The sequence below is a fragment of the Sparus aurata genome, chromosome 16 (genome assembly GCF_900880675.1).
Source record: "Sparus aurata chromosome 16, fSpaAur1.1, whole genome shotgun sequence".
NCBI classification, from domain to species: domain Eukaryota; kingdom Metazoa; phylum Chordata; class Actinopteri; order Spariformes; family Sparidae; genus Sparus; species Sparus aurata.
Window position 1 is genome coordinate 11,709,481 of NC_044202.1, and position 72,089 is coordinate 11,781,569.

Consider the following 72,089-nt stretch of genomic DNA (forward strand, 5'->3'; position numbering starts at 1 on the left):
TCCCGACTTGTTTGTACGGTTCAAATTTGTCCCACAGGTATTGTCCACACAGCTGCAGGCCAGATGTTGATGTGTATCCTTGTCAGTGTCCGTGAGCACATCAATCACATATTTGTCAGTCTGTCATTGACACAGTATCCAGAGACAACGCTTGAATTTTTAACAGGAATTCCCCACAAACTGATTCTATGGCTAAACCTGACCTTTTTTTTTTCTTTTTATAAAAGTGTACAGTTATTCTCATGTTAAACAAAGGCGAGAGCTTTACTCAAACCTAATTATGGAATTGTGACCCATCTTCTAATTTTGCTTCAGTGTAAGGTTAAGGCCTAGAGGTCAGGCATGCTCCACTCAGGGCATCTGAGTTGAGTGTCAGGTTCCGCAGCTAGAGTTTAATATAGAGCTCCCAACTGCTTGAAGTCTCATGAGAGATGGAAATGGTGTCTAACACCCGCCCCCCACACATCATTCCTCGAGGCCTCACCAGCCTGATCATTTTGGTGCAGCTGCTTCACACTCAAACGTAAACATGTTTTTGTAGATGGGTCTTTCCTCCCCTTTACTGCGAGTTAACATTTTGGTTCAGCAGTGGCATGAGTGTCTGTTTAGTGACGGCAAATGGGCGAAGTTAGAAAGGGTGACATGAGTGTGTCCCCAATCAACAGGTGTTACAACTGCAGTCATCGATCTTCATCCAACTGTGACACTCACACGTACTGTACACACAACATACAAGATGGAACAGGATGAATGAAGTCTTGTTTTCAACCTGCACAGCACAGAATACCTCTGTGAGAGTTTGTGTGAGCTACAGAGGCAGTCAAAGTGGGGTGCGCAAGTGTGAATTAGATGCAAGTGTGTGTGGGTGTGTGTGGGTGGGTGTGTGTGTGTGTGTGAGAGGGAGAGAGGTCCATTAGTTTTATCTGACAGAAGGATCAGATCTGAAGGCATGTACCTGAGCCTGAGCGATTCTCCGCGTCTCATCTCCCCACCTGCCCAGCTGCTCACACAGGCTACTCTATTAGACAACAGCCACAGGGGAGTACCAGGCAGAAAGGAAAGATGGTGGCCTTAACCCCTAAATAATTCAGCGCTTAACTTTTGTCTCTGGCATATAAGATAACTTGCACAGAAAAATACCTTCACTGTTGTTAGTCAGAGCAGCTGAAAAATTGCTGGTTCCTTAAGGTATAAAGAAGCACTCGTGCTTGGCTGTCATACATTTCCACACTCACAGGCGATGATGATTTTTTCTGTACTCCCGGAAAACAAACGTACACAGTTGTTTGTCTGTAAATGACAAACATACTAACGGCAATTGACAGATTCTGTTGTTTTTCTTTTTTTTTTTTTCCCCCAACAAAGATTTATATGCTACATTAGGCCTTTGCCCTGAAGTCAAATCAATATGACAGTGATGTATCAAATACAAAGGAAAATAAATGTTTGTTTGTGCCTTGCTTACCACAGTGTACACGTTTGTGTGTTTCAGAGATCAACAGAGTACGTAAAGACATGTACAGTGACACAGTGAATGGCCTTTGGACAGACACCCTCTGAGCTGCCGGAGCCTATGGGACCCATTGTCCACCTGCAAGAAAAACTGTTTGTGCCTGTCAAAGAGTACCCTGATGTAAGTAGCTGCTTTACACATTTCTCATGGCAGTAGCTGTATCACAGTGCTAATATTATTGGTGTGTTTTGTCTTTATGTTTTAAGACTAATATTTACCCAGGAACCAGTAGACAAATGGTTGTTTGAACCAAATACAAAAAAAAGGAAATTTATGGAATAGTATGTCTTTTGGAATATGTTGTTTGCTTATTCTCCAGAACAACTCCTATCAGCAACTATAATAGATTAAAACATTCTGTGTCTGCTGACATGCTCTTGCCGGAGGCCATGCGTCTTTGCGGTGTGTCATCACTGGAATGTCAGCTGCCAATAGTTCAGTGGTCTGTTTTTGTCGCACACTTTGCTCACTCCTTTAGTGCATTTCTTTTTGTGCTTTCCTCTTCTTTTTGCTCCTTGGTTCTTATCTATTTATGTCAAAAAAGAGCCAAGACTGTCTGGCTAATTGTTGTTAAGCGATAGTTGCCTGTACTCAGAAGATGTACCATACTGTTAATGGACTACTGTTATAGCTACATCAGGTGGCTGTCTAAAATTGGACCCAGTCTCATGAAAACATGGCATGCTGTGGTGTTTATGGGCCAGCTCAGCAGTAGATTAGTTCTGAGAGGGAGAGAAGGAAGGGATTGAGAGGAGGAGTGTCATGGAAAGCAAACTGCAATTCCATAAATATTCAGTTGAAGGAGATGGAAATCTTTTGGACTTATCACTTCTCATTGGTTAGAGTGGTGGTAGAGACTGCTTTCTCAAATGGAAAGACGCACACACACACACACACACACACGCACGCACACGGGGATGAAAGTTAAATGATGGCGCTATCATGCTGGTTGTAGAGATGAGGCTGTGTCTGAATAATGACAGGTGTGTGTGTGTGTATGTATGTGTATGTTCGTGACCACAGTCAGTCAGCCACCTTCCTGTCCTCATAGTAATCTCAGGCACACACATGAATGGTCATGTCACGTCTTGTGGAGCAGCATTTCTCGAGGTAATCCCAGTAGCTTGCAGTGAGGAAATGAATGGAGGGAGGTGACGAAGGATAAGACACACTGTAGAGCAGGGCAAGGCCCTAGCCAGGCGTGGATTGTATTTTCCCCCTGACAGAATTGATAAAGGGCACCAGGGACTGGCTGGGATCAGCTCAGCTGCAGCTGACCCAAAGACCAGACTCATCCTCTGGGTTATGGGTGGTTTATTTAGCTTGAGCCCAGCCTTTCTGCCTTCATCTCAAGCAACAGGACATCAGGTCCTTGGATTGTCCTCTAATTAGCAGTGATAATCAATTATTTGCACCAGTTTTTTTGCTCTTATTTAAAAAATGCTGCCATCGCTCTGATGTAGGATCACCGGTCTGTGGTCATATACATTTGCTCTTACATATCAGTCAGCTGTCTCCTTAACAAATAATAATTAGTATCAGCCCTGGAAAAACCCTATTGGTCAATCGCCTGCAGCTGTTTATTTTAATTTGAAGGGCATGTCTGGTATATTCAGAAATGAACATGCTATTTAAAGATATAAGGCCAAAACCATTTCCTTTTTTGCTGTGATATCCCCTGTAGTTATGCTCTTCAAAAAAAATGTAATCACTGTATAGTTTCTCTGTGTGTGTGCATATGTGTGTCCATTTTCGTGAGTAGGTTCTGTGTTAACCCTGTGAGGACATGTTTTATGGAAGAGTGAGGGAGGTCTGTGAAAATGTGTGGAACTGCGGTTGCCACCTATGGCTGTAAAGACTCTCACACAAACACACAGGCACACACACAAACTATTAAGAGTGTGGCATCCTCAGATGACCCCTGCCTTTCCTTTTGCTCGATTTGCCATGCTGCTCTGTGCAGGGCAGGGCTATAACTCAGTATTGTGTTTACGAGCTGCCGTGAAAGCTACAAAATTAATTAGGCTTCCCCCTGGTGGCCGAGATGACTCACTGATGACCTTAAGCAGACACAATTTATACACACACTAATATGCACATGTGCAAGCAGAGACAAATACACTTTCATCATGATGCATTAAAGGCCAATATTTCCCTTGGACAATTTTTCACTCTACTTTTGTTCACACAACCCGACACCAAATGTGGTCATTAAGTCTGCAGACAAACAGGAATATGCCAGATAGCTTTGTTTTATTTATATATGAGGATCAGGGGAAATTGGCAGCAGTTTAAAACTGTATTATTTTCTCTATTCCTACCTGTGCTATTCTCAGAAAATATCCAGGTTTATGTGAAAAAACTGTTAGACCAAATTTGATGTATGGCTAGTTTAACTAATGACCCCCCCCCCCGATACTGGCCTTAAAAAAACTGGGTACATTTTAAAAGATTTAAAAGTATTTAAATGTTACCAGTGTGACTTGACTTGTTTTCATTGCTGTTCTTACTTCCCTTTGCAATTTCAGGCTTTTGGGGTGGAGAGAGAGGGAACTAAATCTAGGATTTCATTATTGGAATTGCAGAATACAACAGATGAAGTGCTACTGTGTGTTCATCTGACTTCCACGTAGAACTGAGCTTCTCATGGGACTCTGTAGTTTCTGAATTGTTGTCCAAACACAGTGTGCTACAGTATCTCTATATCAAGGTAGTGTTTTCAGCGAGGATATAAAAGTCGAATAATTTAGTCGTGGGGTAAGAGCTTGGATGATGAAGGATCATTTTGAAAAGGAAGAGAGGAAAGAAACGACGAAGGAAAGGATGAAAATGTCACTTCCTATCCCCATCTGCCCACTGCTAAAGGAAAGGAAACTGTAATGATGATTATTAGACTGGGGATTTTCCTCCCTCTCACATTTCCGTCTGATTTCCCAGATTCCCGCCATCGAAAAGGCATGCGTGTGTGTGTGCTTCTGTGTGTACGCGTGTCTCGCTGATGCAATTCTACATTCTCCCAAGAAAGCAGGCAATGGTGTTCTTGGCATCAGCTCACCTGCTATGGAAGATTTGTCATCGTTCATGATATTTCCCCATCTTTCCCTCTTTCCACTCTTTCTCTTGTCATTTTGGGACACTTGCTTTCCATTTGGTTTCCACTTTGATTTAAAAACATAATTCCTTTTTACCTTTACCCACCATATCCTCATGTCAAGGCCACGCTGGCTCGGTGGGGCTTTTTCTGTCTCACCTACGTGTCCCCTGCTCTCGTTTCACCGGTAGATAATTAGATTGTCCTGGTGCCTGGATGCAGTGCAGCATGTCAATTCTACCAAAATAACTTGCCTTGCCAGCATGCTCCTACTCTAATTCCCTTAAGTGTGTCCCTCTCCTGGCCTGTGTGTGAGTGCTTGCCTGCCACATCTGTCTGTAAACCTGTGTGTGTATGTGTGCGTGCGCTAGGCCTGCATCTCTATCATTTTGCCTGCCTGTGTGTGTCTGTCTAGCCACTCCCTCACCGTTCTTCAAAGTCAGCCATTTCCCGATGTCGTCAGTGGTGCAGAGCGCTGTGAAGCGTCACCGTGGTGACTGCATCTTGACTGACAGCTGAGTCGCAGGCTATCTGATAACTTCAACCTTCAATTAAATGCTATCTGTGGCTCTGCTTTTCTCCCGAGCACACGCTCACACACACATTGATAGGCAGCTGACTGACAGCTCAGCATGTCATTTCCGTTGACCTTCAGGCATCTGATAGGATGTGTGACATGTCTTTTAAGTTTGTCTCTGTCTCCACTTTATTCCGTGTGTTTGTATTTGCCAACTGTTCGATGGGTTGTGGGCAGGTCACTGGATACTAAGAAATGCTCAGGAGTGAAAACACAGACATGCACCCACAGACACCACCTTTACTGTGCTGACGCCATGAAATGGGACCCTCTTGTTAGACATACACTGTTGAGCAAGTGCAAAACAGGACTGTCTGAACCCCTGAATGCCTGCTAGAACAGCTCTGAAAGAACAGAGTTATATACATACTGTAGGTCTATAAAAACAGCTGTGAGTTACGGCTCTGCTGTTGGTGTTTCTAGTGTTTGTTTGATGTTTAGGAGGTTGTTATGGTACTTAAGTTTGTTTATCTCAGTAATGGAATCCTTTTAACCCCCCCACCTTCAATTTCCCCTCTTCTACCCCACCTGTCGTCTCCAAAATAAAGACGCTCAGTCGAACAGATGTTTCATCTTGAAAGTCAAAATTGTTTTGGTTCTTATTCCTGTGTTTTGAAGGCAAATGGAAGTAATTGAACACTACAAATGACTTCTGGATAGGTACTATGTGCTTGCTTGTGAGAGGCAGAAAGGTTTTTTGGTTGTCATTCATTAGTGTATTAAAACTAAAGAAAAGGTTTTCATCAACTCTATGCTTTTTCACACATTTGAAGCTTTAAATGGTGCATGTCTTGAGACAAAATTAAATGCAGAACAGGTAATTAAAACAGACAAATAATTGAAGGGCGAATATTTAGGATAAAAATATGAGTAGGTTGACTATGAATATTATGAATTGATATTAAATATTCAAGCACTATAAGCTTCCAACACTTAACACTGTAACAACAACATTATGTTTTTGTACTGAACATGCATATGTCTTAAAAGTCTTACCCCTTGTCAGCCGTTTTGGCAATGCCCCCAGGCAGTTGTTGTTGGCTAAAAAGACCAGGTCCCTAACTAAATAATTGGGGAGAGCGCCATAAATTAGCTTTCAGTGGTCACTTGGACTTAAAAGCATATATAGAGTCAGAAGTTAAATCTGAAAAAACAAAATGCTCAAAAAGTTCATTTTGCTTTGCCTAAAAATAAAGTTCAACATACTTTCCCCCCCCAAGTTATACTCCTACACCGTTTCACGACACTAACTTCTTCTACGGCTCAATCCACAGCGCTGTGATGCTGTAAGCTCATCCCATCAGAGCGCTTGAACAAATGCGAGCTTAATGTCTTGTTTGACCTGTTTAATTTTTACCTCACCTTTCTTGATAATCCTGTGCATTAGCCTGATATCCTCCTCTTACATGCCTACTAAAAGTCCATCTGCAGCTGCACCAAATCAGTTGAAACTGTCGTGAAGCTTGTCTGCTCCAATTTGAGATGCATAAAGAAAAAGAGGCTCTGATGATTTGAGCAGACAGGATATCCTGGACCTTTCTGTTTCACTGCAGTAAAATCGCCCGGCCCAAACCAGCCAGTTCCCTGCGCAGGGAAAGTCATTAAGCTTGTTCCCATGAGGGTGTCATCACTTATCATGCCAGCTCCTGATATCCTTCTGACCCCCTTAAGTCATTACCAGTCCTGGAAATGTACCGCCCCACACCTCAGCTCACCTCACTGATAGAGCAGTCGAGTGGAGGATTTTGATATCTCTAGCTAGCCAGCCATGCATGATGATGATAATTTGATGAACGGATGGTTTTCTAGTTAGCTATTTGATGAGGAGGGTAATTACAATGATAATTTGAACAGAGGACTCTATTTGTTGTAGTCAGTTAACATGACGAAGGGCAACAGTGTAAGCGGTTAGATGTGTATTTATAACTACGCTAATGCCACTGATTGCTTTCATATTACCAACTTATGCCTGTACTGTAAGTGGACGGTGTTTAGTGCTTCATTGGCCTGTTGGTCTCTGCAGTCATTAAGCTGAGAGGCAGAGAGGTGAAAGCATAGAATGAAGGACAAATGAAGCAGGTTGACCACACAGGCGAGGGTGGTGTCACCGTATAAATTGTCTATGGGCAGAGACAAGATTCTACTGATACAGGATTTTGGAAACCAATGTTTTTGGTTTTAAAATGGTTGCATGAGCAAATAAATTCCAATATTCATTATTTAAACATATTCGGCAGTGATTTTTAACATCAGTCCCATTATGTGTGAGGTTAGTTCCCATCTGCAGTGGAAGGAGGTTGTACGGCACAGGTGCACATTCTTTAAATATATTTTATGATCTACATGTATAGTTTGTGATTTTGTCTTTCTATTCTGTACATGGCAACATGTATGATATGCCTTTTTGTCCTGGGAGAGGGACCCGTCTTATGTGGCTTTCTTCCATTTTATTCTTCGCTAAAATCAAGGTTTAAAGTAGAGGCTTCTGTCCCCTGAGGCAATATGAGCTATTTAAATACAATTGACTGCACTTGACAGGGTTATTAAGGAGCTGTGACAAAGGCATGTGCAGAAGTAGAATATTTTACGGTTGATGATGATGCCACAGATCTAATGCACTGTACTGGAATCACTACCTCAACAAATTGACCATTTATTGTAAATAGTTCAGCACCATGGACTTAGCTGGCAGAACTAATCCACCATCATAAACACTTCACTCTGCTTTACACAATTCGGAGGTAGTTGTAAACATGCATAAACATTGGATGTTCGTGTAGACGGCAACACTAAAATGATGATGAAGCGTGAAGAAATGTGCTGACCGGCTGATCAGCCAGTGCTAGTGCAACTTTAGTGCTTTCCCTAAACTGACAAAGTTCTCTGTTTAGAGGATTTTGATATTGGCCAGAAGTGACCATTCTTAAGTAGATGTCGTTTCCCTTCTTCGGCTGGATGGGAGGTTTGCAGATAAGATAGCACTGCCTGGCTAGCATTGGTTCACAGCTTTCTCAGTACTCTTCAGTTTACTTGTTGTGCTCAACTAACACGCAGATGAACACTGAGAGGGAGATGGAATTTTACTTGGGATCTTCCTTATTTTTCACTCTCTCTGCTAGTTGTTTATCTAAAGTGCACAAACTTTGCTCTCTGCTTCCTTCGCTCACGTCTCCTAATACTTCCAGCTGACATCAATCTTTACGCTTCCATCTTTCTGTCTTCCCCCCCTCTGTATTTCCAGCCTGCCTGCAACCCCAAATAAACCCAAACAGAATTATCAAAGGAGCCATGGATTAGGCTGCTAAATGCTGGATGTGCTGAATAGAGAGCTTTGAAGTCTATAGGGCTTGAGGCGCAAATGTCACCACTGGAATCTAGGTGCAATTTTCAGTCTTCGTTGCCCCAGCATCACCTCTGCTGTCCGCCTTGTAGATCAACCATTTAACCTGCTGTAGTTTAAGCACCTGCATGTTCCCCATGTCTATTCTTGCTGTTTACTGTGTGGAAAAGCTAAGCAGAGCTGCAGCGTGCTCGTATGTGTGGCGATCAGACCACAAAGCAAAGGCCAAAATGGATTAATTAAATGATGGAACATTTCTGCACAAAGATCAGTGAGTGATGAAAGGCGGCGGGCTGGTTGTTAGTAAGGTTGTGTATAGTCGGAGAGAAACATTGATTTGTGCTATGAGAGACCTCTGCACCACAGGAGGATGACAGATATGCAGAACAGGAAAGAAAAGATCCTGTGTACTAAGACAAAGAGGAAAAGGAAGCCTGCTCAGTTTCCAGAAAATGAAAAAAGGAAGTCTGGAAGCAGAAGGGAGGTGTTAAAGCAACCAGTGCTCAGCTATGCACCCTTCAAATACCATAACTTGAAGTGAAATGAGACGGAAGATATCTTGGGTATGAGGACAAGGAGTTTTCTCAGATAAAAAAGGAGGGTTATAATCAACTGACTGAGCGTAGAAGATAGAGAGCAGGGGAGAGATGACAGTGCCTGGTGTAACCACCACAGATTCCACCTTGCTTTGATACATTGCACTGAATGAACTGTTCCTCATTTCCATAAACCCAGCGAGGCCGGCTAATAAGTGATTGGTATTCTCCTCTCGGCCTGGCCCTGCTCTCCGATAAGCTCTTCGCGCACACAGCCAGAGCCCTCAGCATGATCTCATTTCCTGTCTCCCCACCACCACAAACAAACACCGTCAAAGGCGCAATTGTTCTGCTTCTCTGAGCATTGTTGGTGGAACTGCTGTTGTTTCTCAGTTGTTCACACAAAAAAAAAACCAAACCAAAAGGCATGTGCACACAAACCCAAGTGACAGTCAGCTCAGGGTGCGGAGGGTGTCTGCAAGAGTTCACTCTATACATTGTGGTTTCACACACAGCGGCGTAGACGTAGATATGCTCACAACATAACCCGCCTGTGGAGTAGCGATAACTGGGGCTAAACAAAGGCCCTTTAATGTCAGTGTAAGCCCTTGTCCTGAAGGGGGCTTTGTGTGTGTGTGAGTGTGTGTGCACGTCTGTCTGTTTTTCCGTGTTACACACAAGCTGTTTGTATATGCTGTATGTGCTTCTCTATGTATTTGTGTGCTTGTTTGAAAAACTTGGCGAAACGGAGGTAAAATTAGACTGAAATTAGAGGAGAAAAAGGGATTGTCCACCGAAAGGTCCCAGTGTCTCTAATCTTCTAATGCTGTAAATGAGCAGAGTGCAGCAAAGAGGAAAAGAGACTGTTGAGAGTTTACAAGTCAGCAAAATAGAGTGATATGCATGTGTTCTGTCCACCAGACGGGTTTCTGACAGTAGGGCTTAATTGAATGGAGCTAGTAGATACCCATACTTTTTTTTGTAATTGTTTTGTTCTACCCGGAAAATTGGCTCATGACTCTTCACTGTTATTCATGGGAAGACACTTTTTGTATTTGTATTAATTATTATCTATTGGCAGAAGCCTGTTAAATTTCCCTGTCACTAGTGATTGTTTCAAGGTCTTGTGGAGGGTACGGAGATTTGTAAGCAAGCCATGGTGTTCCCAAGACATGATTTTTTTTAAAAGACCTCAGTCTGATATTACAGAAGATGAAAACTAGCAAATTTTTTGTAGTTTGCGTAGGAGGCTTGATAGTTTAGCATGAGGACGTTGAAGAGCAGATAGTGTGGTTGGTAGTGAGGGGCACTGTATCCATCCTACTCCTCTGGCTGTACTGAGTGAAGTTCCTGGCATGCTCAGTGGCCCTGCAACCTTCTGATAACTCGTCTGCTCGGCTTTTTATTGTCTCTACATTCCTGTGGCTTAAAATGGAGATCGCCTTTTTTGAACAGCATATCAACATCCACAAGAAGAATGTCAAACCCTCATTGCAGAGTGGGAAGCCAGGGAGCAGAGAGAGCAATCCACTACAGTTAACATCACTGAGAGGCGTTTGGCATCATTTTTATTTACAGAGTCTCACTTCTAATTGTGAGATTTTATTAATATGAGGCTGTATCATTCCCTGCTAAATTGCCAGATTGTGGTGAGATGTTTGAAGCACAGTCATTTAATGTGTGTTTGCATTTACAATGTACCTTGAGTGATGTGTGAGTGTGGTAACTGCTTAGCCAGACCTGACGCCTACGCTGCTGCGTGCCCCCCACCCATATGTTGTTGCGACTTTCTGCACATGCCTCTGTCATCATTAAAAGACATCTGACACTGAAACTCCAGCCTTCACCCACCAGCCTTTGCTCCGGGGAAGGGGGTTGCCATAAAATCTAAGCCACATGCATGTAATGGCCTGCCCCAACCCTTTATCCCTGAGCGCCCTATCAGATAGAGTTCACATCTAGAGTGAAAATGTGGTGGCGTGTTGGCTCTTCTTGCACACTGGCGCCATGACTTTTCCCTTTTGCCCTTGTGTCATCATCTCTCTAACCTTTTCTCTCTTTATTTCTCCCAGCTTTCCTCCGTCAGGCCATGGTCTCTGTCAAGTCTAATTATCATCAACATATTTATGTCCACAGAGAAGTAACTTCCACTGTCACAAAGTGAGAGAAGGGCAGATAATAAAATATTAAATGCTTTCTGTTTGAACTAGGATCATAGTTTTAATCATGTATACCTTTTCCCCCTTCTCATGTCTATTTCACATCTGGATCATTCTTTTAATTCAATGCCTTTATGTATTTAAAATATTTATAGTGTGTAAATCAAATGGGATATGGACTGATGGAAGATGTTGTAGTCTGTGAGGCTGGTGGGAACTGCCACATGCTTGCATTGACATATAGATAGACACCTTTTAATCCTTGGAGGCATACATTTTGTGTCGGAGCCAGATGACTGCTGGAGGTTTTCAGATTTGGTGCTGCAGTTGCTATCAGGGTAGGCTGTATAACAACACCCGGGACAGTGTCACTGTAGCTTCTGTGTAATGGGTAAGAGGCCACGTTTGTTTGTGTGTTGTGTAGCACAGCACCACCGCCATGTCCAGAGCTTGGGGTTCACCCTTGTCTGCAGCCAGTACTGTGATGCAGACAGACAGCTCTCTCCTGTGCTCCTTGAGGCTGTGTGTGTGTGTGTGTTCTTCTATGTGTGTTTATGTACCAGTCTGAGGCGGGCCACTGCATGGTTGGTGGCTGACCTCCGAGGACAGGTGCCTCTGCATTCTTCAGTAGGCGCGCACACTCTCACAAACAGCCCTCCACCAGTTTTCTTGATTTGAGCAAACCGAACAGACAGTTGCCTTGCAACATGGAAACATAAAGCCTCTGTAGCTGCATGCTAGGATCATCCGCAGGGACTTTAGCATCTCAGGGTGTGTCTTTCCTGACAAAGACGCGCAGACATGCGACGGTTGCACGCAAGCCCAGCAACGGGGACACAGACAACAACATCTTGGAGGTTTTCACTGTCCTCACCAGTGTTTGTTTACGTAGTTCAGGGGAAATACACCAGCATCGCGTTAAATTTATAATCCCTCTGTAATTAAATGTGACTTCTCTGATGGTCTTTTGGATTTTGCTATGGCATTGGTGCGTTGGAGTGCATAAGCAGATGTGACTGCATTTAAGAATTTAATGCGGGCAGTGTCACGGCTCATTGCACAGCTCAAGAGACGAACAGTTGCGCTTCTCATTGTCAAGGAACACTACTCATTGTGCCAGTGAGCGTTTGAATATTTCAGGTTTGGACATTTTTATCCCATTTTAATAGTGCCAGAGATCTTACCCATCATGCACTCCACCAGCCGCTGTGCACACTGTTTAAAAATGGGTGGTTTGTTTACCTCTCTATGCGTCACTGTGCTCCCCACTCTACCCCATCTCTCCTCCTTTCCTTCTGTTTTTATTTTGGCTGAAAATTGCACTGGATTATTTCAACACATTTTCCCGTTATCCCGTTGGAAGCCAGTTTCAAGTGGAGGGGATTACGTTGTTAAATATGTTTCCTTTTGGTACAAAGCTCCAAAGCCACACAAAAGTGGAAAGAGGGTCCTTGATAAGAAAATTGTGTCAGGTACTCTACATCACCTCGCAACTCACCTTCCCTTCAGCATCCTCAAACTCCATTTCCCCTTTGTCTACTAACCACCAATTCTAAAATTCCGTGTAGTTAATTTCTACTTTTCTATTCGGCACCATTTTGACATCTAGCGGGGGTGTTGAATGTCGGGGCAAGTCTACCCCGCTGCGGTCTGTGGTTGGAAATCCAGCCAAATAGTAAAACATTCAACTGCAAAATTAACTTAATTATTCTTAAAGGAACCCTTAGTACCCTTTTTAATGCTAATCCTCCTCGGTATTATTGGTAAAGACCCATTTCTGGTAGTGTTGCAACCATAGTAAGGAGAGAACCTTGCCATGTCTGCTTTAGCAATGTTGCAAGAGAGACAACATAGGCAGAAAGTAGTTGATTTGGTGTGGTGGGTGAAGGCATGGCAGCAGAGGCGTAATTTCCTATCTAGACGGAAAGTGACATCTGTATTCCTGTTTGTTCTGTGTGATGTAATCCTGTTGCATATTTAAGGAGAACTTGACCGTTTGCATTCAACCGTTGTTATTGGTAGATTTTAATTGCCAGTTAAATCTGTAAGGAAATGCAATATCCGTAATATCCGTATCCTCTCCCACTCTATACTCACCTGTATATTTCTCTCTCTGTTTCTGCAGTATAACTTTGTGGGACGAATCCTTGGCCCACGAGGACTCACAGCCAAACAGTTGGAAGCAGAGACGGGATGCAAAATCATGGTGCGAGGCAAGAGCTCCATGAGAGACAAGAAGAAGGTAAATTCATGTTTTTTTCTCTTGATAATAGTGTTTGTCATTAGATAAGATTCTACTCATACAAGTAAAAAGACACACTAAAAGTCACCCCTTTTTCACAACAAAGATTCCTCATCTCTCTTGAGATATTACACAATAATGTGAAACTATCCAGGACCCCTGTCACACAAAAACATCCCACTATCCCTGTAGAAACACGAGGCAGACATGAGCTCAGTGGATGCCCGGTGGCTGCATTCTGACATCCGATAGGGCTGTTTGCAAAACGCTGTGCAGTGGAAAGTACAGGCTGCAGTAGTAAAGCACACGACTAAGGCCAGGGGCTACCTCTATTTCTGGACCTACTGAACTGAGGTTGAAGACATAAAAGGCTAATGTTTCCTGTCTATATATCCTGAGAGCCAGGGTATGAATTTGGTAAAAACACTTTTGTGTTAATTTACCTTCAAATTGGGTGTTGGCACAGAAATTTGCACACTGTTTTGTCTTTAAACAGCAACATCAAAGCATTTGGTAGTCCGACTGATTGTTGCAAAGCAGTGTTGTTGTTTGGTTGTCCTCTACTGCACTGACCGGGTTGACCTTGCAGTAGTATGTCGTTTTAAGCCCACAAAGTTGACTCATGCCGTATTATAGCTGCCTACATATCAAATTTTGATACACCATACCCTTCAGCCAAAGCAGACGATTAAACAATGAAAATCTAAACTTTGAATGCTACAGCAACTTGGATTCATCCCTGAGGGCTCCCAAAGTGTGTCAGATCAGATTTGCTGATTTACTTTGAAGTTCCTGTGAGGACAAATTGACAGTTTTGAAAACTGTGGTATTTCAAGCATCTGTGCATGTTTTACCCATGGGTCTTAGCTGTGCTATAATGGCTGCTTTTGGCTGTTTTTCTGTTCCTGTTTTTCTTCACTGAGTGACACCTTTTGCACTTGCACCCTTTTTTTTAAGTCTCCCTCTTCCCCCTTTTTGTCTGCGGCTCCTAGTTGCTGTGATTTTCCAGGCAGTGGTGCTATATTACAATGCATTTACATAAATCAGTAATAAGTTTATTTCATCCCTCTTCATATGGGAATCTCCTTCACAGACCACGATGCATCGTATTAGAAATGGGGTTTATACACGCAGATGCACGCAGATTTTCAGCTGAGTCATAATCTTAGAAGCTCCAGTTTGCTGCAGGGCCAACATTTTCTTCCCTCCTTTTTTTTTTTTTTTAATGACTCCTCCATTCGTATTTTAATTTCTATCTCTTCTCATTTCCCTTGGAGTGTGTTCATTATTACAGAACAAGATGAAGACACTCTGCCATGGTTCTTTCTTTGGAATTAGATCCTGAAGTAGTTAAATGAGCGCGAACACACTCGGGCATGCACATACTCATGCACACGCGTTTGTCTTGGCTCATTACATAAATATATGATGGCCTTCATAATCTCGCACCATTTTAAAGCTTAATGTGTGCCACTTTGTTTGGAGGCACCTGTCAAAGATCCTGTATTAATCTAACAAAAGCCCAGAACAGTTAAATATTTATGCCATTATACAGACGAGCTGGATAATGTCTTTACTCAGTGTTTTGATTTGTGATGGGCTTGGAGCATAACTTAATATTTAAAATGTTTCAGAAATAGTTCTTGTTGTTACTCCTGCTAAATTATTGTGTCAAATCTCTGTGTAAGCCTTTATTTTCTAAATTGCTCTAATTAAAATGACACTTCCCTTTCTCACCACCTTTTTCTGTCTAATCTTAGATATTGATAGTTAGGTTGGAGAAAAGATTATCAAAAAATATCGAATTTCCGTCCAATTTTAATTTCCTTGCTGCATCTACTGTCAAATCACAAGAATCACCAACAGATTATCCCCCTGTTCACTAAAATCCTTTGGATGGCCCTAGCGTGTCATAACTGTGTCTCAGGCCCAAACAAAGCCTCAGCCCGTAGCCTCCAGTCACTGCGTCCTCAACCTCAGTATTTTCAGCGTGATGCCCTGTGGCAGCAGAGGAAGCCGCGGGAGCAGCTTAGCCAGTGTGTTTATTCAGGATCCATTAGCGGCAGCGTTTTTATGCTCTCAATAATTCAGCTGGTTGCTCCCTCCTGGGCCGCACTGCCTGGCGGGGAGTCGGCTCACTGGAGCTATGCAGTGGGAGAGAGTCGGGTAGACACTGAGGGGAGAGGGAGAGAGAGAGTGAGTGATGCAAGGTGAAATGAAGAACAATGGTGAGAGAAGAAAAGCAGATAAATTAGAAAATATGGAGGAAAGAGGCAGGTGAGGAGGAAAATGTGGAAAAGCACACTCTTATCAAATAACACCAAATATAATGTTCATAATTAGGTATGTCATGATCAATATTTGTTGCTATTTATACGTCTTGCATTGCGCACTTACCCTTCACTTACCCAGCATTACACATTTCCCTAGATTGTTTCCTGTAATATTTTGTGTGCAAATTATTGGCTGCTCACATCCAATTCTGCCCATAAGTACCGCCTGCTGTGACTGCATACTAATATCACCCATCCTTTTAAGCTAGCTGTTGATTCTTAAGCCACAGCCACACATTGTTTCTCTTTTTAATTTTAGATAAACTGTTTATATTTCAAGATAAATGAGCATCTACTTGTGCTCGTAAAATATGAGCATGTTGTCATTTTAACCAAGACAAACAACTGTAATTATGTTACCATTTTCATAACAAGTCTTAGCCACTGTAGCGCTATCAAAAGAACTGTTGTTACATGCCAACAAACTAATGTGTTTAGCTTAATTCATAATAAAACAAGCTTTCTTAGTAGTGAATACCTTTTTAAACTCAGAATGTGTAGAGAGAACCCTTCAGAAATATATTTACGAAGTATTTAAGTCATAATTATAGTATGAAAATGGTGAAATCATTAAACCCACTTGTGAATGTCTGTGAACAAGAGACTAACGCAGGATAATTGTCTGTCCCATGACTGAGCTTCACGCTCTGATCAAACAAGACCAAATGTAAGGTGTCTGTGACAGCAACATTTATTCTTTACTCTTTAGTTACTGCCTACGGAGATGAAACTTGTATATATGATGTCCTTTCTGATGATTATTGTCTAAATGTCTGGAAAGAAAAAGAAGAAGTTGTATTCCAATCAAACTTTCATCAAATGTGGCAGCTCGAGTCCCTCTGGTTTTCACTCTTGCAGTCTGCTTAATGCAAGAAGCAGCAGGTATATAAGGAATTAAATTACAGGTACTTTATATCGACCATTGCTGAAATAGGGATTTTCCTCCATTTTAGAAAAATGACTCCCTAATTCTATTTTGGCAACCACACAATGTTAGATTACAGTTAGCACTATAGACAGCTATGTAGTTTGAGTCACAGACTTATTTTGTGTCAAATGCATTTATTTTTTGATGAGTTTTCTTGCTGACGGACACACAATAGCTTAATTGTTGTAGCTACATGGTCAATGGCAGAGCAGAATAGGCCTCAAGCTTGGACCTTCAACTTCTGCCAGCCAGTAGACAGCGCCACAGCAAAGCTCCCAAACTTTATTGCTTGAGAGCGAATGTGTGACATTGGCAATCGATACGTTAAAGTTGATTGGCCTGTTGGCGCAGCAGCAAGCACACTTGTTTTGTTTAAAGTTTAGCTGACTTGTTTCTTTTTCTCATCTCCTGATTTCTAAATACTTGGCCCAATGCAACTGAAAGCTTGTTTCTGTTTTATTAAGAGTTTACAGGGTGCTATTGTGTTGATGAGAAAAGGCAGAGCAATGTTCAGATGTTACTTTTGGTGCACTGGGTATTATTGACTGAGAATTGCATTGAGAGGAGACGATGGCAAATAGCACCAGGTGTAGCAGCGCCTGCAACATGGTTTGCTTGAGCTATTTTTGCTATTTTTTTCAGTTTAAGTGTGCTGTAGTATGGTTACTTGAGCTGTTGATGTTGACATTTTGGTGACCTCTTCAGGAAGGCATTCTGTTGTGCTCAAACTGACCTGTTAAATAAATAAATAAATAAATAAATAAATAAATGAATGAATAAATAAATATATATATAAATATATACATATATACATATACATACACCAAAATCATCAAGCATTAATAAGCAGTACCATATTGCCATTCTCAATCCATTCTTAAGCCAGTCTTTTTTGGTAGTTGACAGCAGTCTATCACCTTAACAGCCCTGCCTGCCCTCACTTGTCCCTCCTGCAGCTCCCTACTGCACCTGTTTGACCTGTTGGCATTTAGCCTGAGCTGCATTGACCCCTGCTGGGAATGTCTTTTAGGATCAAGGGGAAGGGACTATTCCAAGTGGAAGAGATGAAACGGTGCAAATACTTTAATTTGCACATGTTAAAGTACAACGCTGCCAGGACAAAATGACTGCACCCCATTGCCTAAAATCCTTTGGAAGCAGCACTGTGGTGTATAAGAAGGACTGACCTTCAACAACAAACCCAAGGACTGAAGGCTTCATGTGTGCAAATGTGTAACCTGTTACGCATCCTTGAGCGATTCAATAAATCGCTTCCAGCCTCAGAGGTGTACCGGACCCAGCACTGTAGCTCACCTGTGGAAGTGGGGCAGGTGAAACGATGGCACGAAAAAGATCAATTGACAAAGTGACATGTGAGCAACGAGATTGCACTGCCACTCTTGTTGTTTTAAGTGCAACCTAAAAAAAAATGAATGGCAGCATCTGAAGAAAAAGACTTCTATTTCTGTAAGCATGTGGTGTCATCCATGTTGAGAATTGAGGCCTTAAAGTTTAATTGGCTCAAGCTGAGGGGTGTGAAACCCAGCAGGCAAACAGGTGCTGTACAGACGATGCAAGTCAGGCAGTAAAACTGACGCACAGTCTCTCCCTCTGATCCTATTCTTAGATGTTGCTTCTAGATGCAGTGTCCGTGCTATTTATTCATGCCACATGTTTTGCCATAACCGATTACCCTCTGGTACGTGGTTATTGCCATGGCATTTGATGTCGGCCAGTGCAGACTATTCTAATCAAAGGTCTTCCCAGTATTCACTTTTGCGTTCACCTCACCCTCCCCCTTTTCTCACTCTGTCTCCCCCTCCACCCCCACTATTCCTCGTGTTTGTCATGCTGTCACTTTCTCTCAGAGGGCACACAGTGACCTTGTTCACAGGCAGTCATGCTGGTGTGAGGTGTGTGTGCTTGCATTGATGTGTGTGTGTGTGTGTGTGTGTGTGCGCGCGCCCTTAATTCTTTTTGCGCAGCCACATACACATGCAGACATGTGTTCGACTTGCTTTGTTGGGTCCAACTTAAGCAACAATCCGTCAATAAATGTGCATTTATGTATCTGCCATGTGCTTTCATACAGTGCCCTGCATAAAGAGGCAGCCTTCATGGCCTGTCTGTCTGTCTTTGTCCCCTCTAGAAAATGCTGAGTCACCTTCTAGTCCCCATGTCCCCTAATAGGCCATAAGCAAACAGCCATGGTGAAATAATGGCCTGACTGCTGAAACTAGGCCCTCCCCCCTGTGTGGAAAAGGGGAAAACGAGAGTGGAATATTGAACTTTCTTGTGTGTGTGCGCGTGTGTGTGTGTGTGTTGCAAAGAGCAGTGCCATGGCAACAGGTCTCTGTGGAGTAGAAAGCAGGTGGGTGGCACTCAGCGGAAGCTTCAAGCACCCTGTATTTGTGTGTGTGTGTGCAACATTCACTTTGTGGTGCTCGTTGAGTGTGTAGAAATCATGTCAGGGGGGACCCCTGCAGAGCACCGCAATGCATTGTTTATAATCAGACACAGTCACAGTGGCTCACTACTCACAAATGAGCTGTGACGTGAAGTTGCGGTGGTTTGTATTTGCGAGGGTTAAACAGCAGTGTTCATCAACAGTCTGTACAAACCTGAACCCACAGCAGGCGGAGGAAAAGCTTGGATGCGTCCGACTACTTGAGACTCTGACCTTCTTCAAGAAAGAAATTCCGATTTAGAGCTGTTTTTGAGTTGCATTCCTTTTGACATTTCCCTTTTTGTTTTCACGAAATCAAATAATACCGTTGTGACATTACAATCCGCGTTTTGATGTTTTAATGTGGTGTCACACATCAAAGAATCTGAGGTTGCATCTTTTTTCCGACAACCCTAGACCTCAACTCCTCACCTCAAGGGGAAGTAGTCAGCTTTCAAACCGCTGACTTTCATGGTTGTACAGTGACATCGATACAACCTCAAAAGCTTTTTAGAGGGCTCTCCGTGTCTGCTCGCTGCACTTACTGTCAGTGGGGCAACCAGAAGAGGGAGGAAAGTAGCTACACTGAATGGAGAAGGGTGGTTCTTCTACAAATGTGTGGCTACACCATAGTTGTCTCTACATATCCCATTTTACCTTTTCAAAAAGAGTCAGGCATGACTGGGCTTTTCATAGAGGCACCTGAAAAACGTAAAACGTCATGCACGATTTCCCAACCCAAGCCGCCCCAATTTAAATCTTGAAACGGCTTCCTATTTAACAGTTTTGAAAGGCTATCGAGCTGTGGTGTTGGTTTTGAATACAGCCCATTCTGCCTTTCAGGTACTGCTAGTGCTACAATTTGGCGCCCTCTGAGTGCTTTGGCACTGCCTTTTCAGGAGGGAAAATGACTCCCTCAGAGAGCTATTGTTACCTGGACAACATTGTCCATGCAAACACATGTCTGAGACAGAGGCACACACGTCCTCCTTTACACACAATCCTGCGGCAGTTTGAACTATACCCTATGTATCACAACTGCATTCCTACTAGTTAGGTTGGTGTGGCTTAAAAAACTCTCTCTGATCCATCCACCCTTCAATCTTTTACTGATATTAATTGCTGCAGGGCTAGCTGTCGTCTTTGTCTCTCTGAAGCGAGGGATCTATTAAAGAAGAGTGTCCTCTCAAAGTTAAAGCTAAATAGCTGACTAAAGGGCCGGTCCTGTCATCCTGCTTCTCTTCACAGGACTCTGTCGTCCTCTGTGTATGCCTGCCTCTCGCCTCCGCTTCCTCTGATATGCCGTGTTACTGCACTGGTGCTCCAGCACACCCACACTGTCACATTTGCTCACTGTCTTTCTCTCACTTTCCCTCTATCTCTGTCCAGGAGGAGCAGAACAGAGGGAAGCCAAACTGGGAACACCTAAACGAAGACCTTCATGTCCTGATCACAGTTGAAGATTCCCAGGCCAGAGCTGAGATCAAGATGAGGAGAGCAGTGGAGGAGGTCAAGAAGCTCCTCGTACCTGCCGTGAGTACATACCACACACAAGCTTATACACACGGTAGCTGCCTATGGCCTCATAGGCTGTTTAAAGCTCTCCACAAGTTTTGTGAGTTTCCAGGGAAGTTACTTAAGACACGGTTTAGCTCTTGTTTAGGAGTGCTGAAAAGCGCCTTTCCTTACGATCTCAGTCCAAACAACAGGATAGTAAGGCTACATATGGCATATCACCTCTACCCCACTGTTTGCATCCTGTTTACTTCCATATATAGACCAGGGGAACAGGTTGGCTGTACCCTGAGTGGAATGGAAAAACATAGCTAGCTGCACACACCTCCTGTCACTGTCACATTTCATCTCCGCTTCCCCTCTGCCCCAACTTCCTCGTACGCTGTGGCACTGGTGACGGCTGCTGGTAGTTTTTTGGCATCCGCTGTTTATTTTCCTTGTTAACTGTGGTGACCAGGTGGACGAGGCAGCTGAAGGCCCAGGTTTTCCATCAGGTGGCGATGCACAGGGCTTGGTGGTCTGAGGAAATGGGGCCAGCCAATTCCAGGCTAAACAAGAGATGCACTCGGGTTTTAATGTTGTTAAGCTGCTTTCCCTTCCCACACTTTATCCTGTAAATGCAGAATTATGTTCACACGTGTGCTTCATTTATATTCTTTTAGTTTGGGAGAAACAGATGCAACAAGGACAATGTTTGCCCTAGATATAACTGCATTACGAAGTATCAGCTTTTTGCTGTAGGCAAATTATGATGCTTTCTGGAACCAGTACACAAGGGACACCCCAAGGAAGAAGATGACGTTATGATTATTTTGACAGATATTATGAATGCAGTCATACAGTAGATATGATTCAAGATTAGAGGGAGTGATTTTTGCATCACATCTTTCATTTTCATCGAGAAAGTTATTAAAATCATCCCGATGTGACATTTGTTGGGGTCTGCACCAAGTTAGAGCCTCTCGGTAGCCCTACAGTGTTTCATTACAATGCTGTCTTGTCACACATTTTACGATAATGTTTAAATTAATTATGCATCGCTAATTATATACAGAGGGCAAGGGGAATAAGGGCAAAATAACCAGCCATGTGGAATTATAGCACTTCTACAGGGCATGCATCAGAAGAGTTTAATCTGAAAACTGTATCTGATCACATGAAAATGCAGGCTTTTTTTATATCTAACACCATGCACTAACTTTTTGTTCAGCACCTGTTAAAGATGTAATGGAGGTGCCAGTATGCCGGTGTCCCCTGTCTAGTATGATGGTTTCCTCCCCATCTGTCTCAGTTGGTCCTCAGCCCAACCTGACAACGTGGAAAGCACATCAATTCATGTCTTCTTGTATGAGGATTTGCTTGTCTCTATTCAGCCTGACTGTCACTTCTTTAGGCACTTGTTTTGTTTCTGAGTGCAGACGTGTTTCAGATCTCCACCGCCTGTATGAACACACGAGCATGTTGACACACTTCTTCATGCACATACAAACCTGAAAATGAAGTAATCTATAGAAGCGGCGAAGTGTGATTCAGAATGAGTCACTGTTAACACATGTGTAGACACACGCACAACGAAAACCCCTTTTGGCGTCCTTTTAAGTCACTGACAGCTCTCGGCAGCTAACACTCATCTGAATGGAGTGCCACAAAAATAGATTCCTCGCTCTTCTTGAAATCTCTTTGCATTTCACAGACTGACAAGTGCATTAAAGATGGTCTGCTAATTCAGTACCTGAACCATTTATCAGGTTAAGGAGAAGCTCTCTTCTTTTCTTTCTTAAACACAAAAAAAGCAGCTTGGAGCTCTTTTGAGACACTAATGAAATCTGGCTCATAAAATTTTTCACTCTATCCTTAATTCAAATAACAGTTTAACAGAGCTAATTAATGACCGTTTGCAGTCAACCGGAGGCCATTTTTCCTTCAAGCAAGGCATCTTTGTTCATTTAGATGTAATGAAAAGATCCTTCCATCAGATAGACATGGTATGTTTTGTGTTTATCTTGGGCTATCAAACTTGAGACATAAAATGTTCCTGCCTTGTTTCATAATATAAGTATACGCATGGCACTTTTTCATGGATGTATTCCAAATAGTAAAGCGTTGGACTCCAAAGTGTATTTTCAGTTAATGCTTGCTTTCACACATATTATGAACATAACACAGATTAATACTTATTGGGCCTCATTCACCAATATCTTCTTAAGAATCTTCTTAGATTCTTAAGTTGTTCTTAAGAGGTTCCTTAAGATCCTGGATCCTGGATAAGAAAAAATTCATGAATGCCACAATCTTCGTAAAATCTTCGTAAGTGGGAACAAAACGGTTCATGAATGAGGCCCATTGATCAGAGAAAGAAACCAAGCTTATGTTTCTGTTGTAGATCTGATCTTTTGTGCTGCTTACATCAAGGGCCAGACTTGATGCACTTACCTCAGTGGTCTGACACTAGCCTTGGGTATGACAAATTTAAATGTCAATAGATGTGATGTAGTTTGAGCATGGTAGAATAAACCTCCAGTACTCCTGACCCTGAATGTTGGGTTGGTGCATTATCTACCCATGAACCCCTTGGGGTGCTATATTCTCTTTATGTCGCTGTCTGCAAATGCATGCACACATCATGAGTGGGTGGGCAGTTGCGCTGTCTGGCAGTAATGCCCTTTATCATGCTAAACTAGATTGGATTAAAGTATGGACACGCAGGGTTCGCATTGTTCTAATGAAGGGCATCTTTTCCACATTTGGCAGCGTAAAATCGCCTTTATTAAATCGCACAGGAAACAGAATGAGGTCATGGTTTTTTATTTCCTTTCAAGGAACAGGCTCAACTTGTCATTGGAGAGGAACCAGCTGCAGGAGGTGCAAAAAGAGGGATAACACACAGATAACCACAAGGTGCTTTTGTCTGCGAACCTGATAGGAAAGGCTTTTATTTATTTATTTATTTATTTATTTATAAATAAATAAATAATCTCAAATTATGAGATTATTTAAAAGCGCATATATATATATGTATGTGTGTGTGTATATATGTATATGTGTATATATATATATATATATATATATATATATATATATATATATATATATATATATATATATATATATATATATATATATATATATATATATATATATATATATATATATATATATATATATATATATATATATATATATATATATATATATATATATATATATATATCTATCTCTATACTTCTATATCTATATATATATATATATATATATATATATATATATATATATATATATATCGGCTGTGCTGTACTCTGCAGGTCAAACAACGCTTGTATGGCAAAAGCAGAATTTCTACTGTTGTGTCACAGGACTTGGCCTGATAACTGTGTGCACACAGGGAGCCACATAACTTTAACACTGTATAAATAAGGCCTTGTCTAATCCTCATTAAAAGGCCAAACATGTAACATGGCAAACATGTGTAATTGGGTAGATCAGCACAGACTTGGGATGGACAAGAACATCCCCCGCTGTGCTCCTCTATATCAGCTATAACCTTTAAGAATGCTGTGTCTTTGTGCAGCATGCAACAGCACTTGTCTCCGAGCAATGTCTTGTAGATTTACTCTCTAATCAACAGTTAGCCGAGAGATGCATTAAGATATTAAGTCACATTTAATGCACAGAATGCTATACAAAGTAGGAACAGGGAGGAGAAAAGAATATGTGAACATGGACAACCTGAGCATATTTAACATCTTTGCAGACTTTTAGGTTTTGCATTTGTTGAAAAACTGATGGATTGATTAGCTGTGAAAATAAATGGCAGATTAATCGGTAATATAGATAATCATTGCTCATGGCCCTACTGTGCTTGTGTTTGCGTCTGCACACGTATCTAGCTCTGTTTGCAGTTTTTATGTGTTGATTTGTGTGCTTCACACATGCTCATATGTGTGATTGACAGGTGTGTGTGTGTGTGCACCGTACATTTTTATGGGCACCATAAATTCTCATTGGTCACCTCAGGTCACAGCACTGTTTGAAGGGCCTATGGGAAAATGACAGCCAGGCAGACGATTGGACAAGGCCATCTGAGAGCAGACAAAGGCCATGTCCTTGGGTAACCCTGAGTGCTTTTGCCTAAAGACACTGCTAGACATGTCTTTGTTTATATTTTGCTTTTTGGCACTGATGGTGAATATCACCCAAGCTGGATACGGTTTTACTTTTTGGAGTAAATAAAGGAGTACTTAGGTTTTTATCATACTGAGATTTGCACAAACTACACAGACTGGATTACAACACATCTAAATGCTTCATATGCAAATCTTTCACACTTATAACAGCACTGTGATAGACTTGTCAGGTTGCAATGGCTTTGACCTTGGCATTGTTTTTTAGTTATAATGCTGTTGATCTAAAGTCGAAGCATATGCTGTACTTAATTTCACATTCAACTGTAAGATGCGCTGTAGAAATTCTTGTCCTGAAAGGTCCTGAAATGTAAATATAAACACTTCACCCTGGAAACAACCCCGAGTAGAGCACCTCATACTTTCTGAGAGATCAAATTGTGATGCTGTGAAGTGATAAGTCAGACTTTTTACTCTGGTGGTGAAGTCTGTGGATTCAGTTATTTTGCGAATATTAGTATTTGATCTGCAGGGACTGATCTGGTTGGATTTCATAAGAATCCTTTTAGAGGAAGTTCAAGTGGGGACAATTCTCCACATGTGACAGCAAGAGCTGATGTAACACCATGCCATTTAAGTTGTGTGAGAATGCCTAATAAAGCAAGCTCCAGACAATGCTACCCACACTGCTCTACATTTGATTCACTGCAGTGATGGCAAGCACTTGCCGCAAGCTACCTATAGCACATTAAGAGGGGTAGCAGGCTTGCCTTGAATCTCCTCACACACACACACACCCACACACACACGCACCCACCCACACACACGCACCCACACACACACGCACCCACACACACGCACCCACACACACGCACCCACACACACGCACCCACACACACGCACACACACACGCACCACACACACGCACACACACACACACACACACACACACACACTCACATGCCGATAGAGCACCCGAGAAGCAGGAGGGGTAAGGTCTGAAAGGGGAACAGCACACAGAGAAAGAAAGAGCTTGTTGGCACAGAGGCACTCTGGCCCTGGAGAGCCAAGTGCACGTCTCCCTGAATGAAACTGTCATTGCAGAGAACAAAGTGAGCAGCAGCCTGAGAAGACCAGCGGCCTCCAGCGCTACTCTCTGTTTGAAACACGGTGGGAACCCAGTCCTGCTCTTGTGCTCCAACTCTCCATTTTCCCCTCCATCCTTCTGTTGCCCCCCCTTTTTAAGTTCTATTTTTGGTATTTTATCACTTGTGTAGCTCTAGTCCACATCATGGAAATTAGGAGACGGTTTCATTGCTCTTCTTTTCTTTTTTAAAAATGCCTTGGAAGTGGATGGCAAACTGAGAGCTCTCCGTCAGTTGCCATATTTGGCTCACCAGGCACATTGTAGCCCTTCTAGGCCAAGACTAAGTTTCACTTTTCCTCAGAACCCATACTCCTGTTCCTTTGTTCTTATTCCTGTCCTCTGTTCCCCTGAGCCTTCTGTCGCTCCTAATCTCTGTCTCTTCTGTTTTCTCACTCATCTTTCTATCTCGACTGTTGAGCACCTTTTGAGGAAGAACATACAGTAGATGGTGTTTTTATAAAAGCCAGACAGATGGACCTTAATGGACGCCAAGTTTGGCGATCTGCGGGGTGTTGTGTCTGTACTCACCAGTATGCATCCGTCTTGGCAGAGCACTATAGTGGCAGCACCATCAGAACCACTCAGACAGGAAAGGCACAGGCACAGAGAGAAAGATGATGCAGAACAGGCAGAGCTAGATTTAAACAGCGCAAGTCTGTTCCAGGCAGCAGTGTACGGACTTTGCAATCAATAAACACCTCTTTTTGTTTTTCTTTCTCCCTTTCTTGCTCTCCATCTCTCCTCCTCTCTTTCCTCCCCTCTCTCTCTCTCCCTCTCTCTCTGTCAGCAGTGTCTGACAAATGAGTACAAAACACCATCTGGCTGCATCCATCCATGTGTGCCTCTCCAATTAATGATGTTTATTCTCTGTTAGGCCTACCTATCACTACCATTCTCCTCTTATTTACTCTTAATCTACCCTTCCACACACACACACACACAGTCTCACACACACCTGCCATCATGCATGATATCCAGCCATATCCATAACAAATATTTTTAATTTCCCATTGAGCCTGACAGATTGTCTTGGGATTTGCATGCCTTCGACTGTGCTTGATGCACATTACATGAATGCATCTTAAGGCAGGACCCTGCAACCGGTGCTTTGCCTACCATAGTGTAAATACTTTGAAACTGCAACTTAGAAGGGAACCTTGCCAATTTCCAACCAGATTTGTATCAACAACAACAAATGAAGAGTTGTAAACTCCCTTCCGTGTTGCCTGCCCCCATAGCTCGCTGCTCAAGCTGACTTTCACTGGCTGATATAACTTCTAAATTTTTGTATGCGTCCATGGTGCTGATCAGATCTGTCAAAATAATTTAAGCCCGTTTTTATTTTGATTTTTTTACCATATCTTGCAGCTGTAGTCCAGTGCAGAGCTCGGATTGTTGTTGTTGTTGGTTTTCTACCTTAGAGAAAAAGGAAATACCACAGCTCGTTTTCTCAGGTCATGTAGAGATGTAGCACCAATTTAATGCCCCTCTCTACGGTGTAAACGGCACATTTTATGAAAAGGCCATCTTTCCAGTGGCGAGATGCTTCTTTGATGGTCACAGAATGTGTGAGATTGTGTCTTTGGCTCCTCAAAGAAAAAACACTTGAGGTGTGATGAAATGATCTTGTTTGTTTCTACCATCTCATCGCTAGTACAGCTGTAGTGTCGAGGCCATCACACACCATACAATGTGATAAAGGCTTTAATATTACCGCTTGGTCTGCTTCCTCTAAGTTTGTGCACATGTAAATGCAATTCTTGTCACAAGTAGCTACTCTCTCTCTCCGCTATTCAGCTCAAGTAGGCTTAGGGGCATTGCAGGCCTGTAGTAGGTGGTTAGTTTTAGCCAACCTGGCAGCCTCGCTATCCCAGTAGGCTGTTATTACCTTCATCAGGCTAATGAAGGAGCTGGATTGGATCATATTAACCTCTTGATCTCCACCTCCCAGGACACCACAGTTACAACAGGCTGGACCACACTGTTCGCCGCTCTCATTGTATATGTGTGTGTGAGAGAGAGAGAATGGTGAGCCCATCCCACATGCACGTTGAGGCTGCATCTCCCACATGAATGTTAATCATCTTTTTAATTGGCTTCCTTGACCTGGTGACCTCTGCTTGAGACGGCAGGACGGCAGGACTTCTCCTCCTTCGGTGCTGTTTTCTGACTGTGTCTGTGTGTCGTCATTTTAGCTTCCATTCACTCTCAAACAGTAGAGACTGGAGCCAACCTGGAGGCAGCGTGACCTTTGACTCCCAGCCATCCTCCACTTTCATCATTATCCATCTTCACATCCTCACCCTCTTTGTACTCATTCATCCAGCCTTTTGGTCATCATATGCCCTGCTAATACGTTTGAGACGGGTACTTCACAGACACCAATTGAAACTCTGTAACCAGGGGAGCAGAGGAGGGCAAACACTAAAACCGTGTGCAGTATAAATCACCTCTGATTAATGATCTAGAGGTGATAAGTGGGTAATTGGAATTGACCACTTAAACTGTTTAACCAAAGGAAACAGATGTGGCTCTTCCGACACTTATGCCAATAACGATTACTACTGCGTGTCATGTGATGGTTTGTGTGTGAGAAGTGACTGTGATCAGCCATGTCAGGTGAAAGCTTATCTACTCAAGCATGCACGCATAACTTCTTGGTTACACATATAACCAACAAGTGGAGGTCAAGCTTCCACTCTTCAACTGCACCCCAGGCACCAAAATAAAATGCGTCAATCCTCTCGCCCGAGTGTTGACATTGGAGTTCAAACATCTGAAAACAGGCTCAGGAAGACTGGGTTGAAAATAAAATCGCACGCACGTAGGGCTTAATTGCACAAAAGACCCACAAACAAAAATACAAATTTATTGCCTTCGCATCCTTGAGATATTTTTACCTGGGCCATACCTCTGTGGCTCTGAGGGGACAAAAGAAAATAATTTTAGATTTAACTGCTTGTGCAAGAAGGCACACCAACATCATTCATATTCTTAGCCTCTAAGTCATGTTAGAAGACCATTGGCATATATTTTTTTATTTCTCAATTTTATTTTTATTTTGTTTGCATACTTCCCTCTTTTCGGAGTACACAAAAGACATCTTTGTTATATACCTTTGCCTCATTGTAATGTCACCTCCAGCATCTAGCCAAGTAAAGGTCCACACTTGTACTACTTTCTCTCTTCTATTTTACTTCCGTCCACCCATCCCCCGTTTCCCTCTGTGTTTGTGTCTGTCGTCCTGATTCTTATTCGTCGTGTATTTGCCCTCTCTCTAGCTGTCCACTGCTCCCTTTCTCTCTCTGGGTGATTGAGGGGACAAGCCATTCACCACTCTCTCTTCCATTATCCTATCTGCAGTGGCCTGAAGGCCCCCCACATCCTGTTAACAACACGCAGGTTACAAAGCACAGAACAGGCTGAAGCTGTCCGTCTCAACTGCGTTCGTCACAAAGAAATAGCATGACAGATTCACTGAAGCATTATAAACTATATAAAGATGTTTTTTCCAATATATTGCATGGCAAGGATATGCCACAAAAACCCTCTGTTACTTGTTTGGACCTAATTTTAATGATTCCCAAGCTGCACACATTCTTCCAGTCTAAGCTTTTTATTGCTGTACTACATACGGTAACCACTGAGTGTCTTTCCATGTGTGCCAGGTCCCTCCTGTCAGCTCAAACCCGACAGGAGGGACTTGGTCTGGTCTTGGTCCAAAGGTTCCTCCCCTGCCGTCCCTCCCCATCTCATCTCCATCTGCCCATCCCTCCTCATCTCCTGCTCTATGGCTCTCCTGAGGGGTGGACAGGTGGTTCAAACCCTAAAGAAACTGTACTCCTGCAGGGAACAACCTGCCCAAGCCTGGCCACCTTCCCTAGTCTTGTCCTCATCCTCTTTAATTTCCTGGCCCCGCTGAAAGGCAGGCACACTCCTTCAGCCAGTCTAAGTCTGGAGAGCAGAAAGATGCCAATTATCACAAAAATTCCAGCAATTTGAAGCATTCCAACAATGAAACAGTTGATTGCAGTGGCTTTGTGATCGTGAGAGTTATTGTGTTTAATTGAGAAAAGCAGATTTTCTTGTGTATGTACATCACCCAGAGGCAGACCTATAACATGCTCATTAGCTGTTGTCAGGGGTTGTGTTCCAGAAACCTGTGCACGCCTGCACATGGTGACATAAGAACAAGGAAAGAGGCAGTGTGACTTTGAATTCCACTCTGCCTGCTGTTTCCTCCATCATCAGGAGTCTGCTCACGGAGCCAGCCACAGGAAATGGTGAAAACTCTAAAGCGGAGGAAAGATTCAGATTCCAATAACATTTGTGCTGAATGGCATCTTTCATCCTCCTTCCTCACCTCTCTTCACTTGTTTTAGCAATCTGCCGTTCACCAACTCACTGGGGTGGACAATCGGGAACAAAATAGAAGGCACAGTAACATGCAAGTGCAATCTCCAATAAACAAATAAATTATTTGTTTTTTGTCACTGTAAGCTTCACCTTTCCACACTGAAAATATCTGCACAAATGGAACCAGTTTAGTAGAGATGGATATATTTTTTTATCCATCCAATTCTTTTTATTTATTATTATTTTTTTATATATATAATCTCTTTTTATTGAGTGTTTTTTTCCCTTTTTTTGATGGGGATATACATTTAGTTACGAAGAGAAAAAAAAAAGTGACAGAACAAGTTGAGGACAGGGAGTATCTTATACAGCTTCAAATTCATTCAAAAAATAAATAGATAAATAAATACCTTCCCCGCCTCCACAGTTTATCATCCCCCAAACATTCTCAATCTCATATCCACCCACCCACCTCCCCACAAAGCAAAAAAATAAGAAATAAAAATAAATAATCCAATCCAATTCCAATACAGTGATTCATCAGTCAACAATTAATCATGAATTCAAACAAACATAGAAAAGTCTTTTTAGTTGAACAAGCCTAAATATAAGCCTAGAACGAGGAAGACTGGTGCCACGTCATTCGTGTCCTCAGGTCTGGAAACTTGTCATCCAGGGTCCTGATCCAAACCTCAGCCTCATCATGCCACAATTAGCACTTTCCCTCTTACACACTCTTGTGAGCTCTTCCTTCCCTTTTTTCTCCTTGAAACATCATCCTGTTGCTAATCCATCTCTTTCATTTCTCCCCTCTGAGGGGAATTAGTCCTGTTCCTTCTCTTGTCTCATTCATTTAGATTTTTAAGGCAGCCAAGATCCCCAGTGAAAGTGCATTCTATGTACACAGGCCCTCTGCACCACTTACAAAATTGCCTTGCCCACTTGAACTATCCTTTTAATTTCAGTTTGCACACATACACATGCACTCGGGTCCCTAACCACCCAGGACTCTCACATCATGGTAAGATAACCTCCTTCCTAATCCACCTGGTTGCACGAGGCTCCTCCGGGGGGTTTTTCAAGTGTCCTAATACAGTGCGCAGACAGAGGGGGCGGGTAACAAGGCAGGCTGAGAGGCCCGGGCAGTTTTTAATCTGCCCTGGTCCTCCAGTGCCAAGTAGAGGGACCCTACAAGCCCCTAGCCAATCTTTGTGCCTCTCTTTGAAGGTCTCCTTAATCCCCTTATAGAGAGGCAAGGAAATGCAGATGTGTGTGTATGTGTGTGGATGTTTTCATGTGTGCATGTGGGTGGATCGAAGCAGAGCAGTGGTTAGGACCCTGCATCTCCAAAGGTCCAGTGCTGATTGAGACTTGTGTGCTTTGTGTCTCTGTCACACACACACACACTCTACTTTATACTTTGTCCACCCACAGTTTCTTGACTTCCCCAGAGGGCCTTACCAGGGCCAAGCTTCAACATCTGCAAAGTGGGAACCACATATATGCACACGCACACACACACACACATACACACACACACACACACACACACACACACACACACACACAGACACACACACAGCTTTCATCTCTCCCTCTCCAGTGACTGTGTCCCTGTGTTTAGGCAGGAAAATAGGATTGTGTAGAGCTCAGCGTTTAGAGAGCCCACAGGCCGCCCGTCAAATTCAGCTCCTACAGTCTGTGATTCCTCGCTTTGCCAGCCATCGGTCAACTCATTTCAAACTCCATTCTCTCAGTCCCACCAGCCAACTCTTGACTGATGGCTTTCTTTGCCTCCTCCATTGTGTCTGGAGTGTAGAGGCTTTGCCTCTTTTTTTTCTTTTTTTTTAAATCTCACTTGGGTTTATTTGCTTTGTTTATCTTGGTCCTCTTCTTTTCTCTATCACACTCTTATTGTTTGGTAGCGGTGGTGTTTGCAATTGCTTCACTCGCTGTCTCTCGCACTGACTAGTTTTCCCATGGTGGAACTTGGGGTGTGTTGAGTGGAGCACAGCAAAACCAAAACATTCCCTTTTTTTTCCTTTTCAAAAAGCTCTGTTGAAATCCCAACGTTTTTTTCTTTCTTGGCAGAGAAGGCACACAACATCTGTAACTCAGTTGTACCAGGAAAATGGAATATCCTTTTTAGCAATACATTGTCAGGGATTTACACAGTACTGACTTGGCTCTGCAAAGGTAGTCAGTGATCCAAAGCATCATGAGAATAGTAGTAACTGTTGTCTTTTTGGTAAAATTGTGACATATTTTTGCATTACAGAGAAGACTCAGTTTCTTGTGAATAAACTGAACTCCCAGATATGCATATGTCCAGATAGATTCATCCACAGGGTTTCAGGTTTGAATCCACACCTTGCACGAGGCTCCTAGATCCCTGTTTTATGAGACGGCTCCAGTGATCAGCTCTGAGTCAGGATCTCTGAATGATGCAAATCCCCTAGCAGTATTTAAAGCTCCCAAATCATCCCCGGCCAAATCCCTTCAAGATATTCCCTGCTCGATTGGATGGCATTAAAGGATCGCAGCGACAGAACAATACCGTCTGGCAGCCCTGGTGGAATGAGGGATATAAGGATGGGCGGAGAGGGAAGGTGGAAAAAGAAATAGAATAGTGGATGGATAAGGAAGAGATTGTGGGTGCAAAGTGGGAATATGGGCCGGGAGAAGGATGGGAAGAGGGGGAATTTTATTAGTAGGAAGGAAACGGATGATGATGGGGAAAGTAGGCAGGAGAAATGGACAGCTGTTTGCTGAGCTGTACAACAGTGGGGACTGAGTGATCCCTCCTGCTCTTAGTCTGTAACCTCATCTGTTTGTCAAAGCAGTTGCAGGCCAGGAAGCTTTAATAATATATCTAAATCTTGTTGTTAAATCTGTATATATTTTTCTAGGTTATTTATATGAAGTTTAATCCGCTCTTAAGGCTGTTATGTTACATGGAATACCAGCCGAATTTCTGAGGATAAACAAGATCACTCAGAATTTCCGCACAGCCTTTTCCGTTGTACTATTGGAAATGCTTTTGAAGGGAGAGAAAAACTGTGCTTGCGGAAAAACATATTTTCTTTCCTCCTTTCTTTATTCCTCTCCTTTCTCCTGTCCGTGGCACTGAGTCTGCAAATGCGTGTCAGTTGATATTGATGGGGCGAGCACACAACACCAAGGCTGCCCACTTCACTCTCCTCCAGCACAATAAAAGGCTGTTATAAGCCCCGAAGATCCAGGAACCAGTGCCAGGGCCCGCACTGTGTTGCCACCCGTACAAACTGTCGGGTAAACTACCAATTTAATTACAAACCCTGAGCAGCTACTATCCTACTTAATACAGAACAGAGGCAGCGCTTAAACTCTCAGGGCTTGGCACTTATGAGCTTTGTTATGATGCAGAAAGTGAAGTATTAAGAGAAGAGTTAGTTCCTGACTTTTTAATGTGCCACAACTGTACCCCAGTAAGCTGTGTGATTGACAGTAATGGGGCGGAGCAGCCGTGATGTGTTTGTAATAATCTGACTGGAGTCAGGTTCACTTCTATGCTAATGAGCTAGTGTGTTGGTGGTTTAGCATGACTAATGGCGCACGTCGCTAACAGAGCTGTCTCGAAGTGAGGAGGGGAGCAAAGGAGAAATAAAGAGGCTTTACGGCAGTGTTGTGAAGGTAGAAGACAGTCAGAGAGGAGAGTTGCAGGAGATTGCGTTGTTAGTCTTTGGGGGGAAAAGGAAAATACAGTTGAGGCCTGATTCCCTTGGCAGATACGTTCACAAAAGCCGAGGAGCATGGCAGAGGAAAGAAAATTGCCTTTGAAAATGCAGCAGTGAATTTGAGAAAGGACATGGAGCACTTACCCCAGCGCGCTCTAAAAGGTGCTTTTTATGACGTAGAGAAGGAAGAAGGTTATATGTGTTTGCGTAGCACTTTGTGTTTTATTTTTCCTGATTGATGCACAGTCGTGACATTGAAAAGTGAAAAGCCTAAATGTGTTTTTATAGGTTGTGTGTGTTTTTTTTTTTTTTTACTTTTGCCAGAGCAGTTGTTTGATAGTCTTGTCTCAGAAAACATGGGAATCTTGTTTGCTGCACATGTGTTTTCATTTCTTACCCCAATCCAGCTTCCAAGTTTTCTTTAGTTCACTTGAATCGATTAAACTTTCTCGTCACTTATTTATTTAGTGTGGCGATGTTTTGAAGCTCACTACAAGCGCTCATTCCTTTCTCTTCTCGAGCCGTCCGCTTTCTGGAGAGTGTGGAATTGTTGATAAGTCGTCTTGGCAGCGTGGCGAGAGTAATCATTTTCCTCCAGATGTTAGAGTTTGGGAAGGAACCAAAAGGGAGGTGGAACGGGAGAAAAACCAGCTGCCGCCACTACCAGTTCCACCCCTCTACATGAAGTCATCCGCTCCTCCCTCCCCGAGGCTCCCAATACCACCTCCTTCACTCCACTCGGCAGGATTTTTTTCCCTCCCCATTCTTAGTTCTACACATTCTGCCTCTCCCTGTATCCCAAGAGGCAGCCAGGGGCAGGCTGTGTTTACTGCTGAGGTAATTGGAGTAGTTTGGAGAGAGCCTGACCCCGGCCCTGCTAAGGCCTAGGATATGTGTGTGTGGTTGTGCGTGTGTGTATATGCCTGTTTGTGATGACTGGCAGAGAGGCCAGGGAAGGAAAGCAGGCCTTAGCCAGTGTCAGCCCACTGGGGAACAGACAAATTGGTTTTCACTACGCTGTCTGTCTTTTCTTGTCTCATATTCTCCAGCTATCCCTTTCTTCTTCCTGCGTATCTCTCCATCTCTCCACCAACTCAAAGACAATCATTCACGCTTTCTCTTGTACTTGCTCTGCAGCGCTTTTTCTCCTCCTGGTACGCTTTTGTTCCACCTCCCTTTCTCTCCCTCTCTGCTCATCATTTAATCTCTCCGAATCGAGCTGTTAGCTGAGCTGAGCTGCGTTAGATGGTGACTCTTGCCAGATACGAGCAAAAAACTCTCCCTCAGTTGCAGCCACAGATGTGAACATATTCATCTGTCCTAATCCAGGCGCCTGTTATGTTTATCTCTGGGTCAGATGGATAGGAAAGGGTGCGGTGTCGCGTCGTCATGGAGGAGAGTGAAGGTGCAGCCCTATAAACTCAGCCAGCCGCTCATCTGTTGATTATTGTCTTCCACATGCACAGACAGTAAACGGCGTTGATTATGAGCTCTGTTGTCTGTAACAATTGGCATTAGCTGCAGCTTGTGTTCATCAACATATGAACACAAGCTTTGATCAGGAGAGAGGCCTAAAAGAGCGAAGCATGACAGTGATTTAGCATGCATCGAATGACCTCATCGCAGGGTTGTCAGGTAGTGGCAGTGGGACACGGCTCACCTACTTTAGCTCATCGCACTCCCTTCTCCCTACTCCTCCCTCCTCCTCGTTTTCCCTCCCTCCCTCTTGCTCCTCCCTGATAGCTTTTACCGCTCTGCTGATTTCACAAATAGGCCTCATTGATTGAATCTGATTCTTGTGGATAGAGCAGCTTTATTGAGTGGCTTTTTCGCTGATGGACAGGAGCGTGTGTGTGTGTTTGTTGCGTGCATGCATGCGTGCATGTTAGAGGTGATAAAGGAAAACTTCCTTTCCTCATCCCTCTCGTTCTATAATCCAGCAGCTATTCCTCTCCCGGGAATTCCAGCAGCCAGATCATTACAGACACACACACACAGCATGCTTACACACACGGCCAGAGCGATCGCTGCATCTGAGTGAATGTTTTATTATGGGTGGAGCATGCTGACTGAGGAGTCTGTTAATTGTGGAGACACCTTGAGCAAGGCAACATTAAACTGCCCTCCCTGGCGCTGTTCATCAAACATTCATCTAAGCTGTGCTGCTGCGGTAGAAAGCTGGCCCAGTACACCCAAGGCTGCACGATTATAGTCGATCCAGCTCCACTCCAGTGGTGTCACCAGCGTTATCTGTGGTTTTTGCAGCTCCTGTCTGCAGCCATTTTGGATCTGCCATCTTACTTGTTGTGTGGCTCAAATCAGGGTTGCCAATGCTTCCCAAACATCCACATTACAGAGGACAAAAGCAGAGAAAAATATGGAAATGTTGCAGTAGGGGATTCGTATTTTGATGGGGGAAAATGATCTTGTTTCAGATGTAAAACAGAAATGATCTGTTGGGGTTTCGACGCTTTAGCTAACAAACTGTGTTAGCGAGAAGATGGAGCTATATCAGCAGCACTCCACTGGGGATACACACATTTCACACACAGCAGTGCACACCTCATCCTAACAGCAGCATCTGTGCTCTTCCCCTCTCGCTGCCCTCTATTTTGTCTCTCTCCTCTCAACAGGCAGTGTGCCACCTATGCAGAGTTGGATGGATGGTGGCACCCTCTTAGCCCGCGCCCATTTAACCCTCGCAACCACACAGATCCATCATCATCCGACACACACAAATATACATAAGCTGCCGTTAACACTTGTATCCCAGCGTGTGTTTGTCCTGAGCTGCAGCCAGCTGCTTAGCTGCCACCCCCCCCTACTCCTTCTTGTCTTAAACAACCCCCCAAATGTGCTCATTATTTTGTCTGATATTTAAAAGGTTAGGCTTGTCAAGGTATTTAAGTGTTGCCACAAAGACACAGAGGATCTGTGCTTCTCCAGGTCGCACTTATACTGCTGGGATTCAACTTCCTCATGAGAGCCACCGCCGCTTGATTTGAGACAAAAGACTTGTGTGCCAAGTCCTTGTTGGGAGACAGCGGGCCTGTGCATTAGGGAAAGCTTGTGACAAGTATGGTTACAGCAGAGTGGATAGTGTTTATACAGCTCTCCATACAGTGACTATAAAGTCAGAGACAATTGTTTGCTTTATTGTTGTCACAGATGTGTGGAGCTTTGAAAGCGTAACACATTCGGCCCTCTCCATGATTGGCATCTGGTGAAGTTCTTGTTTTGTCTCTTTCCTTCCCTCATTGCTCTATTTTGTCTCGCAAGTCGGCTTGGCCCACATCCAAAGAACCACTGACAGAGGATTTCGGGAGGCACACGCACAAAAGAAAGGAGAAAACAGCTGTTTGGATCCGAGAGAAGTGTAGCAGACTTGTTCTTTTTGCTTTTTTATTTTTTATTATGAGGTTAAAGAGGTCAAAGTCTGATTTAATTTGTGATGTAAATAATACAGAAGAGGAAGTAACAGAGATAACAATAAGATGGTGATAATGTTTACTTTGCACTCTTAGGTGTGATCGTCAGCTATTTTAGGGTTTGTTCATTCATGTGTTCAAGTGTTTACATAGCGATCGCAGCATCTAATTAGTAGTGATTTTGTCTGTCCATTGAAGAGGGTTTACTTGCAGATATTAGCCGTGCTAGCCATTGACCTGGGCCATGTTCAATTAGCCTAATCTGGTTATCATTGTTGACACCGCTTGACATGTTGGCCTTTTTTCACCTCCAGAGCTGTTAGCAAAGAGAAATACAGGGCTTGGCAAATATTTCAGAGCAATGTGTGCGTGGGTGTGTGTATGTTATGGCTTGTGTTATGACACATTAGTAATGAATAACTATAGGCCCATTTCAAACCTCCCAATTTTAAGTAAAATAATTGAAAAAGCTGTCTTTCAACAGCTGAACAATTACTTAATAACAAATGGCTGTTTTGATGCTTTCCAATCAGGATTTCGACCACATCACAGCACTGAGACGGCCCTCGTTAAGGTCTTCAACGACATTCATTCAAACACAGACAGCGGAAAAATCTCAGTCTGCGTTTGACACAGTCGACCATAATATACTACTGGACCGACTGGAAAACTGGGTTGGACTCTCTGGTACAACACTAAAGTGGTTTAAATCTTATCTAAATGAGAGAGATTACTTTGTGTCTATTGGTGACTACACATCTGAACGGATGAAAATGACAAGCGGAGTACCCCAGGGCTCCATTCTGGGGCCTCTACTATTCAACATTTACATGCTCCCTCTAGCTCAAATAATGGAAAACAATGAAATTTGCTACCATAGTTATGCAGATGACACACAAATTTACATAACCATATCACCAGGGGACTATAATCCCATACATACCCTGAGTAGATGCATTGAACAAATCAATGATTGGATGTGTCAGAGTTTTCTTCAGTTAAACAAAGATAAGACTGAAATAATTGTTTTTGGATCCAAGGAAGAACGACTTAAAGTCTCTGCTCAGCTTCAGTCTGTAATGTTGAAAACTACAGACCAAGTCAGAAACCTTGGTGTGACTGTGGACTCAGACATGAATTTCAGCAGCCATATTAAGACAGTTACAAAGTCAGCCTACTATCACCTTAAGAATATATCCAGGATAAGAGGGCTTATGTCTCGGCAGGATTTGGAGAAACTTGTTCACGCATTTATCTTCAGCAGACTTGACTACTGTAATGGTGTCCTTACAGGACTCCCTAAAAACTCCATCAGACAGCTGCAGCTGATTCAGAACGCTGCTGCTCGAGTCCTAACAAGAACCAAAAAAGTAGATCACATCACTCCAGTTCTTAGATCTTTACACTGGCTTCCTGTCTATCAAAGAATAGATTTCAAAGTCCTGTTGTTGGTTTATAAAGCATTGAATGGTTTCGGGCCAAAATACATTTCTGATCTGCTGCCGCGTTATGAACCATCCAGACCTCTGAGATCGTCAGGTACCGGTCTGCTTTCAGTCCCCAGAGTCAGAAGTAAACATGGAGAAGCAGCTTTCAGTTACTATGCGCCACATATTTGGAACAAACTCCCTGAAAATTGCAGGTCTGCTCCAACACTCACCTCTTTTAAATCAAGACTTAAAACATTTCTTTTTGCCACTGCTTTTAACTGAAGTCTTTGAACTGCATTATTACTCTGAGTTTTTTTTTTTTTTTTTTTTTTTTCATAATGCAATTTTTAATGTTTTTTAAATGAAATGTTTGTCTTTTAATGTAATTTGTGTGTGCCTGTAAAGCACTTTGAGTTGCCTTGTGTCTGAATTGTGCTATACAAATAAACTTGCCTTGCCTTGCCTTTTATAGTTTATGATTTAGTTTAATTTAAGGTTCACCTTTGTACATTAATGTTATTATGAAGGAAATTAACAATGGATTGTAATCATTTGTAACGTTTGTTCGTGGTTGGTTGGATTGTCAACAGAATTACACAAAAACTAGACGATGGATTTCCACAGAATTTGGATGGAGCATGGGTCTCGGCTCAGAATTGACCCCATTAACTGCAGATCAAGGAAATATTTTTCTCACTTTGTTTAACATTTATGATCAAGCCTTTTGGTCCTTCAAGCTCTACTGAGTGCCACTCTAGTTCAGCTCTGTGATGCACATCATTAAAATTTAAAATGGTATAATACTTGGATCGTGTCTGTTGCATCAGTAGTGTTTGCTTTCCTTGCCTTTTGTCTGTCTTTGCAGGGAAAAATGATGTAGCTGGGAAAAATTGGTGTCATTTTCTTTGCTTCAAGACTTCCCCATTAAAAGAAAAGAGAGCATAGTGGAGGTAGCCAAGGAGAGAAAGTAGTAGGGAGAATTTCCTTGCTTCGTTAATTGGCAGCTCTGTGGTACACTAAACATTACACAGGCACACACACACACACACACACACACACACACAGCTGAATACTGTGACTGCTCTGAAGCCACTGCCTTATATTTAGTCAAGGGAGACCAGCCTCTGTCACTTTTTCTCTTGCTTAACCTCGCTCCTTTCTCTTCCTCTCTCTGTGGCTGTGTTGAAGAGGAGTCTCAGGGGAGGGCTTAACTCTGAGCCCTCGTTCTTTTTTTTCTTCTTCCCTTTCTTTCTCTCTTCCCTTCCACATCTTTCTTTCCTTATCGTCCCTTGGATAGAGCGGCAGACTGTTGTTAAACTTAGTCCAGGAGACAGACTCCACGCAGAGATAGAATAGAGAAACGGAGGAGGTTCGATGTCTGCCTTCTTGCTTTTATCACTGCCGCCACTAACGGGCTGGTCTGCTGCAATCTGTGATGCGTTTACGTGCAGATGCAGAATGTAGGTGCATAAGCCAACGCTCTCTGGCGTAAACAATTTCCGCTTTTAGCAGCAAAAAGCTTGAAATCGATGGTTCACTTAAGGTGGATTTGAGGTCAGCGAGACTTCACATGCCTGTCTTTGCACCCTTCATCTTGGAGAGTAAATCACGTAAGGCGCTGCTTAAATTATGATGTACAACCTGGAAAATCACAGGGGCTCTTGTGTTGTCATGGTTATTGAGTGTTCGGTAGCTTCAGGGGAAATGGAGTTTTGGGGGTGGAGGTGGAGGAGGGGTTGCAGAAAGGAAAGGGGGAGTTGGTGGATGGGTGTGAGTGGGAGGAGGGGTGCTATCTTAATTGCTTTCCGTGAATAATTTCAGTCCCCTAATTTGGCGATAATGACAGCGGCTGCGGCTTTTGTATTTATTTATCCAAACATTAATTGACAGGACTGACATTAGCTAGGGCGGTTATTGCGCATTTGATTGCGCACAAGGGAGCAAAGAAAATTACAGTAATTATCATTCTGATATGGATTATGAATATGCATTCCCACACTTAATGTCTCTGTCAGCATTTTGGTAACAACAAGGCACTCTGCCATGACAACAGCACTTTAGCCTATCGCCATCTCTGTTTCCCTGAACCCAATCCAACCGGTGCTTGTGGAGAACAGATGACATGTAGTGTCAAAATGATTTAGCCGCCCCACTGTAGCTTTTTAACAACACCCAGGCACGCTGTTAGGTGAAATGGTCGTCTTGTGGATTGTTTCAATCGGCCTGCAAATGGGCCTCAGCTTGTGTGGAATTAGTGAGTGGTGTGTGTTATTGTGATTGGACATTAACGGTTCTGTTTTTCACAGGCGGAGGGAGAAGACAATTTGAAGAAGATGCAGCTGATGGAGCTGGCAATTCTCAATGGGACATACAGAGACAACAACATCAAAACACGTAAGCGAGATGCCATGAACACACATCCACAATTATGGCAATCCATCTAGTTTTCACCACACATGACTAATCTTTTAACTGCATAGACTATATTTAATCATAGAAAACAAAACATTTTTTTCTATATTTCTCATTAACTAATCCTGTTCACCTTCATTAAATTAATGTGTAGTCAGATATCCTGTGTACATACCATCATGTTATCTCTGACCACAAACAGACCTGTCTTTCTCAAGCTCTCCAAACAGTCACTGTTTACCTACCCAACAATGAGTAGGGCAACTTCCATTCTGTTGTACTCCATATTTCTTTCCTCTTCATCCATTCCCCCCCCTCCATCCTCCCTGCAATCCAGATGCGATCGCTTTAAATCACTTGCTGTTGGCGGACTCTCTTTCAGCAAATTGCTCAACTCTGCATGTCAGTCACTAGCTCACACATGTACAGTGTTTGCTCTTTAAGCACCAAATGCCACATGTTATTCTAGAACCTTTGCATTGACTCCCTGTTTGGTTATGTGATTAATTATCAATCAAAAAATAATTTCAACAATATCAGAAACTGGGTTCTTTTACATGCTTGGGCTCAAAGTTATTAAACGAACTCAAAGTGAATAATTTTACTGTTTAATTGGCCTTATTTAACATGATGATGAACTGGCCCACCACCTTCCCATAGTTGCCGCTTGATTTAATCGACCTGTCTATGGGGAAGCTTCTGTCGCACGGCTCACAGCACATGCTAATGCAGAACCACTTGAAAAATGATTTTTGTGTATTTATTTGTATGTTATCCAACTTGAATGGACTGCTGACTGTGTTGGGGGGAACAACTAATGGCGTATGTTCCTTCTGATGCTTGGAGGTCTTCACACCCAGGACTAAATTCCCAATCAGTCTCCACGAAACCTTTATTGAGTCTCTCCTCAACATCAAGTCAACAGCTCCATTTCTGTTGTGTGTGTTGTTTTACCCTCACCTGTGCCATTTCTAGTAGATGAATGTGTAGCTGCCATGGTGATTTGTATGCTTCGAATGCACTGGGATGACAGCAGCATTGTGTGCTTTTTGTTTTTGGTGTGATGGGTTATTTTTTGTTTTCTTTTGGCTATGTTTTTTCTTTGCAGCAAATTGTGGCTTTTGTTGTTCACCACCATGATCATTGCATGGACTAATTTTCCCCTTTTGCCCCTCCCCCTCCTCTCTCCTCTCTACCTGCCACTCTCTGTACCCTCTTCTTTTCCTGCTTTTGTATTTTCACCCTTCACTGTTCATATGTGATTATGATCAACCACACAACACTTTTATTCTCTTTCTTTCTTTCTGATCCTGTCCTTTGCTCTCTTGCTTATGGCAGCCACCCTTGCATTTTCTCTTGCAGCAGCGGCAGCAGCCGCTCAGGGCCCCCGCCTCATAGCGGCCCCCACGGGTCAGGTGTTGCCTCCCCAGGCACTCCGGCCCCCAACACCAGCTGGGGCGCCCATCATGAACCTCATCCGGCCCACTCAGATGGCTGCCATGCTGCCCAATGGCACCCCCACCCTGGTGCCTCCCACACCGGATGGTGGGCTCATCTACACCACCCCTTACGACTACCCTTACGCCCTGGCACCCACCTCCCTGCTGGAGTACCCCATCGAGCACAGTGGGGTTCTAGGTAAGCGAGCCTGGGGAAGCATAGGTGCGGCAGGTACAGCGCTCAGCTTTAGCCAGCCTGGACACGAGGGCAGCTTGTTTTACCCCGGAGGGGTGCTGGACGCGGCTTCCATGAGCCACAGTCAGGACTTGTTGAAAGGTAAATATGTCGTGTCCACCTGAAGATCAAAAACAAACTCACAGAGTGGATGTGCTGGTGAAGCTCTAGGTAATGGAATGACCAGCTATGTGGCTCATATGGACACTGTATTCAAATGGCAAAGGGGGACATAGATGACGTTGTGAGGGCTAGGCTCTTGGAATTTTTTTATTTAGACTTTCTAGTAACGCTCTCGCCAAACAGTCCTGCTCTCAGGTTTACATCGCTTCTTTTCTGCAAGGTTCATATAGGAGTGCTTGCCTCGGTGTGAGACGAGGCACACTGACAGAAACACGCTCCCATCCATGCAGCCTGCTCTCTAACCCTTTCATGCACTGGCCTGAAGGCATATTCAGTCTGGCGGCAGATCCCCTCGGATTTCTGCAGCTTTTGAAATCATTTCTCTGCGCTGTTCTCTGCAGGCAGGCCTTGATGCCTGCAGATAGTCCCTCTCTCACTCCCACTGGGGATGTTCATTAAATTCCTCCAGTCTTCCCTTTATTCTTCGCCTTCCCCTCTCTCCATTGTGTTAGCCTCACCCCTGTTGAACCTTAGCTCTGTGCTAATACCTGATGCTCCCCTTTATTTCTGTGTCAGGAGTACAGTTCAATATGAGGGTCTATATATTATATTAATTCTCAGTGGTGCTTTAAGCTTGACACATCTGCTGCCAAAGAGACAACTGTACATCCATTGATGGAATAGAGTCCGATATGAACAACATAGGCTGCACTTAACAAAAGCAAAGCTGTTTATTTTCCACATTAAGACAGAAGAGCCCTTTGTTATATTCTTCCCAGCTTTGATTTGACACCCCTAATGTTGTCCGTGGTATCATCTGGCAGCAGCAGACACGAGTGTGATTTTTAGCTGACCTGTGTAGTTGAGGTGCCTCTGGGAGTCATGTGTAGAACAGACAGGGGCAGCTGACTGGCTTTTCTCTCTTTAACTTGCAGGGTTACACCAGCTTAGTGCATTTTATTTACTCACACTATCGATCGGTGCCTTCAGCAACGCTGGGCCCTGTGGAACACACTCTCACTCCCATACTCACACACACATTCATGCACTTGGCTCAGCTGCCCGTGCTACTGTATCTAGCCACCATTGGCTTGTAGAATAAGGAAATGTCAGGCCATCTGCTTCTTCAGAATAGTGTAGGTGGTGATGTAGTTATAAGCCAAAACACACTCTTAACTTGACAATGCTAGAACAAAATCCTTGCAGATTTTTTGTAACTTATATCACATGTCTCCTCTTCTGGGAGAGCTTGATTTATTTCTTAATGCCCATACGCATTTCTTTTTTGCAAAACTTGAACATACACTGACACGTTTGTTTGTGTCATGTATACGAGGCAGTATCAAGCACTGCAGTGGGAAGAAATCATTTCTGACAAATATAGGAAGAAAGTGACAGCCTCTGCCGCCAGTGAACAGATTGACCTGGAGAGAAGCGGTGAAAGAGGGATAGAGAAAATGAAAGAGAGAGGGAAAGGCAGGTGGTGTCTGGCACTATTCAATTACCATCAGAGCTGTATTGGATTTCCCCACCTTTCAAAATAAAGAGACAAATTTCTCTCAATCCCCCTCTGGATCCCAGAGGAAGAATCACATTATTTTTTTCTCTTCCTCCAGACAGCCCAGGAGCCTGTCCCCTTTTCTAAGAATCCTCCTTAGAATTCTGAGCACTGTGGAATTTTATTACTTAAGTTATGCATTTTTAGAGTTAAACTCCCAAAAAAGGTGTATTATGTTTTTTGTACTGCATTTTTCTACACGTTAAAAAAAAGAGAGCGAGAGAGAAGATATGCGTGGCGTGTGTATATGTACTTTAACCTGTATTATGTTGCTATACTGTGTATTGTTGTATTATCCAAACATTATAATGATAATGGTTAAAAATGTGAATGTTATTACTGTAAAAGATGACTGTTTTTCCCCTGCTCAAAGTGAACGGTTTCTAACCTTGTGGACCTGTTACAATCTAGGTGCAATGGCTACTAAAGTGAGACGGCATGACACGCGGGTCCATCCTTACCAAAGGATTGTGACCGCTGACAGAGGTCAGTTTAGTCTCCTAGCTACACTCTACTATTGACTGATGAATTTCAATGATTATTATGCCTATTATGCCTCGATGCCTTAGTTAATTTGTATATTGTATGTATTTTATTTGTTATCCTCTCCCCCCACCCACGTTTTCTAGCCCATACATCCACACACCAGCTAAATGGTTGCTTGTGGTCTGCACATTTTGTTTACATTTAGTACTGAACATATACATAGACTGTGTATATGTCAAAGCTCAGGCAAAAGTGATCGCAACAGCTTTTTGGTTCATGCAGCTGTGAAGCCAGGACAGGTAGTACTTTGCAGGCAGTGTTGAAGGTGTATAATGACATTCCTCTGATGTGAGATTAGAGCCTAAAATGGGGCGGGCTTGTTCCCATACATGATTTATCTCCTCGGCTCATAAGGAGCAGAGAGGAAAAAAATGAAAAAAAAGGAGAAGCATTTCTATACTGTATCTGAGAGAGTTAGCAGGCGGAAGACAAGTAGCCATGCTGCTACCAGGCACCATTTCACCTTGAGATTTAAATTTATTTTGCATTTTTTTATTTTTCTATGGAAGATAGACACGCACAGACATAAGCTGAGGTAGCTTGCATTCTCTCCAGTGTATTGCAAATAGACTGAAATAAAGCTAAATACATTTTTTTAATATTTCAGTTGTACGTGAGGTACTGTCATTTTATATTTGAGCATTTTATATCAAATGTATTTATGGTTCTTGTGTATATTTATATTCTATAAAAATATACTGCTAAATAAAGAGAAAGAATCGGAAAACATCGATTCATCTATTCATTGCACATTTACCACTAGTCACAGTTACCCCCTCACATAACATTAGTTATTGTAAGTCTCCTTACCACTAATCACACCGTTTGTAACTTGCACTTCAACTTGACAGACACTAAAACACTAGATTTTTGTTTTTTCTTATTGTGTGTGTCTGTTCGACCTCTCTTTGCTTCTGTTTTTTGGTTTTGGGGGCAATGTGCGCTTAAATTAAACCACCAAGCTACCTGATTCAGGGGTGGGGGCTTTAGTAGTTCGGATCATGACGTGAGCGCGTCATGATTAAAATGAGATTAGCTGGGTTCATCTCACATTGGCAGGGGATTTAGGAGGGGTGGGGCGACATAAGAGATTGCATTCATTTTATTGTTAAAATGATGTCATTCCAGTCTCTTCTTGCTGACACTAATATCCTTTCTATCTTTTTTTTCTGTTTGTTTTGTTTTTGTTTCTAACCACCTAGCCGCCACCGGCAACTAACACATGACCTTCTGACCTCTGAACTCTTCACCCAATGACGAGCCGCCCCAAGCCTGCCTGCTGATCAGTTAACTGGTAATTGCCTTTTGCTAGCCTCTCGGACGCAAGTGAGAGAGAGAGAGGCGCCTGCCCGTACAGTTACCCTAACACGTTCTGACAAACAAAAATAGAAACCAACGCAGAATCTTCACAGAAACACAACAAACCCAACAACAAAGTTGTGTTATATTCATTTTTTCCCTCTGTTCATTGAGTTCAATTCCCATTCTTTCTCTTTCTTTTTCTTCATGAATCATACACTGGGTGGATGTGTTTGTGGTATTACTCATAAATCTGCACTGAATTATATAGCAATAAAGACCCCCACCCCGACCCGCCCACCCACCCTCCTGTAATCGCTCTAATTTGGTGACCTCACTTGTATGAATCAAAAGTTCAATATGTATTTGACGCAAACCATTTGGTTTCAGAATAATGACATAATCCCCCGCCCCCTTAAATATAAGAGCCCACCCGCTCCCCATCCTGCTCCAACCCACCCACCTACCGGGAGAGAAAAAGAAATAGAAGGAAAGAGAACATACACTCACATTAACTTGTTTAATTTCTGTCATTATTCACATGTAGTGCAGTTTGTTGAGCTCTAAGATGTAATTATGAGCTGACACATTCTGGGTGTGCACCTCCAAACAGCTTTTCTGTCTGTTTTTAAAAAAGCATGGCTGAAATGATTGCAAAAAGAGCTTTTTATGATTTATGTGTTTTTTTCTTCTGTCTTGTTTTTTTTTTTTTTCCCCTTTTATGTTTGAGTCATTTTCTCCACTTGGTTTTGGTTTCTCTGTTTATATTTGACTAATTAGCGTTTCTTAAGTTTACCCACAATAAGGCAGGTGGTTATCTCTGGAAAACAAAACACAATCTCATGTTTGATGCAGGCTGCAGAGAGATAGAAAGAAAGAAAGAAAGAAAGAAAGAAAGACATGATGAAAGGCAAGATGGGAAGGTTACTATTTGGGATGATGGGTTTTTGTGTGTGTGTGCGTGTTTTTAATTAATACTACAATGAAAGTAGGGTGTGCTGAGGCTTCGGGGACATTGGCGCAGTGCTTATTAGCGACTGACCATTGCTACGCCCCCCATCCACACTACATCCATTATCCAGTGCCTGATGTATTTAGAGAAATATCTCGATGAGCTAGCTGAGCTGTGATCAAAAAGACAAAAAAAAAAAAGTATTAAGTGTGCATATTTAGCCAAAGGGTTTTCCAATGAATTATATATCTGCAATTATGCATCTGTCTCATAGAGGGCTCTCTTTGTGATTTTAGAGTTTGGAAAGGTGTGAATTTGTGGTGCCTGCCTTCAGCTGGATCGGACAGCCAGTCAGTTAGATGATTTTTTCACCCATTAGTATTTTTTTTCTGAGGTGAATACAGACAATTAACACTAAATCAAACACGCTACTCAATGACAGTCCATTGCTAGGGAGAAGGGCACTTTGAAGTTCTGTACATAAATGCTTTTGTCATGATGCCTGGCTTCCATATTGAGTTGTCTCATCAGCCACATTGTCAAAAGAGTGTTTATTTGTTTAGTTTTGCATCTCAACATTTGGCCATTTTTTTCTTTCGTTTAACTCTATTTCTTATTTTTAAACCCCAGATAAATTTAAGTTGTGACATCAGGCGGGTTTAATCTGAGCCTTCCTGCAAATTAGCAAAAGCTTTTTTTTTTTAAATGATAAAACGTTTATTTTGAACACATGACTAACCATCCAAAAGCGCATCCACAATGTGTCACACCTCCCCGTGATCGTAGTCAAGCTCCTGAGCCCACAATCTTTTGTTCAACTCTCTCAAGAAAAAATAGGATGTGAAAGCCATGCCTGCCTGTTCAAATTGCTTTATACATACGTCTTATATATATATAAATATATATATATATAAATATATAAAAATGTAGATATCTGTCATTGCATATACAAATACAGAAGAGAACAAAACATAGATAATTTTACAGGGTGCTGGAGAAGAGAAAAAAATTGAAAAATCTATTTTTGGCAATTTTAGCTTTTGATACTTTACTTGCAGTTACAAAATCAGAAAAAATAAACAAAAAAAAAAAAAGTTAAACAGTATCGGGGGGTGGGGAGGGGACAGAAAAAACCTAAGTGGGTGAGGAAAAAAGTGCTGTTACCTTTTTTTGGATATGATTGGAAAAAGGAAGACGAAGACCAAAACAGTCGTAAACCCTTGAAAAAGCTAGCGAGGATCAGAAACGAGACAGACGCCTAGAGAGTTTTTCAAAGGATCAAATCAAAGTGCCTTATCAACAGTGGTTTCTGTTTTCTGAGTATTCCAGTTGTGTTCAATAATATCCAGCACCCACCAAGATGGCGCAGAGAGGAATGGCTAGTGTTACATGCTCTGAATAGTCGAGCAGGGTAGCTCCCACCATATCGTGGTGTTACCGAAGTTATTCTATGCAAAAAGAATAGCAGTCGTTTTGACCAGCTAAAATATGTGCCATGGTTTTGTCTTCCTGAAATTTATTTTCTTCTTTTTTCCTTGACTTGATGGCCCTTTACTCTGCTGTATGTGCAGGTTTTGTTCTCTTTTTATTTTAGATTTTAATGATCATATGAAATATTGTCTTGATTTTTTTTTTTTTTTGGTGACTGTGACTTAACTTCCTCGAACAAATTGAACTGCCAATAGCAAATGCAGTAGTCTGCCTGCCAGAACATGTTTTGATCATGAGCTGAGAAAAATACATAACATGCAAGGGAACGGATACGAGACAAGAGAATGGGGGGGGGAGTCCTCCCCGTCGGCGCTTGTTTCAACAGCTGCAAACTTGGGGGGAAAAAAAGCATCCAGTCCACATCTCCCGATGTCAAATTGACAACAAACTATCAATACAATCACGAGATTTATAATGGACAAGATGGGATGCTGCATAATACAAGCAACTCTATTTCACAGCCAAATAGTTTCCAGTTATTGAAACAGCTGACAGTTTGTTGCTGGAAGGTGAAATCAACTCATAATATTAAATCGAGGAGTTCTCAGATCCAGATATTACCCTTGGCAGTTTGTTTCTCTATTCATAGCTCTTTCATCATGCTGTTACACCGAAAGGTCAATGAATCTTTTATTTTTCTTTCCTTTTTTCAGTGTTATTATTTTAAATTGAAATGCAATATTAAAGTGGAGCAAGAGATGGCTATTCAGCATTTGACAGTATTAAGAAAAAAAAAATTCCCCTCTGCAATGTTACAACTTTGCTGTGTCATTGTGAAAGGCTGGATAAAGTCCATCAGGTGAAAGGCTAACTCTATACCTACCGTATTCTCTCTGGCCTGCCTACTACATGTATGATAATGTAATTAACAGCAGCCATTGTTACAGGTTTATAATGTATTTTTCTAATCTCATTTTATATGTATATTAATCATGTTTCTGAGTGCTTTTTTTTAATGAAACCCACTGCAACTCCCCCCCCCTCCCCCTCCTTCTCTTTTACATCTTGAAAACTGTCTCTTGTGGGGAGTGTTGCCTTTTTTCCCTGTTATATTTTGTTTTTCTTGCCAATTCCCAGCTTGTTTAACTCATTAGCTTACTTTATTAGTTTTTTCTTGTCATAAGTATTTTTACATGCTTGCATTTAGTTTTCATGGTGTATGCTGTTATTTTTCTTATTAACCTCTTGGCATTTATTTTAATAAAACATTCTTAGTAAGAATTTTACTAACTTGCTGATATTTTGTCTTGTGTTTTTAACCAGTTTCATGAATGTATTACCTTGGTCTGGTTCACGGACTAACACGATTAAAACTGGTGTCTGGCCACCACTTACACTGACTTGACTGACACTACACACACACACACACACACACACACACACACACACACACACTCACTTTCCAAGCCAACTGTGCACATACATGCAATCTACTCCGCACACACACAACCTAACTGGAAACTGCACGAGTTGATAAGCGTCCCCCTCCCCCCCTCTCACTACCGCTCACGCACTCTCACCTCTGTGCTGGAGAAAATCTGCTGACACTCTTCATACTTGCCCTCCCCGCTCAGTTCCAACACTGCTGCTGTGTCCGTCGCCTCTGTTATTAGAGACCATCTCTCTTGTTAGTTGTCCCGTCCTTCTGTGTCACTGACTGGACAGGAAGTGTCGAGGGGGGGGAGCTGGGGTGTAAGCTGCACGTTACTTGAGGTCACTGGTTAACTTCTGGGTGAGCTGCTCCCTTCTGATTTTATAAAAAAAAACAAAAACCTAAAAGGGGTGATCTGTCTGCACACAATGTTTTTAATCCCTCAAAGATAAAAGTCCCACTTTTTCCTCTTTTGTCTAACTGTTCGTTAATCTGTGCTGAAATGCTGTTCGTGTTCGTCATCTCAAAAGGATTAATCTTACTGTGAATTATGCAGAGCAGGACATCTCATCCCGGCGCACATTATAGATGGAGAGGGTTATTTACAACAGACACGGGGGAGGGGGGGGTATGAATTTATAGATGGCAGTTGTGTGATAGTCTAAAGCTGTCGCCGCTCTTTTTATTCCTCCATTGCTTCCACGGCTTGTTATGCCTGGATAGCGGCATTACAGTTATCACCAGCTGTTGCCTGTTTGGTGAACACTTCTCCCCATTCGGCTTATTGATATAATAGCTAATACTGGGCCATTTGGGAGCATCCATAATGCTTAGACACACACCACTACACCATGCCAATATGAAGTACTTTGGGATCAAAACAACCTTACTATTCCTTCCAGTGGAAAAATGCTGATACGGCTCTCAGCTAGCCAGTATTTGTTTTTTGTTTTTTTAGGGGATTGTTTTTTTTTTTTTTTTTGTCTGAAACACTGCCAGTGTGTGTTGTTCATTCTACTTCTGTCAGTGCACTCGTCCCTGACTTCGTTCAGCCGCTCTTCTCTCTCTCTATTCAGCTTCCTTCCTCTTCCACTAATTCAAGGTGTTGACACTGACACACAAGCAAAAAAAAGATTAACTTCATTAATCCCGATTATTACTTTAACCCACTGAGTGATGCCTCAAGAATCTTTTTTTTTTTTTTTTTTTTTTTTCCTCCCTCTCTCCTTCTGCACAACAAAAGGCCTTAAATGTTTGCAAATTCTCTTCATGTCTTGGCAAGCAAAAGAACAAGGATTAAAAGTGGCTAACATCGAAACTTAACATTTCTCCTTTCTGGAATTAACATTTTTTTGTCCTTGATCTGAAAACGGGGTGTTTATTCGCCTGTAACACCTGCTTGTACACCAGCAAGAAGAGACGGAGATTGGATTACTGGCAGCGAGCCGAAATTGTTTTCCCTCCTTTTTTTATACATCCAAGCCATAAGCTGTTTTTATTTATTAATGTAGGATCGGCCTTTTTAATGTTTTTGACGGGCTCCTTTTTTTTTTTTTTTTTTAACGTAATGAGCAACTTGAGCTACAATCCGTCCAGTCGATGTATCTATGCCGTCAATTTTATATCACCAAGCCGATGATAAAAAGGCGGGAAAGTGGCAAGTTATTTTTCCACAGCACAATATTAAAACAATCACTGCCTAAAATATTGCATCTGTGAATCCTAAAAGTGCCTTTTTTTCTCACAAGATATTTTTGTACTCTATCTTTCAAGTGCCAATTCTGTCTCCCTTTATCTCGCCAAAAGCTTCTTTTTTTTTTGTTGAGCACAAAAAAAAACTAAATGCCCACGCTTATTTTTTTTTGTGTACATAACTGGAAAAGTTTGACCAAAGATTTGGGAATTTGGTCACGTTTTCCCACCATTAAACCTTGGTTTAATGTTTCCAATTTGATCAACCGAGAACTTGTGATTGGACCACAGTATGTTCGCATACTGCTGCAGCCATCTCTGGCCGAGTTCTCGCCGCCTTTTTCAAATCTGTCGCAGGGCATTCAGTGTATTTACCTACTAACTACCTACTTCACCTGTCAATCTTTTTATTTTATTTTTTTCCTCTGTTCTGTTTAACAAACATTCCTCCAATGAGTTAAACGGCAGGTTAACCAATCAGTATTGGTCTCAGCGATGTAGCACTCAGGTGGTTAAAGGGCAAATGCTACCAAAATACAGAATGAGAAAAAATTGAAGCCCCACTGGAATTTTTTTTTTCTTCTTTTATTTTTTCACTGTGATAAAACTATATAACTTTTTTTTCTTCCTAAAAATCATACTAGTATGGTATATACTGTAAGTTCCTCATCCATATAGTGGTGCACTAAAAATCTGTGAGATTTTTTTTTCGTGGAGTTGTAAGTTTTTATGTGAAGTAGCCTTTATTTTGTTTTGTGTTACCTTGTTTTTATAGCAGGTTAGACTGAGAATTTTGACTAGGGTGTAAAAACATGTAATGCCAGTTTTTGTTGCTCACACCAAAAAAAAAAAGAAAAAAAAAAGAAAAAGGAAAACAAATGTCATGTGTGCAATAAAGAACCATATTTACAAGCTTCCCTCTGACTGCTCTACCTGGACTGGTCCTTTCGCTTCTGCGCTTCTTTATCGGTGACATCATTTCTGTGGAGTTTGCGGTGACTTTTTGATGTTTTTAAAAAGGTAGGTGCGCCGCAATTCGCAGGAAAAAAAGAAAAATGTTGAAGTTCAACGCGGGCAAAATAACTCGCTTAAGCCCTTAAAGTGAGATCAAGCCCTCTGTTGGATTTTAGTGTGATGTTGGTGAAACGTTGGAAGTGCTGACCTCCTGCGAGGGTCGGAGCGAAAGCTTTCTCTCCGAAGATGGTATTTAGCGGTCGAATCCATTTATGGCTGATGAGATTTTTTTTTTTTTTTTTACTGACTTTTAAAGACTGAACATAAATCGCCAGTATTTCGCTCCATTGTGGTCTGACTGTCCTGCACCGCCAGCGACGGATGACATGAAGCCGGGAGGCTTCAGTTTCGACTTTCCTTTACTGCAAATGGAACAGGGACGCTGTTTAGAGATGAATTTATTTTAATAAAGTCTGACTTTACACAGCTGGTGTTGTCATTCCCTCAGTAAACTCACCACAGCGGTCAAGCCCTCACCAAAAGCTACAACAACGAGCAGAGATGGAATGCAACTAAGGTACAATTTTGAGCTGCTTGTGCTTTACTTGAGTACTTCCATTATGTGCTACTTCATACCTCCACTCCGGAGAATTTTGGAGGTAAATATTGTTCTTTTCACTCCACTACTTTAACTCAAGTTGTACTTTGACCTTTTTACAAAACTTACTAAATGGGAATATTACGATCCTTAAATGTCATCCGTCACTCAGAAGTTCCAGCAGAGATTCTCCTTAAAGGTGTTTAAAATTCCGTGTGTGAAGCCTCACCCTGTATAATAAAAGTGATCAATCAACTCTGAATCTTATTAATCCCTCTGCTCACGATATATGTGTACTGTCTCTGCAACACATCCAGACAATAAACAAAAAATGCTGTTGCTTCTGTTTGGGGTCAATATACAGTGAATTTGATTGATGTTCGCTCTGTGTGCAGCAGCTCAAATAAAACTTCCTATCATTAGAGCTTAAATTTCTTCATTAGGGATCGAGTTTGAACTCTCTGGGGTCTTACTGATTCTAAACATCACTATCGCCGATAACACGCTGTACATGATTTTGTCTGTTCACGATTCTGGCGAACAAACTGGAGCCATAGCGTCATATCATGAGACAACAAGGAATTATGGTCATTTACACATTCGCCACAGTCATCAAATGTGTAAGCTCACTTTGCAATTTACCACTTCAATTCTTTTTCCTACATGTTGTGTCATAAAAAGGTCAGAAGAACATTTTAAAAATGTAATTAAAGGTTCAATATTGCGCTTACTTCAGGTTCATACTTTAATTGGGGTGTTGGCAAGAAAATGTCAAAGGATCGAAAGGTGCGCTACGTGGATTTTGGAAGCGAAAATGCAATTAGAAGTGAAACATCTTAAAAAAAAGAATGCGTTGATTAAATAAACAATGAGCACCACCATTTTATAAAATGTCACTCATATACTTGCTTTTTCTCATACTGTCCATCGCTGCAGCACCTGTATTCATCCCCTGTCCGAATGCTCCGCCCCCACCTTTAGAGGATGCACACATGGCAGGTGTCATGTCTGTGGGAACCCAAACAATGAAGAGTTAATAATCACATCGTACATGCTCAGTTGTGGTCAAATAAGTGGATTAGCCTCCTGTCAGCTCTCACAATTGCGAATGCTGCAGCTAATGTGCCGCTGTCATCCCAACACTACATTCGCTACATTAAGGCTTTCAACGGCGGCATAAATTAAATTCATCGAAACAAGCGCGGCGCTTCACTTGTTTGTCCTCCTCGTATTCGGTGGCGTCGGTTGTGAGCTGTTCGCTGTAAGCTAGCGCGCATCCTCGCTGACGTTCGCCCGGATCATCAAACGCACCGTGTCATCTCCGGGTTACTGGGGGAGTCGGATGCATGTAAATGTGCCCCGTACAGGAAAGCGGCAGAATTCCTAATTCTGCAATGAAAGTAATGGCAACCTGCTGCTTGAGTGGGTGATTATCACCTACTCACTTGTCAAAAGTGACGAGTCACCAGTATGCAGCTCCTACGGGCCTGCTGATGAGTGGAGGAGGTGAAGTGAGCCAGCTGTTGTCGCACGCTGTATATATTTATTTATTTACTACCTTTTATATCACAGTATATTTACTTATAAGTGCAGTGCCTGTCTATTCATTTGATCTTATTCATCAACTCATTCGACTTCTTCACAATTTAGACCCTCATTTTTTCTCGTTTTGCTGTTTTGCTGGAGGGAGAATCTCACAGCCAGCGACTGCTTTGCTGTAATTGTTGTGCACATGGAAATAAAGCACTTGAACCACAGCGGTGCAGATGTGCAGCCACACTCAGATTCCCGCTCCTTTTCTTTTTTATGCAGTGATAACAAAAAAAAACAAAGGGCTCTGAAGTGGACGTTTCATTACGCCTCAACTCTGCAAGAAAAGAAGGAAAAAAAACTGAAAAGACAGGAACAAATCTTCCTCTCTTTTCTCTCTCATCCTCTTGCTGGAGGACAGAGCTGCTAATGCTGCTGCTGCTGCTGCTGCTGCCGTTGTCATCGCCGCCGCTGCTGAATAGGACAGCGGGGAGTAACGGTTCACGAGGGGGCTGCTGGAAGTGACTTTAATGTCATGCAGGAAGCGAGAAAAAGAGCGGAGAAAGTGGAAGGGAGGAGGTGGCGGAGGGTGCCGATGGTGGCTTTGGCCCCCGGGAAGATGCATCAAAGGAGCATTTGTGGCAGAGACCAGCTGGGAGACTAATCAGAGAGAGAGAACTACGGTTTGTGTGTGTGTGTGCGTGTGCGTGTTTCGTGGGGGCTAGAGTGGAAGGGTTGCATCAGTAGTGACAGATGAACTAGCTTCCTGTGGAATGAATATAGGGCATTCATCAGAGTGCAGCTGTTTCTCTCTTTCTGTCTTGCTGTGTGTGTGTGTGTCTGTGTGTGTGTGAGAGTGAGTTGTTTTAGCGCGCAGACTGATGAATGAAACGCAGTAGTTCTTTGGGCACCTGTGTCAAGTGACACAGTCCAGCAGCTGGATTTGTGAGTGTTAGAAGAAAAAAATGAGAGAGAGGGACAGACAGCAGAGGGAAGTTTTATTTATTTAACAGTTAGCAAGGAGTGTTCTCCTCCCACAGAGACTTTCTGTGGCTCCCTCTGAAATTCATCACTCCACATTGTAAAGCACCTGCGATTACACCCCCTGAAGAGTAACTGTCTTTCCAAGAAAAGTTTTCCTGCTTCTCTTCGAGGGCTCCGAATAATATGTCAAGGTTGGTGGCAGATATGTCATATGAAACCTCCTATTTCTTCTATAAAGGAGACATATTATGCTTATTACCAGGTAAGTGATAATTTTTAACTACTAGAATAGTTTTACATGCTTTAATGCAAAAAAAACAAAAAAAAAAACATCAGTTTTCTCATACAGTGCTAGTCCACCTCTGTCCGACACACGATGTTTTCAGCCTCCTCTGATTGGTCAGCTCACACATGCCTGAGCGAGCACTGCTAGCAACAGCAGAGAAGCTAAATCAATTCTTATGTGACAAGCTAGACGTAAATTCTGCAAATGCGTGATGTAGTGTGATGTCACAAAGTCACTGAATTAAAGTCGGGACTTCTGACAAGGCGTTTCAGGAGCAGTGTTTTCTGTAGGAGAGAGGAGCTTCCATCGGCTTCTTCAACTTTCAAGACCTTTTACATGCCCAAGACCCTATATAAATAACAAAAAAAGCATAATACGTCTCCCTTAAACATTTTTCCTGTCCCTTCTCCATAACTACATCTAATCGGACAGGTATGTCGACATTTCCCTTGTCCGTCATGTCCTCCCTGACAGACACGTGTCACTGTAAGGAGTCAAATCGTCCAGCCATCAGTCACATCACACCAGCTCAGACAAAGCGATGAATCTTCCTCGCCTGTCCCGCCGCCTTTGCGCTGTTTTTGTATTGATGGAGCTAGACAGGTGTGGGTACCGCAGGCCTGCTGTGTCGCCTAATGCTGACAGAGAATGTCTAACAGGTGTGTGTATGTGTGTGTGTGTGTGTGTGTGTGATGTCTTACGTCAGCTCTTTCTGTGCCCAGTTTCTGCATGTCAGCCACTAACACCAGTACAAAAAAAAAGAAAAGAAACTGTGACAAAGTTGAATTAAATCTAAACGTAAGCTGTAGTTGTGGAGGAAATAACAGGTTATGTCAGCTACAGTACACCAAACTAAATATTTCAAGGGTGTGCGGTAATAAAAATCTGAGTCAGTTTAAGTGTCAGCAGGTGAAATGTCTTCTTGTCCGAAGCTCTCTTTCATCACACAAAATGACTCCCCCATCTGTTCACAGGAGGCAGCCACCACAGCTGAATGACGAGAGACGCACATCATACATTTTCCAGATTGCTCCAAGAAAACATCTCCTCCGTTAAAGGCCACAAGCCCAACTATGCTGTAATTTTGAATTCATTTTATTTATATATTTATGCATATTTATCAGAGTTTACCGTCTTATTGCATGTTGAGATGGCGCTGACATACACAGAATGGAAAAGAAAGTTCTGCTTCATGCTACACAAACATAGAACATATATACAGTTTTTTACCTACATATAAACAAGAAGTGCATTTTTAAAAAAATGTTGTCAAGGTATTTGTAACCAGCAGCGGCATGTTGTGGTCGAGACCTGATCTCACGTTGTTTGGCCAGCTGAGCCCAATTTATCAATTTCTTCAGTCTTAACTGGATTAGCATGACTCCCATCCTGGCCCAGCTGCTCAGGTTGGATGGAGGAAAGACGTCGTGGAAGGTGGTTGTTTGCTCTGAAGTCTGCTGCTCTGAAACTCCGCAACCGTTTTTTCCTTAATGCGGATGAATGTACTTCTGCCATAGGTTATACTTGTTTCAGCAATAAGGCTGAAAAAAAAGTACAATGGAACAAAATGTGATGCACCTGCACTGCATCCACTTAGCAACTGCCTTTTTGAAATATAAAAGCTTTGAAATCCACAGGTGTGACAGGCATCCAACCAAAAAACGATTAATGCTGACTAATTCCTGGGTTTAGACCTCATTCCTGCAGCACTGGCTGGTGCTCGTATGACATTTATTCCAGCGTCAGCGGTGAAGTTGACTTTGTACTTCACATTTGAAATGTTCCACAAATTTGCTTTGTGGTGAAAAATCAAACTCTAGGCTACAAGCAGGAAATGTCCTGCCGGCCTAGCAGCATTCAAGTGAGCCAGTTTGCTTTTTCATTGTTCTGTCTTTTGTGAAGCCTGACTGTACTGTACTGTGTGCTACTGCTGCTTGCTGCTATTGTTGTCGCTACGACAGAACAGCTTTCATGATGTCGCAAAAGACTTCCAGTAATGTGATGGTGAACATCAGGAAAGGTGGTTACCCAGAAGTTAGACACACACACAAAAGGACGAAAAGTTCCAACTTTATTCTTACGGAAGCTCAGGAAGGGAGTTGACCTTCCTCTGACCCCACTCTCCTGTGGTTTAAAGCCTGGACACGGCAGCTGTACAGCATCATTTCCACATACTCATACGTAAACACCACCACAAAGTCACGAAATGAACTTTAAAAGGCAACTTCCCTCAATTTTCTTGTGTCTGACTCAGGCTGAGATTCTCCTAATCCTACTTATCTTGGATGCATTAATGTGTGTGTGTGCACGCATACTATATGAGCATGGGTGTATTCTTCTGCACAGCGCATGTGCAGGTGTGTTTGGGTTCACTTAAGAAATAGCGCAATTCTGTTAGTGTGTGTCTGTGCTGTGTGTGTGTGTAGGGTGTGTGTGTGTGTGTGTGTGTGTGTGTGTGTGTGTGTGTGTGTGTGTGTGTGTGTGTGTGTGTGTGCTCACCCTGGGAAATGAAAACGCTGACCCAATTTAATACACCTGTGTCTCACTGCACTCTGGCCCAGCACTCAATCACACACACACAACACACACACACCTCAAGCTGACTCCAGTGGAGTACAGCTCTCCAACACCACATAATCCGAGAGCGAGGCCTTGGCTATACAGATAAGTTCAGCCAATTCAAATAACGGAGGTATTTTTTCCCGACTTTTTTTTTTTCAATTTTTTCACTTCAGAGTCAGAAAATAATAAAGCTCCATCAGGGAAGATGGAGTTATAGCGTGTCGGCAGATTTTTATTAGCTTCGCTTTTCTTCGTGTGCGTCATTAAGGCGCTGTGCAGATGCCTCGAGTTAAGCAGATTCAGAGGGTAGATTTACAGTTGTAATAATTAGAAAACAAAGCTGTTTGAATCCAATCATTTCGAGTCATTCGCACAAAACTATTCATCTGCAGTCGCACCTGAGCACAGCAGAGATATTTAATAATGCAGCGGGTATTAATAATGTATACAAATATATAGAGGAAGCAGCAGCTGTACTTTAGTCGGGGATTATTTGTTTTCATATTTACACTTTCATGTTATATCTCTGCTGTTAAGGATGGGCCTCCAAATGGGGCGTGCCTCCCCTCAGGCTGATCTCCCAGCGTGCTGTTGGGGTTCCAGCGAGCTGCTTGATGGCGGGTGGCCTCACACTGAGCGGTAAGGTGGTAATGAACTTCCTGCTATATAATTTCAACACACACACACACAAACCTGCTCGCACAGACATAATCTCATCTACATCCCCTAGGCATGGAGAGATGTCACATTAGCACGGTGCTATCTTTTCTTGAGCACGCGCGTGTGTGTGTCAGCGCGGGGATGTGTGTATGAGTGTGTATTTTCGGGGAGACAAATGACTCCATTGTCCCTGGGTGTGTATTTCCTGTGCGCGTCTGTAATTAATCTGGGCACACGGCGGGTGTAAACATTAGAAAGGACAGTTTTTTTTTTGTTCCCCTCTCTTTTTTCTCTCAGATTAATCTGTCTTGTCAGATCTGCATCCGCACTAAATCTCAACGCACTGGCCCGGCAGGGGACTCGGTACCATACCGGCACACACACTCACACACTCAAACACACTCAATGCTCAATAACACAGAGATTTACTTTGTTGCTCTTTCAGTTTTTGTACATCTGTTTGTCATGGACAGCGATAGAGAGCGTGGACTTTCTCAGATTTTGGCGAGCTTGTCTGTTTAATTATGAGTGGCAGGATGACATCAATGTTGTTGACAGTAAAGAGAATCGGAGAGAAAGAGGTTTATTGGGAAAAAAATCTGTTTCCATCATCTTTTCTTTTGAGATATGCCAACTTTCCCACCTCAGCTAACTTAAACTGTCAACACAACCTCACTTCTCAGTCAACGTCGTCAGCGTTCTGGAGCTCTTTTTTTTGGGATAATATCACGTCAACAGATGGTGGATGCCAAAATTGTGTCAACTGCTGATTCCAAGATCAAGAACAGACATTTGAAGCTCAACCTTTTTTTTTGTTGTTGTTGCTGCAACATTTACCTTCAAAACTTTGTGGCTTCTTTTTTTCCAGAACATGTAGGTGGGATTCAAGAGATGTAGAAGAAGCTGACCTTTCTGGGAAGATTTAAGTCTGGACTTTTCTCTCATCTGAGAAGCGGACAAAGATGGATGCGCATGGGTGGATTTTATTGATTGTAAACATGTCAAATTTTACAGATACAGTAAACGGTAACTATTACATGATACTTCTCAGAGTCCCATGAAGAAAATTGCCAGACTCCTTAAAAAATGATTACATGCATATAGAGAAGGGAAGTGAAATACAATCACAAGTTGTCATCAACGGGTGTAAATCTGTCCACTTGTGCATGAGCCTCGGTTTCCCTTTTTTTTTATCGGTAATTAAGCACGTCTCCATAAACGTTCCTCTACCAGCTTCTCTCCTGACCTCCTCACACCAGCTCTCACCCTCTGACCTCTCCTTCCCCCTCAGCTTCTGCCCGTCAGTCTGCAGGTCACCATAGTTCCTCCCTCTGAGCCCCGTTCTTCCTTTGCCCCATCCCTGGGCTTGTCCCTTGAAGCTGACAGCTAAATCCATTTTCTGAGCCTGGTGTAACGTAGAGCCACGCTGTCACTGTTGCAGGTGAAACCTTGTGAGCCATAACATTGCCCTATTAATTGTTAGGGTGGCACATCTGGGGTCCTCATCAATACAGCTGTAATTGGCACAGGAGGGGGAAATAATTGTGCAGTAATTAGCAAGAGTGAGGGGATTTGAAGCTTCTTACCTCTCGCTGCTTTGGTATTTAGAAGGAACCGCGTGATTTTGTTTTGATGTTTGGACTGCTAATAATGCCTCCACGTAGGCAACGGCATTACATGTCTGTGACATCTGCTTGAGGCTTTCAGCTATAGGACACAGAGGCATTCAGGCGTACAGAAAGGATGTGGGAGGTGATGTTCACATGCAGAGGTAAGGGATGAGTGCTGAAGATGGCGAGGCAGAGAGAGGAAATCATCCATCCCTGTATAGCAGAGACTCTAAATCTACTCTTTATTGAGCAGTAATTTGAGAATTCCAAACCCTTGTGAGTCAATTTTCATTTTGTGTCACCACAGGTGTGCTTTTGTAGGTCAATTAAAGGCGACCCATTAAGATTTTTCATTTCTTTCCTTTTACCTCAGTTTTTAATATGGGTTCTTGTGTATGTAAAAAATCGTTAACAAGGTCAAAGCTCCTCTTTCCCACAGAAAACACTGCTCTTGAATTGACTTCTCAGTAGCCCCGCCTTTATTTATGCTACTTTGTGACATCAGACTACATCACAGAGTCATACATTTGAATAATTTATGCCTAGTAGCTAGTTTGGCACGTAAGACTTGATTAAGATAATCTGCTCTGCTGTTGTTAGTGGTGCTGTCTCAGGCATTTGTGAGCTGACCAATCAGATCAGACTAGGTAAACAGAGTGTCTCACATGGAGAGGAGACAACTAAAGCATGTAAACCTATTCTAGTAGTAACCCAAAGTAACATTATGAACCTGAACATGAGAATATTATGTCAATTTTAAATCTGTTGAATTGCACTGTGAGATTCTTAGCAAAGAAGAACATTTTGGATGAATAGTCTCAAAACAACGCCTCCACAAAATTATAAAATAACAAATCCGAAAAGAGAGAACAACCTTTAAACCATTTACAAATGTTCTCGAAATGTTCTGGGCATTCGCCTGCTCTCTGTGTATGCTTTAATTAATACACTTGTTAATTTATTTGGTCATTTAATTAATTGTATTTATTGCTTTTTTTTTGTTTTAGTCATTGGTCTTCCCACAGGTGCAGGTGTTTTTTTTAGAAGCGCAGGTGTAATAGAGAACATTATAAACCTGGGTCCTGTTGTTGTGTGTGCTGGCTCACTGGCACTGGCAGTTTAGTGATGGAACTGAGCCATCGTTCACATTTGGTTCACCTGCTCTCTTCCTGCTGTGATGAGTTGTCAAAATGCCTGCTGTGAAAAAGGTTTAATGCAGAATGTCTCCTTTGAAAGATTTACCATATATGCAAGGAACAGTTCTGTTCATTGTCAGTCACTTTGTTTTTAAATCTGATCATTTTTTGATTAATCATTTAGTTTACGAAATGTTCCCCGAGCCCAAGGTGACATTCAGATTTGCCAACACTCAAAGACACTTGAATACAAAATCATAGCTGAGGAAAAATGGGCAAAATGCTTACATTCGAGAATCTGGAGCCAACAACTTTCTGGCCCTTTTCCAACTAATCATTACAGCACAATTTATGTTGAAATTCATCAGCAGAGTTGCTCAGCCATTAGTTTGAAATAGAGTGATCAAAGCACGAGGTGACATTTTCACTTTTTTAATACCGCTGAAGTGTTGCCTTATTTAATTTAGACACACGTATAGATATTTCAGGAAAGTCTCAGTTTTAGTGAGGTTAACTGTATACAGCAGGAACATTCTGCTTTCTTTCTAACAGAATGTAGCATAAATCACTGGTTTCCAAAAGAAACCTGATTTCATGTTTCTTATGAGAAGATGACTCATAATGACTCTCTTAGTAGAGGGGCGGCTGTAGTTCAGCGGGCTGAGCAGGTTGTCTAGTGATTAGAAGGTTGTTGGTTCAAATCCCAGCTTGTGTCCTTGAGCAAGATACTGATCCCCAAATTGTATGGCCTTGTATGGCCTCTGCCAGCAGTGAGGGCCCTGTGATGAGCTGGCGTGTTTTTTTGTAAATTGTGGTATTTACTCTATTAGATACAAGTAGAATGCTTTCGGACGGTGCTACCTTGTGAATATCAAGTGGCTACCATGGGGTGTTACTCCCAAAAAAAACAAGATGGACGACAGCAATAATTCCCAAATCAAGGCCTCGAAATGTTGAGTGAGGTCACGGTTGGGTCAACATGATTGTGAACGTGAGGCCACAACACAGAGGAAAAGGTTGATGAAGGTTCTCAGTCATCCAGGTCAGGGTTATTCTAAGTGCTGTATCGCAGGCAGCTGGACTTTCCTCAGTTTTCTTGAAGACGTTTCACGTCTCATCCAACAGGCTTCTTCAGTGGAAACTAACTGGATGAGAGATGCAGGCTTTTAAACCCTGCATGGGAGTGTCCTTACAGAGTCATTAATGACTCAACAGCCTTCATGTGGCTAATTAGGGCTGAGGGTGAGTCCAGGTGTGAATGGTTCCTAAGTTGTCCAGTTAGTTAGAACTGAAGGAGCCTCTTGGACGAGAGATGAAACATTCTCAAAATACTGAAACAAGTCCAGTTGCCTGTGATACAGCACTTAGAGCGGAGGAAAAAGTTGTTTTTTTTTCTTGTCCCCCTTTTCGTAAGGCCTGATATCCAGCGCAGGAGACTTGCACAGGTTTGCTCTTACATCATCATGATTGTTGGAGGTAAGTCTTGTTTCTGCAGGAGGCTGTGGCCACAGAGGACCTTGTACATGTCTGCTCTAATCACAGTCTGTATTTCTCTCTCTCTGTGTGTCTCACATTTTGCCAATATCTGCCTATCCAGCTTTTTTTTCTCTCTCTCTCTGCTTTCTTGACTGTTTCTGTCACATTTTCCTCCTCTTTACTTTGTACAGACACAGGGACCTCTTTTAATATGTCTTTGCCGTCTGCAGTTACTCAATTCGAATGCCAAGGTTGAGATGTTTCTCCTTTGATTAATTGGCCGCTTTTAACAGAATGGCAGCGAGTGCATGTGCATGTAAACTGGTCTTTAGAGACCAAGGTTGGCTGATTTTTACATCACGAAGACAAGGGCAATCTTCGCGATTTAAAGGATGAGTCAACCTTGCTCACATTTTTCTTATAATTCTACACACAGTACACCAGTTGACCTCTTGACTACATTACAAAGCTGACTGTATTTTGTGCAGTCCCTTTGGTTTGGCTAAAAATGAGCACGACAAAGGTTTCTTTTTGTTTTTTTATTCATGATGTTAGACACTACTTCCCATATATGGCTGAAGTAAATTATCTGTACCCTGCAGGGATTCCCTCTGAAGCTTTATCTGACATAGCAATAAGGCTGCATTTTAATAATAATAAAAACCTACAGATGTGGGGAGTTTTATCAGTGAAGTGGAGAAGGGCTTTTGCAAAAACAACTCGACAATGAATGATTTGGGGAAGGCGAGTTTGGGAAAATATTTGCATTTATTGAGCTGAACGAGATCAAAAGTGCTTCCAAGGTCATTAGAAAACTTTATGAGATGCGGCCCCGTTCATGCAGATAAACCGGCAAACATAAAAGACTTTAATTAAATGTGTTATTCTATATTCCTGCTTTAAGTGTCTTTGAACAAAACCGGAGGAGAAAATGTTAATTTAAGTTTGAATACATACATATAATAAGCAGACTTTAACAACAGTCTGTGTTTGGCCGACAGAGCCCACTACGCACGAGTAAGAGCATTCCAGCGCACACACACACACACACACAGACAAACACACACATGTAATAATGAATAAATGCTAAAAATAAACCACGACATATGGACACAGCTGAACAGCGCGACATAAAAAGAAATTAAAAAAAAAACAACAGAAGACAATAACATCCGCTCCCACAATGGCTGGGCCTTTTTCAATGAGCTATGTTAAGCACAGCTTATCGGCCAATCTGCTTTCTCTCTCTGTCTCGTACGCACATGCACACACACTTCCCCATCCAATCATGTAGGCCCCGGGCAACTTTTTCATTAGCGTTGTGGTATTACTTCAAACCCATTAAAATAGGCTCCTCCTAATCTAAATCCAATAATTTGTGCACTTCTCCCTCCCGTTGCTGGCATCATGCTTTCCTCTATCTAACCCAATACTAAAAGAGAAGATTCATTATCTCTTGTTTGGACAGGGATTATGCTGATCGGGGCAGCTTAAGGCAGAAGATATAAAGACTCTTAATAAAATTCTTCAGCCGTTGCGGCGAGGCGCCATCTAATTTAAAGCCGTCAGACCCCTTAACATTCACACACATGGACACACACTCAAACACACACACGTGCCTTCCATTACTTTTGTCTTCTTACCTAAATCTCAATACGCCTTCTTTTCATCTCCGTTTCCATTCCTCTCAGATCAGCCCCCATTTCCCAGTCTTTTGTAATTAAAACCTACATGGAAAATTTAGTCAGGGCCAGATTTAGTATCAGTCTTACTACAGAGTATCTGATCCCATTTAACTTGGACTAGATCCACAAAACCAAAGAAAAGTTTAACATGAAGGTTTGTCACCTGTTTGCATCTTTTACACTCATGTCAGAGTCTGTTTCAATGTACGACATCCGATTAATGTTGGATGGAGAAAAGCTTGACTGTAAAGGCTCATATACTTGACAGGTGTGTGGGAGGAAATCCACGGGCTGTAAATAACCTTGCAATAAACTAGGAAAGATGCATTTTGAACCTTAGACTTTAATCAGGTAAAGCTGAGGAACAAATACATCTCCAATTCAATTATCTTCAATTAGTTAAAACTATACATGTCACTGCATATCATTTTTGTGATTGTGGTAGAAATGATTTGGGATAAATTGATTTTAAATGTGTTTATAATAATCATGTTTACATATAAAACTAGAATGGCATTTTGAAGAGCACACGTATAGTCACTCTTTTTGTGCACTGTCACATAAAGTGAAACATAATACTGACTAGTTACGAAGTAGTATAATTCATTACTAATTACTTAATCATTAATTACTGTTTTTGTGCTCATCAAGTAAAGTGTAAGTAGTGAGAGAAGTTATCAAGTAGACTCCTTAATTACTTAATACTTAATCATTAAATACTCTTTTTGTGCCCCCTCAAGTAAAATAAACATAATACTGAGTAGTTACAAAGTATATTTACTAATTACTTATTACCTAATCACCAGTTACTCTTTGTGTGCTTATAATACTGAGTAGTTACTAAGTCTATCATAACATCATGACAATGACAATAAGCTACTGAGGTTTTCCTGGGGCTTCACAGTTATTTTTAAATAACAAACCAGAGGCAGCAGGATTCCCAAAAACAAACTGCTCATGTATTAATGTTCACATCCAAGTCATATTCTACAGCCTGGGTGATGCGCAGTGATCTTCCAGATGTCCTCTAGTCCTTTTCTCAGTTAACAACAGTTATGGCACTACTCAGTAACAATTCATTAGTAAATGTTTTCTTAATTTATTCCTTACTGACATCAAACTGACATCAGCGTGTACCTTATTTTAAAGTGTAACCAAGTGTTCTTTGTTCTGAATCTTCATCTGATGAAGGTCTGAGAGACCTTAGCATTCTTTCTTTAATGAAGTTTATTGCAAGTAAAAGGACAGTATGTGGAGTTCTCTCTTCTCCTGCGGCTGACTGTAGAAAAGCAAAAGGAGTATTTTTTCTTTCTTGTGTCATTACTGTAGTTCCGGAGCAGATGGAGTGCCTTTTTATTAGTTTCCATGCACTCAGGCACCGCAAAAGTGTGTGGAATTCAAATGAAGAGTTCATTTCCAGAAAAGAATCATATCCTTCAGCACCTGAACTTCATCACTCAACACTTAATCACTCAACACTTGAAAATGTAGAGTGTTCTGTTTTATCAACATTTTTCCCGCTCTATCAGCGAGAGACACAAGCTTCTAAAGCGCCATGATTGTGTTTCATGCAATCGGTCATATTTTAAGTTTAGCTGTCAGTATTTTTTTCACAAAGCAGGTGCAGAACAAAACAATTTTTATTATTTTACACCTGTCGGAAGCAGAGCCCCTGTGGATAACTGCGGTTGCATTTAGACGCAGCAGATTAAGTCGCGAGGGTCTGTGTGGATTAAACTACAGGGAGCCGCTAAACTGGCAGCTCCGCAAATGTTTTCATGGTCAACTCATATGCATGCAGATAGGAGTCTGGGGAGATGCAAAATACATGATTAGGCATGCTGATGGTCCAGAGGAGGCACAGAGGCAGTTCACTCGTCCATCCATCCTCTTCCTCCTCCTCGTTCTCCTCAGCGACTTAATGATCATGGACCTCAGTGCATCACATTCCTTTGCAATTCAAGCTCCAGTTAATTTCCTGCTCCTGTCTATGTGGCACTGAAGGCAGCGTTTATGAAGGTATCTGTCTTCTTGATGTCAGCGCCATTTGACAATTCATTGTCAGCTGAATTGGCTGGAAGAGTGACTGTTAGACGCGGCGCTACGCGAAAATGATATCAGAGGCCATTTTTTCCGGCTCACTTTGCCCTTGCCTTTGTTTATTTGTTATTTACTTGTATGCCATTACAGTAAATAATCGGCCTCATAGTATCAGAACGTAGTTGGGTTGATGCATCTATTTGGATTTCCTGCGCATTTGAATTTTAACGATGGGAGGAAAATGGAGATGTGGGTAAACAAAAGTTATTATGTGCGGAGACGGCTTAACCCGAATGGCTGCTGCAAGAGGACATAAAGTACAGGCACAAACACACTGCAGGGTCACAATGGGAACATGGATAACACTGCACAGTCCAGGCAGCAATCAAAACACACACACACACACACACACACACACACACACACATACACAGATCCAATTAAGATTAATTAAGTGACCAGGTTTCAGAGGTGACCAGGCAGTGAGTGTACGCCTGCTTCAGTCATCATTATTGTTAATTTACAGGCAAAACTCCCCCTCTCCTGAACCCGAGGAGCACAATATCAAAATCTTTAAAACAAATACATAAAATATGACCTGTTCCGAAAGAGAATCAATATTGCATGTTTGTCTGGGAGAAAGCTGCTGATGCATTTGCTGTGCTGACTTTTCCAATTTCTACATCTGAGATTACCATCGCTTTCGAGTATGCTGCTCATTTTGAAAAACAGAATTTCATTCAGTCGCGGCTCTAGCTGTATGCCCCGAGGCTCTGTGAGAGAGCGAAAGTGTATTAATGAAATGAGAGACAGACAGTGTTATTTAAATCACCTCAACAGCATAACCTGAGGCCTAACAGGGGCTCTCTGCTGCTTTTCCAGACCTGTTTTCATACCTCAGCCAACCAAACCAAACTTAATCATATCCACATAACATAGCCACCGACAACCAGACTATAACGCTGTGCCGCGCCGATCTTAACCACACGGAATCGAATCAGTGTATTGAGACGTCAACTTAAATCAAATCAAAGTCAAAATAAACAGAATCAGCAGTACTGCTGAGACAACGTACACCGAACCTCATAAAGCCAGATGCAAATTACAGAACAAATACCAAATTAACATGGAAACTTAATGACATAATTTCTCAAGCATGCATCAAAGGAATACACATTATGTGTTTGGTAATGCTATCGTACAGTTTGATGAGAGGAATCACAACACTCTCATATCTGCATGCCATCTTAACATGGCTGACATGTTCACAGATGAGATAAAGTATTAAAGTTTTAGTCATGTCATGTGTAGTCATGTTGACTACATAAATGGACATATCACCTGATGCTTCCCTGTAAATGATGCTGCATTCAATTGTTCCTTGGATCGTCCGACCCCCTGAGTCGGGAAGATGTTTTTTTCCGACTTTGGTGAGTTTGTGTGCAGCCAGTTACGAACTAATCTAGGTCACTCTGCGTGGATGGCTACAACCTGATATACAATATTGTCGATCACACATGAGCCGACCTGCAACACATGACTTTGACAAAAGCTTCTTTGTGTAATTTCTATTACACTCACCCTGTTTCTTATAAAGTATTTATCAGGTATCTAAAAGCTTTAATGGTTTATTCATAATAACCATAACAATTCTACCTCGTTATCTATTTATTCTAAATTATGATTACTCAATTGAATGCATTGGAATTAGCACATGATAACTCACTACATGCATGGCTTGTGTCCCCGTGATTAATCACTCGGGAGAGTTATGATAAGTGTTGAGTTAAAATATCAACTATTTTTAACCTTGTTAGCTTGTTCTACAGCTGAATGAACCCACTCGGTAAACACTTTTCACAGCAACTCAACTGTAAACTGAGAATCCTGTTTGTGCCTCCAACAGGAAATCTCAAAGAACTCATTTGGTTAAAGCACACAATGTGTATGTATGTGTGTGTGTGTGTGTGTGTGTGTGTGTGTGTGTGTGTGTGTGTGTGTGTGTGTGTGCATGCCTGTAGTGCTTTTCTTCTGCATGCCAAGGCTTCAGAAGCTACCTGTTCTCCCAGAACAATTAAGCCAAGCCTCTTTACAGTATCTCCGCTCCAATTAATTTTAATATTTAAACAGCCATGCAGAGACTTCTGAACCCACTAACGCAAGATTAGAGTAAACCCAATTAAATATTGATGGCCATAAATAAACATTCTAATTTGGAGAGCCGCCATGGTGCGCGGTAAATCAAGAGAAAAAATGGTTTCAGCGGAAATGCTATGCTTATTAGCTGAGCAAATGTTGAACCGGGGAGTCAGGAGAGGAGGTGAGAGGAAGGACAGAGGATTAATGTGGAAAGGGCGACGTAGGGGGTAAGAGGGAGAAAAACAAGCGGACAGAGTGCAGGTATTTCTGTCCTCACCGAAACATTACATCAGCTGTGTGAACATGACTGTCCTGCTTTCCTCACAAAATACTAATCTGTGGTCACAACGGACTTACGATAAGTGTGACGGTTGGTATGGTTTGAAGCAACAGATCATGTTGGTGGACAGCTTTGTCAGTCGCCCCCACGCTTTTAACTATAACGCTGTAGGTGTCATTTCTGGAGGCGCCCCGAGCAAAATGTCTTTATGTGCCGTCGAACTCAGGCGACACAGTGAGAGCACGGTAAGTCTGTGTCCATGGTTAACTTCATTTCACCACGATGAAGAAGGTCACCTGACTGAGGTGAAAAGTGTTTAACAGTAAAGTAGGTTTGTAGTATTTTACGACACTTCAAATAGTGAAAAATTGTCAGCTTTTAGAAGGACATTGCTGATTGCACTATAACCACCAAGCTTCTTACACCCGCGTGTCTATTAGCAGGACTGTCTTGTTAAACAGATGCATGGGAAGAGGTTAACCATGAACTTCAGGGAAATCATCAGCGGCATTTTGATCAGAACAAATACAAATACCTGTTATTTCATTGGTAAATTAAATGGACTTTAACACACTTTCTATCCTCAATCAAAAAAACAAATGTATGGAGTGCTACTTGGGTGTAGACAAAGGTGTCCCTCTGGTGCTCTTCCGTTTGGGGATCCAAGTAGAACTTTGAAGAAAAAATTCTGAGGCACTCAAGAAGGATATGACAAAAAGCCTTTATTGGTACATGGCCAGTCTAATAAAAACATGCCAACGCGTTTCAGCCTAGAAGGCCTTCGTCAGGGCAAGGGCAAAGTGTTTGTCAGTCAGCTCTGCTCATTGTTAAATAGGTGATCAGCAACAGCTGCTCAGTGTGAGCAGGTAGGCGGTCACATGACCAGGATGACCTACTAATAGGCGAGTTCAAGATCACGCAGTGCTGCGCAGCGCTGCGCAGCGCTGCATAAATCGTGATGCATGCTGGTTAAAATGTGTCCACGATGACCTGGATGAGAGTGGTTTCTGCTCCGCATCTGATGTCACATGACCTTAAGTTATCGCAGGAGTGAGGCTGCTGCAGAGCATTCGCGCAGTTCCTCTCCAGGTACTGCGCAACCACAGACCCACCTTCATGACGTCAGGACTTTGCCCTAATTGGCTCTCATCTACGCTGACATATATGACGTGTGTTTCGATGAATTTCCATATCCATAAGGCCTCTGCCTCTTTTCTACTCAAATATCAAATACTTTCAGATAAGTAGCAGCCGTGTGGCTGCACCTGTGGGATAGTCAACATGAATAAACCTATAAAATCCTTCATGTAACGCAACAACCCTGAAAGATGTCGTCAATAAACTGCTCAGTTCTGTCAGCTTCTGGTGATGATGGAGAAGTGGTTAACTGCTGTGTCCAGTGTTATCTGTGCTATCCACTCTTATTAATTAACCCTTTCTGTTCCTGTCACATTAACAATACAGAGAATTATCCTGAGCTATTCTGCGTGTGATGAGATGGCGCAGCGGGACAAGGCATCTGATTGAGTCATTTGTTCTGATTATTGTATTTCATTCATTCAGTGAAATGTATTTAATTCATTGTGATGTTGCTATGAGAAAATGCATCATCTTATGTGTCTATAGTTATGCTTATTTGTTAAATGTAGTCAGCAAATTCCCCTCAGCTGTGATTTAATCATGATGCACCTAAGCACAGTTGTCATCATAATAATGAATAACTGTTGTAATTGTATTGTTATTGTGCAAGACTTACTATAATGTACCAGATAGACAAAGTTCAAATGTATTTAATGGTGACATTACAAGGAAAACAGAACATGATCATTTACAGTAAGACAACATTTAGGCTCTTCAAATACTCTTGATGAGCCACTGTGTGACCGTTTGAAGTGAAGTAATTACAAAGTATCCAAATTTGAAGTTGTTATTGTGACAAAGCTGTCACATTCTGTTGTCTCTAAATATGAACTGTATATATATATATATATATATATATATAAATAAATAAATAAATAAAAGTAATCAGATGAACACATCCTCTGCAAAAATACAGGCTTGACACAGGTCTTGAACCCCGGTCGTCTGCATGCAACACAGCAGCAGTTCCACTGCTCTATTCCCTCAGCCCAAATGTTTTGGTTGACTAATA

General features: G+C 42.2%; 1 protein-coding gene across 5 annotated transcripts; it reads left to right on the forward strand.

Moving 5' to 3' along the window:
- Window positions 1-1,490: 1,490 nt before the first annotated feature.
- Window positions 1,491-52,914, forward strand: LOC115565784 (protein quaking-A). 5 transcript variants are annotated; one of them, XM_030391291.1, is made up of 7 exons: window positions 1,491-1,633; window positions 13,342-13,458; window positions 20,555-20,698; window positions 41,185-41,272; window positions 42,629-43,066; window positions 45,057-45,131; window positions 46,394-52,914. In XM_030391291.1, exons 1-7 carry the CDS (start codon window positions 1,535-1,537, stop codon window positions 46,408-46,410), a joined length of 978 nt encoding a protein of 325 aa, XP_030247151.1. In that variant the 5' UTR covers window positions 1,491-1,534; the 3' UTR covers window positions 46,411-52,914. The 5 variants fall into 5 exon arrangements, with proteins under 5 accessions (XP_030247151.1, XP_030247154.1, XP_030247150.1 ...); XM_030391294.1 differs by having other exon boundaries at window positions 42,629-42,928; XM_030391290.1 differs by lacking the exon at window positions 46,394-52,914 and having other exon boundaries at window positions 45,057-45,797.
- The last annotated feature ends 19,175 nt before the right edge of the window (window positions 52,915-72,089 follow it).

What these genes read in the sequence shown, in the direction of transcription:
- LOC115565784 (XM_030391290.1), top strand. Translation starts at nt 1,535, where the DNA reads ATGGCCTTTGGACAGACACCCTCTGAGCTGCCGGAGCCTATGGGACCC. An exon ending in CCATGAGAGACAAGAAGAAG is followed by an intron (nt 13,459 to 20,554) that starts GTAAATTCATGT and finishes ATCTCTGTCCAG; the next exon opens with GAGGAGCAGAACAGAGGGAA. An exon ending in AGAAGCTCCTCGTACCTGCC is followed by an intron (nt 20,699 to 41,184) that starts GTGAGTACATAC and finishes TGTTTTTCACAG; the next exon opens with GCGGAGGGAGAAGACAATTT.